Raw genomic sequence first — 70333 nt, forward strand, 5'->3', positions numbered from 1 at the left:
AGCCGATCATTAAATAAAGAAAAATTAAAAGTGGCTGGGTCCATATTTAGGGGTGGGCACTTGGAACCGAAAACCGAAACCGAAACATGAATCGAATCGGACCGCACCGAACGGTTTGGTTTTGCGGTTTTGAAATGGTTTCGGTTTTGAAATGGTTTCGGTTTCGAAACCAAACCGCGGCAAAGAAAACGGTTTGGTTTCGGTTTTGGGTTTTCAAAACCGCACCGAAACCGAAACCGCACCATATATTAAATATTATGTTTTAAGATCAAAATAATGTTGTCTCTCTGTTTTAAATTAGTTTATTGTATCATCTTAGTATAAATTCTATTGTCAAAGACTTACCAGATCAATGCTTGATCTTCTTCACAATGTCATGAAAACCCCTGTCAAAGTTTACCTCCTGCACAACGCATAATCTTTGTATTGATCAGTATTATGCAATACAATCTGCACAACCTCTAGCTCATGTCATGCCCCCTGACATATCCATGGTGACAGCCTAACTGCCTCATTCTTTGCAATCCTTTGGAATTCGGATCACACCATATTCTAAGTTCATCATTCGAGTGTAGTCCTTGATCATTAGCATGGCTTCAATAATTCTGATAGCATTCTTGGCTTCAAAGGCACCAGAAAATGCTAGACTAGTAGCCACCAGAAAGAGTAGCTAGTGGCCCACTTAATGATTTCATAGCAGCTTAATATTTGTAATGTGTTTAAGGTAGATGATTAACTTGCTATCCCGGGATTGCACGCTGCGTATGTAGTCTTTCATAAGAACATATTGTAATACTACGGAAACAAACTCACACTTTTCAGAATAGCATAGGGAAATTGCATGGAGCATTGTTTTGCCACTGTTTTTTGCTGCAGTTTTGCTGCATTGTTGTTGCTGTTTTTGCTACATTGTTGTTGCTACATGTTCATTAATTAATATATGAGAAAAATAAGACCGTTTTATGCATAAATAGGTATATATTTTAAATTGTACATTTTTTTTCTCAAAAACCAAACCGAAACCGTTTGAAACCGCACCGAACCGAACCAAATTGTTTGGTTTTATTTCGGTTTTGGCTTCAAAACCGCACCGAACCGCACCGCAAAAAGTTTCGGTTTCGGTTGCGGTTTTACTCAAAACCGCACCGAACCGCACCGCGCCCACCCCTAATATTTAATATATAAAACCCATCATTATCAAACTCACACTATCATGAAAATAGTGTAATACATGTTAAACTCATGGTGTCTGATTCTGAGATCAAATCTTTTGCATTTAAAATGGGTGTAATCTCTCTATGGCTCTAATAATTAACTGACAGGTATTTAAAAATTCTTTTTTTTTAAATTTGTTTGTTATTTATTTAATATGTGTCAAATAATAATTGGAGTTAGGCCATACCTTTTTTTTTTAACGATAAATTTTGTTAGATTAATCACCGACAGACCAACATCATCATATAAAGACCAGACCCATTTTAATCTCTCTAATTCGTACATGTAATTCCAATTTTCCAACTGAAAGGGGTCCTCTCTGAGTTCCTTACACCTAATTCTTTTTATTAAATAATCCGGGTTCTTAAAATACGATCCAATAAATATGATAACTTTTAAAATAAATTTTTGTTTTTAGCCGTTAGATTAAATTTCAATGAATGGATTATTTGATGAGGAAAATTAGGGAAAGGATTCAGAGGCTCCGGATCCTTTTCCAACCACACCCAAGCGTCAAACTTCTACAATCCAAAGTCGGCAGCACCTTTACGAAACAACCAGAGCTCCGATGGACGTGGCATCGTCGTCGTCGGCGAAAAAAACCGACACAAAACGGCCCCATACGACGGCGACAGGGTTGTTTTCGCCGATAAGCGATGACCTTCTCCACAACGTCCTTTCGCGCCTACCCGCCCTAACCTTCGCATCGGCGGCGTGCGTTAGCAAATCCTGGAACCAAATCTGCAGTCGCATCCTCAATCGACCGAAACTCGCCTCCGCCCTCTCTCTCCACCCCTCGCCTAAGGTTGGTTTAGCGTCTAGATCCCTTGTTTGGTTTCCGAGAATATCACAAGCTCAAATTTTCACGCACACTCTCTCAAATTTTGTGTTGGAATTGACAGGTTGCTGTGAATGAGGTTATCGAGAAGGTTCTGGCCGAACCGATACGGCCTCATTTCGTTGTAGCTAATATTGGAAGTGGGTTTCGATTGTATGACATTTCCAAGCTTGTATGTGTTCTTGCTCTTATATACCCTTTAATTTTAATTAGTATTGAATTTAGATAATTTTTAATTAAGAGAAGCAAATTATGGAATTTTCTGTTGTTGTTTGTTTGAAATTGCAGATATCGAAAAAATTGGGGTCCAGTGTTCCATTCATCATTTCTACTTCAAGTGGAATTGTTGGAAGAGATGCTCTGACCCATGAAATCAAAGAGGTTTGTGGTTGTGTTTTTCGGGTGTGCCGAGTTTTTGTGCGTTACGATGTAGAAAGTTTAATTCTTTACTAATTGTGGGTAACATTTGGTTGTTTAGGTTAAGTGGGGAGAAGTTTGTGGTGATGGAAGTGATGAAGATTGCTCTATACCAGCAAAGGATGTGAACTGTGGCATCCTTTTGACTGTTGGCTTTGTGCCAGGATTGAAAGTTGATGTCATCCCGCTGTTACGAACAACAAAGGTGCCAAATTTACAATAAAACTACTACGCTGATTTCTTTAAGAATTCCACAGTGATGGATTTCGAAATGGGAAACTTAGGACATACAGTTTTTGGTTGTTTATTGTCATTTTTGGGAATTTGTAGAGTCATTCAAGCTTTTCTGCTGTTTGAATAATGGATTTTCATGACGTGTAAATTTTTTTTAATGACATCAGGAACCTCGAGAGGTGTTGCTTGATAAATTCATCACGGATATTATGGATTACACCGCGTCTGTTTCAGATTGCACATCCCCAGTTGGAATTATGATGTTTGGAGTGAGTGGTTGTCCTCACACTTGATTGCCTCTCTCCCTCTTTATTTGAATCAGATGTAGCTTTCCTTTACTGCATTGCTAACATGGGACATGATTGATGGTGCAGGATGGGCTTCTTGACATGAAACCGATTGTTGATGCATTGGGTGAGTACTGAGAATATAATAAAAAGAAAATATTTTGTTTGATAGCTAAGAAAAATGAGGGATGATATCTTTATCACTTGAAACATTACTGAGATAAGCCGCTGCTTCCAGATTTTGTGTTGTGATTAACTTTTCTGTTGCATGCTCATGCTGGGTCAAATTTTGTTGATTGTATCTCAATGTCTCAATTTGTTGCAGATTATACTATGCCTGCAGAAACTGTCATTGTGGGTGATGAAAGAGGTCGTTTTCTATATAGAAGTGAGAACGAGTCTAGAAATGTCTGCGGGAGTGCAAAATACTTTACAGACGCTGTTGCTCTTATATTTGCAAAGGATAAAGGCAAGCCACATGGTAAATGTTTGGTTTGTTCATTCATTTATAAAGTACTGTTTTGCCCATATTGTTTACAACGTAGTTTTATGCTAAGTTAGCTAACATGGATGCCTTCAGAAGTGTCACATACAAAGTAAAGAAATAAAAGACGCATCATTTCTTGATAGATTGCTACTGTAGCCTTGCAAAATTAGAGCTTCTTCTGATTGTACGTATAATTTGCAAAGCCCCATAGAAGATTGGAAACACATCCAGATCTATTCATTTGTGAAGTAATATTTTTTGTATTTAATTTTTTTTTTTTTGTAAACATATTTAAAGCTTTCATGATTTTATAAAATTTCTTGCGCTTTCAAATTTTCAGTTACAGTATATCTCCAAATTTTGGAACCGTGTCCTATCAAAACTGCATAATTTTAAGGGTCTCATATTTGAGAGTTGCATGCTAATCTCTACTGTTCACGAGTGAAGGTTTTCTATCACTCTTTTATGCATGTTATTTTTTCTCTTTTCAAATTGCTCTTATTTTAGTAGTTCGCTTTCCAGATCTTGTAGACCTCATTATAGGCTTGTACAGTTCTGTAGATATTTGCCTCTTAATTTTCCATTAACTTGTTTACTTCCTTCGTCCTGCTTTCATGTGGAAACCTGGGCACACTCCTTTTCACTTACTCTTAACAATGTGTATATCTATGGTGGCTTTCTTGTTCTGTAAAGTTATAATGTCAAACCATCCAACGTGTTTTGTTAATCTCTTATTTGGTTTGGTATAAATGAGAAGGTATTGGAGACATTCAATTCCAAATTGCATTGTCAAACGGAGTGTCCACAGTAGGTCCCCGGCACAAGGCTGTTTCTGTCAAAGTGAATGAGTGTGAGCGTTCTACTTGGCTTACTGCTAGAAGAGAAGGACACCCTGAAATTCTTGATGGTCAACAAATTCTTGATGATATCAATGATGAGGTAAAACTCACAGTTAAATTCCAAGTGGTGCATGCGGAAAGTGCCAGTTGACTTGAAATGTTTTACATTCGACTAGTGAATCAAAAATATTACAAGTGAATTTCTAAATCTGATAATTTTAGAACTGTTGATATATCATGCATTCTTACAAGTACTTGTATATGTTTTTGAAATGAATATGTGACAGTTAGGAAATCATGCTGATTCTTCTGATCTGTACATCGGGGTTACAAAACGTAGAAAAATCTCTATCGGGTCAGAGAAGCCAAGGTGGATTACGTCCTTGGAATACCATGGAGTTGTAGGGTAATACTCATGACTACTTTCTATATTGGCTAGTAAATTGTCTTATTGTTGCTGCATATGTTCTTGTAACGAAGAAATATGAATTCCTTAAAACAAGAACATCCTTCACTGTGTCCTATGCTTTGATTTATGGTTCGTCTGCTCATCCCTGTCAAACTCCTTGCTCCATCTACCACTTCACTGTAGTTGCTGTTGTTTTCCACATTAAAATTATGAATGGTACAAGATCATTGCCGGAAAATCAATTTAAAGAATGTAAAGTAAAAGATCTTAATTCAGACGGTACTACAATCTTAATCTACATATATTATGTTTATATCTTATCATCTGTATCTGTGTCTGCCTTCTGTGTTATTGTGCGGTCTGGTCACTGGCAATTAAGTCCTGGCTGCAGTAAAGTGATTGATTTTTGGGAAACTAGGATTCTCTTTTGATTTGAATATGTTTGATAATTTGATAAATCTTTATGATTTAAGTTTTAACACGAGGCTTTTCTGCAGAGGAGATGATCAGTACCTTTATGTCAGTGGCGTTGGCATAAAAACTGGTGATTACTTCAACTTCTATCGTTCAGACCCCCAAACTGCATTAGCTTCATGTAGCAACATCTCTGCCAGCCTGAAAAATTTGAAGTTAGAAGAAAATCCAAAACATCGCCGTCACATGAGTGAAGTATTTGGGGGTTTTATGTTCGCTTGTTGTGGCCGTGGTGAGCCGTTCTTTGGACGGACCAATGTTGATGGCTCTCCTTTTGTGGAGAACTTCCCCAGGGTTCCATTGGCAGGAATATTTTGCGGGGGAGAAATTGCACGTGGCTCTTCGAGGTTGACCGGGGAAGCTCAGAAGGATAATGATGCTCGTTGCACTCTTCATGTCTACAGCACCATTTATCTTGTGCTGTCATATACTCCAGCACCAGCACCAGCACCGTTGGAGCATTAGATGTTGCCTGCTGCTCGTCCCTTGAATCTCTTTGTTTTATAACCTTCTAGCAGCACAGAACTGTCTATACGCTTAGGTTACGCGACACAGTCGACAATCGATGAACGGCCTGTATGGCCGTAATTTAATTTGCCGGTAGGTGTTTTTTTTTCTGCATAGAACGCGTTCATGCTATATAAAAACGGATTAATATACAGTTGATCCAGTCTATATTATGTGCAAGATTATTTTTCAAGAAAATATAGAAAGGCATGAATGGGAACGTATACGTATATGTTGTGTGTATGTACGCACATATACGAACTAATTAGAAACAAGGGAATCTGCAAAAACAGAACTGGTTATAAACTTTTAATCAAAAATATTTCTCGACAGACTAAATATACAAAAAACCTTAAGCTGAACAAACAATAGAAGGCCATCAACTAGTGCATGTATACGGCTTCTAATTTCATTTTCGCTCAAAAGTTTGAAACTAGTTTTATTTGTGTATGTTTACTTAAACGCGATGAAGTGAAAAGTCAACTGTGATATTGGCACGGCTCAATCAAATTAAAGGACCCAAATTTTGAGAGATTTTATTTGATTGAACCATACCAACATCCCACATTTTTCAGCAAACACAAGAACACAGAACCACAAAGGCATGAATCATCACTTCAACCTCCATGGATCATATCACTCTCTCAAATACCTCCTTCTTTATTTGGTTTTCGCCGTGACGCATATCGATCGCCTTGGTCTCCGCCGCGACACATATCGACCGCAAGGCAAGTCGACGGTGCAGAGGGAAAAAGGAGAGGTGATGGATGTGGAGAAGCCATTGAAGTTGCAAATGGGATAAGAGAAAGAGTGGAATTTATAGAGACGGGTTGCAAACAAATATAAGTATAAAACGGTTGAGATGTCAAAATCTTTGTTCATTTGGAAGATGGAATATATTAAATAAAAATTAGCAATTTGGTATTCCACAATGCTTAGTGGTTTATGACATTAAATTGTCACATTAATGCACAACAAATGATGCCTTGCCTTAGTCGCAATTTCCTCCTCATTTCTAATTATAATGTTTCCATTTTTTTAGCAAGTGGTACATAGTCTTCCTCTTTAATGTATTATGTTCCGAGTTTAAAACCTCTCACATTACTTTAGTTTAGTATAACAAAGAGTTTAGTGTTCAATGAAGCATGCCATTTTATGCGCCTCATTCCTCATAGGAAGCTCAACCGCATGCGGAGGGAAGCAAATAGTGTTGCTCACATATTAGCAAGGATTGGGCTACAGTTGGATAACGTAAGAATTTGGTTTGATGAACCTCCTGATGTAATAAGTGATCTTCTTTTTTAGAATATAATTACTTTATATATCTGTTGGTGTGGAATACTCTTTTTTCATTCGACCGGGTTGAAATTTTTCGGCAAAGATTTTATTGAAGCCCATGTACTCGCACTCTATCCTCACCGTTTTTATGTATTCTGAACTTTAATGAATGAATATCGTACTTGATCTCAAAAGGATTTTCATCACAATGGTCTTTGAGATTGATCAAACTCATCATTTTGGATCCTTACTTTCAAAATCAATCAATGTCGTCCCTGATATTTACTACCCCACATCAATTTGGTCATTTCGTTAAGATTTTGTCAATTATTCTGTTAGTTTGTATGTGGGACCCACAAATCCAATGAAATTGTGACACGTGGATTACACAAAATAAGGGTTTTATCGCAAATGGTCCTTGACTTTGATCCAACTCCTCATTTTTGTCCTTGAGTTTCAAAAATCGATAAATTTGGTCCTTAACTTTCACTACTGCACATCAATTTTTGTCATTCCATTAAAATTTCATCGATATTTTTCATTTGTGTGTTGATGTGGTCCCACTAATCCAATCATATGGCTCCATGTGGATGAACTATAAGAAACTATTTTTTTAAGAGTGAACCAACGGATGAGTATTCCGTGCTGACATTTTTCTCACATCCCACAACCCCAATGGAAAAAAAAAATCAATCTAAATTGGATAAAATCGAATCCAAATTCAATTCAAACTTGATAGTATTATAACCAACTAGAGAGAATGAGGAGTAGTTCAGGAGACCAAGTAGTTTAATGGTGTCATGGTGCCTTCCTTTTCTTTTTGAGCATACCCTGATGAAGACGACGATGACTTTTTTTTCTTTTAGTTTTGGTTTTTAGTTTCTTATTTTACTTTTAGTTTTAAATTAAAAAAATAGTTTCTTATAGTTAATCCACGTGGTGTCATGTGATTGGATTAGTGCAACAAAAAATTTTGACAAAACTTTAGCGGAATGATTAAATTGATGTGCGGTATTGAAAGTCGGGGACCAAATTTATCAATTTTTTGAAACTCAAGGACCAAAATGAGGAGTTTGGTCAATGTCAGGGACTATTTGTGATAAAACCCTTATTTTGTGTAATCCATGTGTCACCATTTCATTGGATTTGTGGGTTCTACATACAAACTAACAAAATAGTTGACGGAATCGTGACGAAATGACTAAATTGATATGCAGTAGTGAATATCATGAACGACATTTATTGATTTTGAAAGTGAGAGACCAAAATGATGAGTTTGATTAATTTCAGTGACCATTTGTGATACAAACCCGATCTCAAAATATAGAACTTAGAGTAGCCGAGAATATTCTATGAAATCATTGTCATCCGATTTAGGTATGCTCCAGTGAAGTGTTGAAATTTAAGGTCTCCTTTCTTGTTGGTAGTTGGAAAAGTTGTCATATTCGCATAATTACGGCTTTAAAATTGTAACCAAGAGGGGATTAGAATCACACTGAAAGTTGATAGGGCAAATTGGAAGAAAATTGTTAGTTGAGCCGACAGTTACAAGTTTTTATTTTTTAAAACGATTGATATTTTACTTTAAACTAATTTAAAATCGCAGAGTAAAAAATTCAAACTCGACTCTATTAGAAAATTACATATGATATAGCCAACGTAACTACACCCATACCTGCCAAACCATAAGATTTTATTTGCCGAAGCCGTCTCAGTATCTTTTCACTAGAGACAGAAACCCATGAGGCCACGCACTCAATGACTTAAACCTAATTTCTTGTCCCATTTTCTCCACGATTTAGTGCATGTCTTTCAAGGGAAAATGAATATATCTAATTTATATCAAGCCTTATTGATAACGAAACAAGATTTGACCCAACAACTACTTATAATCAAACTCGTGACCTAGTCAAGTTATATTACTTTGGCATTGCTTTTCAAGGATATGAAATCACGTTGTACTTTCGTTTTTGTCAGCAGAATCGAACTCTTGACCTAACCAAATAATGGTTTTTTCCTTTAAAAATACGAAACCTTGCATTGTATAATCCCACATGAATCGAATCTTGCAAAGATATACATTGTATATATAACAGGGATTATTATTCTATATTTAAGGAGATTAATAAACCCGTCGCATTTAACGGGATTTTTTTAAAAGTTCGATAGAAAAAAATTGAGAGAGATATCTCTTTAGTCGCGTGCGAGGCACATCCCCTCACCATACACTCGGAATATTTATAAAAAGAGATGTTATCCCAAATAGTTAGCAATGTTGCAACCGGTAAAATGTCAAACCTTATTTCTTGGAAATATATCGATTGGGATTTGTTTGGTGCCCTTTTCCATCAATCAAAGTTCAAACCAAAAACATAAAAACAAGTTATAGCCGGCATCCGACCAATAGGAAAAATGATGGAAATTAATATACAGTCGGCAGCCGATGAAACTGATCAAATGGAAATCCCCAAAGATTTCTTGAACTTTTCAACCTCCAAATATACTGTGGAATACGGGAGGAATTCTTGGAAATATTCTTTGCTTAGATCGTTTATTGCGACAGCGAGTTTTGGGATCTCCAAGGTCTCTTCATGTGTCAGGGTTCGGACAAACCTTGCCGGGTTTCCAGCCCAAAGTTCACCGGTTGGAATTCTCCTCCCCGGGGGAACCACAGATCCAGCTTCAAGGATAGCGTGGGTCTCCACCAAGGAACCTTCCATTAGGATCGAATGTTGCCCGATAATGCATTCTGGCTCAATTGTGCAGGACCGCAAGAGACTGTATGCGCCAATAGTCACAAACCTCTCAATGGATGTCTCTGCTGGAAGTCCTGAGATAGTGAAAGTGGTTGTGTATTATAAACTCAGAAAATCCCAGCAGATCAAATAGTAATAGATCCCTTACATTTCATAACAGACATAATGTACGTCAAGAAAATACATCAACAACTAATAATAATGATATACAAAAGAGTCATAATCATCTTCTAAGATGCACAAACAACCAATGTACTTTTAAACAAACTGATGATAGTAACGTATGCTCTTTAAACAGAGCCAATGAAATAGATAGACCAGATCATTATATCATCACAAGTTGATGCAATTAAGGTTGGTCTCTGGGTAGGACCAGGAACAATGTAGAGATCTATAGAAACTCGGCCTATATCAAATCAAGAAATAGGATGCACTAGGGTTATATGCTAAATGTTAGAACATAAGGAAATTTCAAATTCTTGAATGAAGTGAATTTACACCCCAAGTATAAACCTAAAGGTCAAAAAGTTTCACGCAAGAGATGTTGCGAGATATAAGTTCAGGAATGACCAGATTCCCAGAAACACTCAGCTGTTTTAAAACATTAAATACAAATGGCAAACTAATCGATATTACCACTTTCTTACATATCATGTTCTACTGATCTTATCCATCACTAAGGGCTGATTTGGTATTGTTGTGCTTTGAAAAAAAAGCTGCTTCTGCTGTGCTATGAGAATAAGTAGCTGTGAAATAAAGCAGCAGAGTGTTTGGTAAACTTTTTTGTAAAAGTGCTTTTGAAAAAAAAAACAGTATTATAGTGTTTGGTAAACTTTTATGTAAAACAGATGTGAAAAAAAGCCAGTTTTTCAAAGCTGGGTTTTGCAGCTTCTTGTTTTTGGCTTTTTTTCACCCAAAACTGTGAAAAAAAACTGAAGCTAAATGTTTACCAAACACAAAAAAGCTCCCAACTTTTTTTGATACCAGCTTTTTTCAGAATCACCTCAGTACCAAACCAGCCTAATTATCGGAACCTGCTGTTCCTCACAAAGAAGAGAAATTCTATATTGTATAATACTTGACACCCATGCCTAGCATATTTGTCTAGCCACGAATTCAGGAGATGGAGAATGAACTAAGGATAGTCTAATAGATGTTGCACGGACACTCCGAAACCCCGAAGTATCGGAGTGTTGGACACCCCGACACCCAACATGCCTCGGACACGCCCTTGACACAGTTTGGACACGGTCCACACACAGCCGGCACTTTTTGTAAATGTAAAGACATTTTGGGGCAGTTCTGTAACTATTGAAACTTCTAAAACCTAAAAGTTTGCCAACCTCCTCTTCAGTCATCTCTCTCCAATTAGAGGCCGTAATCTTTACTAATGACGACAATTAAGTTCAAGAAGAAATAGAAAGAGAGACTTGAATCTTGTGTTGTTTAAATTATTATGCTTGTGTTTTAATTATTATGTATGGTGAACGAATTTGATGAACATGGGTACTTTGTTATATTATAAATTATAATATATGTAATATTATTATAAATTTATTATATTTTAATCGATGTGTCCTAGTCCTTATTTAAAGTGTCAGCGTGTCACGTATCGCCATATCCGTGTCTGTGTCCATGCAATATATAGGCCCCATATTTGAATAGAAACTCCAAATGGCAGCGGCAATTGCACACTACCTCTAGAAGAAAAAACTACACCGTGCCCACCTTTGTTTTTTTTTTTTAAAAAAAAACCCTTCTATTTCTTTATGCCCATACTACTCAGATAATAGCCATCATACTATTGCACAAGACGGTCCCTTTCTTCCAGTCAACAAAAGCACGATGGTTCTCAAAGAACAACAAAATGCAAGAAGGAGGAAACAACTTTGATTCCCTTGACAATTTATGTCATACGTTCAAAACAATAGTGATAAAGAATCAGATGGTATCCCAAGGTCTACCATGTGCAATAATCCAAGTACAAAAATTTGCATGGCAAGATACTCCTTCCAAATCATGGCAGAAGGATTAAAACTAGGAAATGATACCTCATCAATAACTACCTCAACAATGCTTGCATGAAACAAGGCTCAAGGATTCAAAATGACAATTTTCCAAAAGCTTTTGTCCAATCTAAATATTGCGAGGAGAAATTTATATTCATGTTAGTAAAGAAGAACACACATAACTTCCAAATCATTCAAATTCTACAAAAACTAAACTCCAACCACTCAAATAGAGAGAGCAGACACATTTGGTAGATAAGAAAAATCCGCACAAAGGAATCTTCAATCCATTTATCCTTCCAAACTATTCTTTCCAAATCCCCACAACTCGAAGATTGGGAAGGGAGAAAATAATGAGTAACAACCTGGTGAAATTTCTTCAAAAGGACATCAACTCGAGCTTCCAACCACTATATTACAACCTCACTATTGACACGATGCAATGACAATATGCCAACAGGAAACTTTTCTTGTTTCAGAAAGAAGTCACCATCACCACTTCACTAAAGGAGTAATATTTTTATTTTGAATTGCCTACCCTACCGGACCCGAAAAACTAACAGCTTGTGAGTTACATTACACCTAGTGAAAGACCCAAATGCACTACAAAATTCCATTACCTACTTACAAAGTACTATTTTTTCCTTCAAATTCTCAGCTAATTAACCTCAACAGCTTACCAAATACACAGCAGCTATACTCAGTGTAGCAATCCAAAACTACAATTCAGCTATTAACACACATCAATTCGAATAATTAAAAACCAATTGTAGGATTAACAACAAATTAAGAAACCAAATGAAATATTTAAAGAAAAAGCTACAAAATTGGGGAACCTACCTGTTGGGGAAGACCAAGCGGCGTGGAGGACGCAGCGTTCCTGAACATTGGAGCAGAATCCGACGGTGATCTTATTGAGATCGCCGCGGAGGACTGACCCGGGCCAAACGGATGCTCCGTCGCAGACCGTGACCTGACCCGCCAAGACCACGTTGGGTGCCACGTAAGCGTCGACGGCGATCTTCGGGAGCCACTGGCCGAGCGGAATTATCCTTCTCTGACCTCTGTAGTCCCATTTGACCCGATCCGGTGAGGGTGTTATGGCCGCGGCTTTTGCTGCTTCGGCGGCGAAGGTGCGGTGGAAGGTGGATGGATGGGCTGAGCTGGAGAAGGAGGCTAGGGTTTTTCTGGAGACGCGAGCTATGGCTGCCATTGGGGAGAGAGAGGTGGTTTGGGAGTGGGAGCTGGAAGGAAATGGAGGAGAGAGTGAGGTGGGGGAGTCAGGAGTCCGTTGGTTTGGATGTGGGCCGGAGATTGGGATGTATAATGGGCTAAAGCCCAGAAAGTTTATGCCGAAAAGCCCAACTATCATGGTCCAATCAAAGTAAGCCCAAAACCAACTAATTGGAATTAGAATCCTCTTGGATTCAACGATGAGAAATTTTCCCTCACATGACGTAGTGTTACCAATTCATGTATTAACATATGAATGAAAGAAAAAAGTTAACATGTCACGGATATACAGTATAATGTTAATAAATAAATATACGTATTATAACATGAATGAATTGATAATATCACGTGACGGTGTAACAATCACACTGAAAAACTTCGCATGAATCATAACTTAAACGCTAACACTAAAAGTGAATCTATTACTTCAAAAATCAAATCGTGCTCATTTGTCTTTGGGAGGGCAATCCGAATTTGAATCTTTTAACATTTGGAAGAAAAATTCGTTAAATTAAGATTTAGTTGATAAAAAAAAATGTGTGTTTTAATCTTAGCCGTTTATTACATAATTTGGTTTGCAAGTTTACACAGTTAATTCGTGCTTCTCTGATGCTATGGCATGATCTAGCAAGTAGCCAGTAGGTTGAGGTTCTGTGCAGAAGTACTTCTCCATCGGTACTATATATGTATGCATGGATTGTGAATGTAACAAGAAATATTTTCTGTTTTTCTTTGTGGTGTTTTCAGTTTAGTTGATCTTAATCAGTCTAATCTGTATGAGTTCTTTCTATTGTTCTTGTTCCTCTGAAATAAGAAGACAAAAGTACGTACGTACGTAGCCAAAACAAATACAAAAAATATTATTTTTATCATTATATGGCCAAAAACTTATATGCATAACAACAATCCACATCATCATATACATAAATTTATTTCCACAAACTCCATATAGCTCGTACACAAGAAATTAGAAACTCAAGCTAGCTAGGTGCAAATATAATCTTAAGTATACATAAACAACAGCAAAAGCTGAAGCTGCTACAAGCAGGTAGCCTTTTCAAATCAGTAAGGCACTGGATGGTGCTGCTCAGAGATCATGTTGAAGAACCCTGAATTTCAAATTAGTTCACTGCCACACAGTAAGAGTATAATTGATTAACAACAAGTTTAATTAGTGATAAACATTATTAACATAATAATAATTTTAACAAATATATATATATATATGTGTGTGTGTGTATTATATTTTGGGTTAATCTCAATTTACTACCCTGAAGTTTCTTGGTTTTCAACATTTGGTACATAAAGTTTTTTTCATCCTAGAGTGGTACCTAAAGTCATAATTTTGAGACACTTTCATGCATCTGTTAAGGTTGCTGTTAAATCTGCCATTAAATGGTGAAGTAGTGCCCACGTGGACAATAACTGGATGCCGCGTGAATGTTAAAAAATTAAAAAAATTGGGCTAATCTCTATCCCGCCCCTCACCCACCTCACCTTCCCCTTCCCTGATACCCACCCGCCACCATCCCTTTTCACCGTCCCTTTCCCCAAAACCCCCAAACAACCCTCCCTCCCTTCTCTCTCCATTCCAAAATTCCACCATAACCCTTTTTTTTTGTCGAACCACCATAACCCATTTCACTGTAACAATCATTCTTCTAAACAAAAATTCCACCATTACCCATTTCACCAAATCACCAAATGAGCATAAAAGAGACAAGAAAATCTTTAGAGAAACTTATAACCTCAGGAAAAGATCTTGACTTATACATTGGATCAAATAGGTGGGATGCACGAACACCAGAAGGAAATCTCTGCAGAAAAAATCGCAATCTTGAACCCAGATGAGCACACGGAAGAATAGGGATCAAACGGCCACTCGATTCCGTTGATCCTCAGTTGCACAATGAAATCGAACTTCTTTGGCGGTGGGTCGGCCTGTGCGTGCGCCAAGCTCTCATCTAGATCGAGAAACTCCGTCATCTTCTCCGGAGAGACAGCGGCGTAAGTGGTGGTTCGAACAAAAGCTTGCGGCAAATCGGGTTTCTTGATCCGAGTTCGCATTCTGGGCGTTGGCTGTGGAGAAAGAAGGGAGGTAGGGTTGTTTGGGGGTTTTGGGGAAGGGGAAAGGGAAAAGGGTTGGTGGCGGGTGGGTATCAGGGAAGGGGAAGGTGGGGTGGGTGAGGGGCGGGATAGAGATTTAACCCAATGTTTTTATTTAATTTTTTTAATATTCACGTGGGCCTATATTGACACGTGACATCCAATCATTGTCCACGTAGGCTCCATGTCACCATTTAACAGCTTATTTAACATCAACCTTAACGGATGTATGAAAGTATCCCAAAATTATGACTTTAGTACCACTCTAGGATGAAAAAAAACTTTATGTACCAAATGTTGAAAACCAAGAAACTTCAGAATAGTAAACTGAGATTCATCCTTATATTTTTATACCTTGGAAATGCACTAATGCGTGCATTTGCTCCCACAGTAGTTGTCGAGCAGGAGGCATCAGCAAAATTAAGCTCGTGCAACTTAATCTCAATTCAAAAGACAAATCAGCACATGTTAATCAAACGAAAGTGTCCAATTAATTAACTAAGCATTTCTATGATTCACTGCAATTGCAATTAATTAATAGAGGAAATTAGGGCAATATTTACTTACTCTTTTTAGCAGATGCGTGTTTTCTTCTTGCGATGCTTTATGCTGCAGCATATTATACAACTAAATTAAAGAAACTTTGATATAAACCCAATTCACAAGCATGTCAAACCCTAATATAAACCCTATGAACTACTATTTCCGTACCTCCAAAGTAACAATTCATTTGAATTAATCGAACAACTTAAGCAGGAACCTACGAGAGGGTTGTTACCTTTCTTTTCAGCAAGCTAACGTTCTCCGAAATGATCCGTCTCTGTTAATTAATTAGATTAATCACAGATCAATTAAACCCTAGTTGTTATCAGTAACATATAAATTAAACCAGAAATATATTAACATCATATATACCATTTTAGAGCGGATGCGTTCAACCCCAGTTTTTAACTGTCTTTCCAGCTGCTTTAGCTCTTGCACGCCAAGCGTTGATAGCTCTTCCCCAGCCAAGTTCCTTGATATATAAGTTCATAATACCATGCTAATTAATTTGTAATATGTTGAAAATTGAAATAAAACAACCACATATATATACACGTCACACGGGAAAAAAGTTGTAGTTGCTGCAAACCTACATCAGCCTCATTTCCAAGTTCCCTATTGATCTTCTTAACTCTTCATTTTCATTCCTCCAATACTGTCAAATATATACAGCAGATCAAAGTAATTAGTTTAACATTGCAGAGACAAGAAATTGTTGAAATATTCCACATTGATCGTATCTCTGAGAAAATAAGAGTTTAAATATCATAATCTCACTTCAACTAATACTAAGGTCTTTTGTCATAAAATCTCACACATGATGGACTGTATGAGTGGTAATTAACAAATTGGGGGACAATATTGGATATCGATGTTATTGGAAGTGACATAAAATTGAACTTTGATACAAAAGCTGTTTTTTCATGCTTTTGTAGGAGTGATTAATTACTTGCTAATTAGATATGAACTTTTATTTATTTGTTTAAGGGTGATGCCATCTGCACACCCATTTTTACCTCCCACGCACTTCTCTCATATTTTGGCCGCCGAATCGAATGAATTGAAAAAAATCAAAAGACATAAATTAACAAAAGGTATGTGAGAGGTAAAAAAGGGTGTATGAATAGCATCACCCTTTGTTTAATTAGCTTGGAGAAAAGATCAGAGTCATCTTATTTGAAAAGAATTAGGATGGAACATATAGGAGCCCATTTGATCCATCAAAAGAAGAAAAAAGTTAAGAGACATGTTTAATACTCTACTTGAATTCTACTTTTTAAGCTTTATACCTTAAATACTTATTTGGTAAGACTATTTTTATTTTTTTTATAAATAAACTCAAAACTAACTTGAAAAAATTAGCCTAGTTCTAAACAACACAAAAAATAAAATTTTAAAGATTTTAAACTCCAAACCCACTACTTTCTCTCTCCTCTCCTCTCTTCCGATCGTTTTCTACTAGCTCTCTATCTTTATCCTGTTTTTCTCTCTACTCTCCTGATCCAACCTCTCTTTTCTTTCTCTCTCCTCCTTTCCAAATATCTCTCCTATTTCTCTCCTCTCCCTCTCATTTGACCTTCCCTTTGGATTTATCTGCTATCCAATTGAATCTAGTAGTAATTCCCGAATCCACAGGGAGTTGCTGTAGGGTTTTTTTTTTTCTTTTCTTTTTAATTATTAAAATTTTAAGAACAATTTGAATCTTATGCCAAACCAATTTTTGGATCTTAAAGAAAATTGTTCTTAAAAATACTATCCTAAAAATCCCTACTTAGCCCTACTTAGCCCTGCTTAGGCGCTAGGCAGCTGGCCATCGCCCCAATTAATCCCTGCGTTTGAAAATTAAGAAAGTGGGCCTAGAACCTCTTAGCCGCCCGTCTAAGCACCCACTTAGGCCACAACTCTCACTTAGACAGAAAATTTATAACTTTCATTTTGCATTTTATGTTTTTAATAAATTGTTAGAGAATTGCTGAATACTTAGATTAACACTCATTATATTTTGGTTCCCCATGTTTTTTATATTTTCTAATACTTTCATATATGTCATTCTATTTTTTTAATTTATGTATCTCAATACAATTATGTGTTTTTAAGTATAAACATGCACTTAGTTATACGATAAATAATAAGTTTACTTAAATTCACCTAGTTCATCTAGGCCCTACCTAGCTGCCTAGGCACTAGGCCTAAGTCTTATGCCTAACTAATGGCTAACGTCTTTTAGAACCTTGCTTAAAATATGTTTTTAAGAAATGTTTTGAAAATTATGAATTTTTTTTTAATACGATGCCAAATATGCCCAATGAAACTAGATTTCTGTATATATTATAATAATAAAATTATTTACTATTACTCCATAGTTCACACTCTTGTTAGTGTCACCCATGTTATAATACATAAGTGTATTTATTTCTTAATTGTTAATACTTTAGGACATGAAATATCAATTTTGACGTCCAATTATTTTATACCACGTGAAATAGTAACACTATGTTTAGCTATAAGCGTTAGGCCGAAAAAAAAATTCCACCAAAAAGAGCAATATATAAATATATTGTATATATACCTCCATTGTTCTGGCCCTTAAGAAGCTTGAGTTGTTGGATTCAGGCAACCCTACTTCCCTTCTATACATGGAAATGGTCCTAGTTATGCTGCATCACACGTTACCATAACCAATTATTATTGGGAAAGATCATCATCAAACCTAGCTAGCTAGTTTAATTACTTGTTAATTAAACGTACTCGTGGCTTGCAAATTGGTAGGCCTTGCCAGATGGAGAGAAGATGATGAGGGCAACTTCAGCATCGCAGAGGATAGAGAGCTCAAAAGCCTTCTTCAGAAGTCCATTTCTGCGTTTTGAGAAGGTTACCTGTCTGCTTGTTGGGTTCTCTATTCTCTTCAGCTCCACTTTCCCCCTCCCCATTTTTACTAATACCTTATTATATTTGTCCACTGTAACTTACTCACCGTTCCATACTATATATATAGAAGAATATCGATGTTAATCTGTAATTAATTTGGAGATTCATTCGTGATTAGCGCATCAAGGTGCTGGTTAATAATATTTGGACTTTTGACAAGACGTCACTATAAAATTCCCCTTTTGCAATCATCCCACTCGAATTTCATTATTATTGCCTTGTTGGTACTTGTATAAGACGAACCCTAACCATTCTACTATTTTAGTTACGTGAAGCTTCGGCCTCTTTCTCAAACCTAACCTCCTCAGTCCTGTTTGGCTTGGGGGTTAAAACTACAGCATTGTAGTAACTCAAACATGGTTTTGAAAATAAGAGATTATCTTATATCACTAATTTAGCTCATATCAATCGTTTACTAAACGATTAGTGCACTTTTCAGCATGCGGCAAACATTTATTATTGGATGTTGACATCACTAAAACTAAAATTTGATTGAGGAAAAGGCGTATTGGATCCTTGAGTTGTTCTATCCCCTTGCTACGTGCCCGTGTTTATGAACCCTCAAACAAAATAATGAGCATATTTATAGAAAATTATAGCGTTCTTCTAGGGTTACATCTAAAGATTTTTTGGTAGAACAATAATGAACTCTGTATACATGTTTCTTACTAAATGAGGAATAAAAAATTGGAATTGTTATTAGCATTCTAACAATTTCACTCTACACTTCTTACAAGTGTATTTTTCTTTCTAATTATATAAAATTTGAAGTGCAAAATGAGATTTTTAAAGTGTCAGTAACAATTCCCTCAAAAATTCTAATCCCTTCTAACTTTATGTCAATAGATATTATATGACCACATGATGTGTTACTAAACATCACCTATTTTGATTACATATCTACCTTATCGTGTAAGCTAACTAGCTAATATTGTGATTTAAGAATGCAGAAATGTGATCAACAATATATAGTCAGTAATTATATGCATAATAACAATTTGGGTGCATTTTTATTCACTACCCTGAAGTGATGGTAATAATCAGTACCCTAAACTCATCTAACAATGATAAATAAAGTGATGGTAATAATCAGTACTCTAAACTCATCTAACAGTGATAAATAAAACGGTGGACAAAAGTGTTCGGTAACAATTTCTCCACTAACACACACATATATATAAATTGTGTGTTGCGATTTTACCAATCACTAGTTGACACGTGAAACTTACTTTAAAATATTAAAAAAGGGGATGAGACATACATGGTTGTAAAATCAAAAGTTTGTGAAACCCATCAATACCTGTTGAATAAAATAGGCGAATAAAATGAGAGGTATAAAACTTTTGTTGGGTTTGCAGGAAAATGTGGGTGACAAAGCGTCAAATTATGGATTATTTTAGGGGAGATTTATGGACATGTTAAGACAAGATTGGAGCTGTGCCTCAATGGTTGGCCGCGCCACTATGATGGTGATGGACTTATACCCAGTAGCGAAAGTGGAGGAGAGAAAAGAGGTGGGCCTAAAACCGAGGAGTGGAAAGAGAACGACTTAAATTATTATCATTATGGGGTGGAAGACTCGAGAGATAAACGATGGAATCTTCGAGTCTTCAAAATTTAATCTAATAATATTATTAAGAGATGAGAGAATTTAAAACTATCCTTATAAATTTGAGAATGAGGAAATTTAGAATCGGGAACGCATAAATGAAAATTCAACACTTTATCCACTATAATATTAGAACATATACAATCTAATATTTAATTAAATATAATATTAAGGAGACCAAATTTCACTTTATTTGCAAATCAAGTAATGTGTCATCAATATGAAATAAGTACTTTAATCAATACTTAAGTAATAACTTAATTATCAACAACTACATCATTCCGTTTACAAAATTTAATTTAAAATTTTGATATACCTAACATTACCCTTTAATTAAATACATAGTTGAGTGTTTAAGACATATCAAGTTTTGTATAAAAAATAGATCTCTCTTCTCTTGGTACGTCCATGTTTAATATGTTTTAAAGCACTTTATGCAAAACTTTTATTTTAAATGTAAAAAAACACTACTGATCATTAGACATGATACGTTAATAGTCTGTCCCTCAATATGTTTACAAGGATTTGCACTCTTAAACGAAGTTAGACTCCAACTCGCAACTCACAAACTTAAAGTGAAATCCAAACCATAAAATTCTCAAGTGACCAATATCTCATTTATCAATCACTTTGTGTGTTTTAATTGCTCCATCTAGTCATAACACGTGACTTAAGAGAGAAATGCCGACATGTCTTTCATATTTTCCTTTCCATGTCTCTTCCCTCAGCTAACCAATAATCAAGTCAAAAGCTTTACTATTTTCTTGTATGGTTCTTTCTAACAGTTAATCGAACGTGGTTTAATGTCCTTTCGTGTTGCCCTACAAGTTTAAGCATTTGGCTAAATTAGATTAATGATTCCCGTGGTGATAGGGTAAATGGAAGACAGCCTCGTGGTAAAAAAAAAATTCAGATTTAAACTCTCGTGGTGAAGTCTGTTAGGATTCAAGCACAAATTAATATTTATGTTAAGTCTCATGGTATTCCTCTTCACTTGTAAGTGAGAGGTCTTAGGTCCGAAGACGAACTCTTCTCTCTTTTCAATGTAAAATATATCGTTGTACTCATAAAAAAAATGGTTGCAAAAAATTAAAGTTGGGAGGAAAACAAAAGTGGTAGACTCTGCAAATAGTTTTATATTCTTGTTTGGATTTTTCATATTAGCCCTGTTTTTATTTTCATGGCAGACGAATTGTATTTATATAGCCTATGTTACGAAGTAGTCACTGCATCAAAGACAAAGATGAATTTCATCAATGGCACTGCAGACCTTTTTGTTGGTGTTGGAGAGTTGCAGACCTAAATGGCAAAAGGGGAAGATGGAGGCTAGATCCATTTTAACTTCACAAAATTCCCTTATCAAAATATTTTATTTGAAGTTTATTTTCATTGTCACGTCATTTAGTACTCATCTTAACTTTTAATTAAAATCGTTAAATGTAAATAGATCCAAGGGCTTATAAAGTGTGAAATTATTTGACAAATGTTTGTCCTTTGATCTATCTCATTTTCTAATACCCTTTTTAATGAGTGCTACTATGTCCACCCATAGTCTTATATTTTTCCAATCCACTTGTATTGCTAAAATATCCCTAACAATTATAGTCCTAAATAAAATAAATATAAAGGATGATTGAATATTGAAGATTTTACAAAAATGGATAAGCCATGAACGTCCCCGCCCAACCCAGTCTAAAGTAACCACAACCAGACACCACATATGACGGCGGCAACTCCTTTTCTCTTTGCCGCTGAAAAAGTTATCTTCCTTTCTTTTTCTTCTCCTTTGTATGTTCCTCTCTATCCTTTTGTGTCTCCTTCTACCAGATATGAATTTAAGATTCATATCTATATTTATTATCGAATTCCAATTTAGAATTAAGGGTTGAAAAGTAGGGAGAAAAGAAGAGGTTGAATTTTTTTTGGGGGGGGGGGGAGTGGGGGTAGGGGACGAAAGAGAGAGAAGATGGAGGGGGACTAAAGAGTTGGAAAGAGCTAGGTGAATTAGAGACAAAATAGGAAGGTTTGATTCGTTTCTCATTTTTAATTTTTTTTTTTTACCACAAAGAATATATAAGATGATTAATTTTTAACGGAGTTTTTAAAGTCTTCTTACATAATGTTAAATTTGATATTATAATTTTCATTAAAAAGTGAGCGGAAATATAAGACTATGGAGTGAGGATACCAGCACTATTTTTTATTTACATTTAGAGGTAAAATATATACTTTTCATGTTTATTTTTTAGCCGTAGTATGCAGGGTGAAGGTTTTATAAATCATTTCCTTACGAGTCTCATGCAATTTTACACCAATTCTAACTTGCAAGGGCCCAAGGGATTGCAAACGGACCAACGCAGTCTGAAACAACTCAATAGCGACTGACCCAAATTCTTGTATCCCATGAATAATTTTCCACCCGGCACGCGTTAGACAACATTTACCTTTGGGTTTGACCAAAGGAATAAGATTCTATGTCCTCTTATTCTTCTTCTCTCCTCTCCTCTCCTCTCCTCACACATTTTTCATTTTGTGTCTCCCTTTATTAAAAAAAATTAATATAAGATGTTGACGTGGTTTAATCGTGACCGTTCAAATAGGAGGAACGGAGAGAGGAAAAAAAAGGGGAGAGAATCCTACTCCTTGCCGAAATGTTGTTTTACCCCTACCTGTCATGCGATTGTCAATTTGCCAATATGTGATAGTTCAAAGATAAAACGACAATTTGCTGTTCACATAACGTTACCTCCGAATTGTCACACGATTGTCAGTTTACCCTGCACTTATTTAGGGAGTGCACTTTTGCTCACCACCTTTAAGTGGTGATATTGCTTATCATCCTACTTATTACCATTATATGAATTTAAATTTTGAGATTTATGTCTATTCACCACACATATTTCGAAATTTAAACTCATCTAACGATGATAATAGAATGATGAGCATCACCGTCACTTGAGCGTGGTGAGCAAAAGTATTCCCCTTATTTAGGTCTCGGACTGTACCAAAATATCCCACATGTGATGGGTCAGAGGTAAAACGACAATTTACACTTAGACTTATGTAAAATTCAAATTACTATCATAACATGATGTAAATGCGAACTAATATGTTGAAATAGACTAAGGATTTTCTTATGAACCCCAATAAAATGAAACTCTATAAGGAGCATTTTTGCGCATCACCTTAAATTGTGATGTATGCTCACCATACATCTCATTATTCACCATGTATCATTTCACCTAATCATGATTAACTTTCATATTACACGTTCCATTTTAAATTTTGAAAGAAAAATAAAATCATGATTAGATAAAAAGATACGTGACGAATAATGAAGCGTATAATGAACATACATCAAAGTTATCGCAAGTGTCCCGTGTTATAAAATTACCCCAACAATCCACGGTATGTTTTCTTAGTCGCGTCAACGGTTATACGAGAGTACCTCTCCAGATCCAGTGTGTATTGAACTCTCTCACAAATGTGGGTAAAGCCCCCCAAGTAAATGTCACTAGCAATTTATTAGAATTTAGAAGCATGAACATATCAAAATGCATCAAGTATCCAACCATTTCAACCCCAACAATGCTTCTAAGTTCTACCTCTATTGTCATCGACATTCGAACTTGAAACCTCTTTCAAACATTTCTTTTAGCAAACCCTCACTCAAAATATTTTGAAAGAGAAATTCCGCTAGACTAAGAGCCAGTTGGTTCAAAATGCGTATAAAACACACAAAGCTTCATGATTAAATATAAAGAAACAAGATCAATACCAAATCAACAATACATTATAATAGACAAGCTAATTACACAATTAATACAAGATTAAAATTTTAATTGAGTGCACACACTTTATTAATCTAATCACTCACTCATACAAATAAATAAATTAAAAAAAAAAAAAAAAAAAACAGCTTAATCAGCATCTGTATAGATGTGAACTCCGATGGCAATAAGGAAGATGGTGATGAGGCCAAAGTAGATGACGGAGTGTACCAGAATGGAAGCGCCGCTGGTCTCCATGTTCCCGAACTCCACCAACCTCCCATGGCCGGGTATCTGAAACAAAAGCCCGGGTGTCAACAGCACAAACAGCATCACCGCTATCACCACCGGACCCCAGTCTGCCATTTTTGCCCCCTGCTCTCCTCTGCAAAACCAGAACAAAGACGAGGAGAAGAAGGAGAAAGTAAAAGATGGGTTTCGAAGATCAGAGAGGAAGGTCGGTGGGTTTTGGAAGTTTTCGAAGAAATTTGAGGTTGGGAACATAAATGCATTGGCACCATGTGTTTTTCTCGTGAAAATGGACGAGTTAGGATCTTGACTGTTGGATTTCGACGGCTGTGATCGTCTTGAGGAGGATGAGGATGAAAAAAGTTGGGGACCTTTTTGGTGGGACTAATAATTTGTTCTACCAAATTCACCCAAACACTTAATTCGGGTTCTTGAAATTTGATTAAACGGTTAAAATTATTATAACTTTTAAAGAGATTCTCTATTTGTAACTGTTAGATCAAACTTTAAGAGTTCGAATTTATTAATTGGGTAAATTTAATAAAAGAGATCGGGAAATGATTCATTTCCTAATTTGTGCGTTTAAATTTTACAAAGTAAATTGCTTTTTTAGAATTTGTCGTCACACGGCATATTGGTACACATTTCTGGACAAAAGAAATTAATGTCAATCAATTTTAGGAGTGGGCATGTCCACCAATTTTTGGGGAGGGGAGATTTTTTTTAATATTTTCGGTACACAAAGAAGTACGTTATATGTTATTATACAAGTGAAAGATAAGTATTTTTTTAAATATCTTTTCATTTATATAATAATATATAATGTATGTGTCTATGTACCGCACACACTAAAAGATATCTCGAGGTTTAGATCATAAAAAGTGTTTTTTAGTTTAAAAATTGGGTTAACCAAAGTAAAAGACTGTCCTGTTATTATTTTTGGATATAAACAGAATTGTCCAATACAAAAACTTGAATCAAAATTGAAAATCTTTCATTTTTTCTAATTTAGCAAATTTATCGTTTGACCAACAAACACACACACACAAAAAAAACAAAAAAAAAAAACATATGCCGCAGTAGACTCGTATGTTCGGATTTACCCCTTGTTAGAAAAAAAAAACAAAAAAGTGTTTCGTTTTTGTTAAATTTACTTTTGAAATTGGGTATTTAGGCCTGCCTTGAAGTGTGGATACAAGTTGGGCCTTGACCTAATAACGGTTTATGATCCAACGATAGTTCTACTTTATGTTTAAAAATAAATAAATAAAACTTCATATTCTTCTTCACTTGCAAATCAGATATCTTAGGTTCGAATATCGTGAATAGCGAATTCGATATCAAATTAGGTTGCCCATTGTATGGCTTAGTCTAATTCCCCATCTCCTTAATGTAAAATATATCGTTGTACTGAAAAAAATAAAAAATAAAAAAAATGTGCCCATTTGAAAGATTCTACTACAAAATCAATTAGCAATATCAGGAGTAACTCAACTACTTATAAATTCATGCAAAGTCTCTTCTCTTATCGATGTGAGATGCATTCTCATCAGAGCATCACCATTGACTAAATAAAAATTCTATCATTTAGTAGAAAAATAAAGATTAATTAAGACTGGCCATTTTTCTATCACAAGAAGCTCACATAAAAATATTTACGATCTAATAATATTCTTCTACTCGTTTACTCCTTAGTCTAAAGGTCTAAATATATCACTGTATACAAATATATAACTTTGTTTTTTGCCTCATTTTCTTACCAATATTTCTTCTTAACTAATGGTGCTCTATGGAAAATCTAAGTTTATAACTTAATTTGAGCATTTGTGTCACATCCCAATTTCGATTCTGCCGTAGCACGATATTGTTTCTTTGGGACCAGACTACGCCGTCACGGTTTTGCTTTTGGGAACTCAGACGAGAACTTCCTAGTGTATTACCCATCCTAGGATTGCTCTCGCCCGAACTCGCTTAACTTGGGAGTTCCGATGGAACCTGAAGCTAGTGAATTCCCAAAAAGCCTCGTGCTATAGGGAGGGGAGCATGTACATATAAGGCACATTACCCCATCTCCGTTTGTCGATGTGGGATGTTACAATCCAGCCCTCTTAGGGGCCCGACATCCTTGTCGGCACACTCGCACCACACGGCATAGTGGCTCTGATATCATTTTGTCACATCCCAGTCTCGACTCCGCCGTAACATGATATTGTCTGCTTTGGGCCTCGGCCACGCCCTCACGATTTTTTTTATATGAACTCAAATGAGAACTTCTCAGTGGGTCACTCATCCTTGGATTGCTCTTGCCTAACTTCGGAGTTCTGATAGAACCCAAAGCCAGTGAGTTTCCAAAAGGCCTCGTGCTATAGGGATAGGAGTATGTACATATAAGGCAAATCACCCCCTCTCCATTGGTCGATGTGGGATGTTACAATTTGCATCTCAAATATTGGCTTAAAATGCATAGTAAAAGAAAGGAAACAAAGGCTAACCAGTTCAACTCCAATCAGGACATGAAAAAGAAATTCCAAATCAAGAGAAAGTAAAATTTTGAAGATACACAAATACTGAGGAGGAAAAATGAAAGAAAAATATAATATGAAATGCTCTTGTTGATTTTGCGTTAAAACTCAAAGCCAGCAGGTCTTGAGCTCAACTAGCACCCGGTTGAATCAGCCTGTGTGGATTTGGACTCCCACTGCCAAAATGAGGATGGTGAAGATGCCAAAGAAAATAAGAGTGTGAACCAAAATTGCTTTGCCATTTGTGGTGAAGCTTCCAAACTCTACATGCCTGGAATTTCCTGGTATCTGGAACAAGAGGCCTGGGGAGAGCAGTATGAACAACAACCACCCCATTAAAATTGGTGCCCAATCTAACATTTTTGTTACGTGCTTGTTGAAATAATTGGTAAAATGAAATTTGAATACTCTAATCCACAAGGAACATGAGTTTTATACAACACGTTTTAAAGAAAAGTGGATTCCTATGAACTATTTTAAGCTCCAATCAGGCTAGCTTTAACCCTTTAATTCTCTTTTATTTTTTGTTGGAATTTCATTCATAAATGCTATCTATTCTCGACACTTTAAAATAAGCGCAACTATCATGATTTGGCTTTTCCAGCTAACCGTTTAAAGATGTCATTTTGTACTTTATATGTGTAAAAATACAAAACAAAACTTTTATAAGAATCAGTGCAGAGTGGCATTTTTCAGGTGCGATAACATCCACTAATCCACGTAAATTTCGCTATTTCTTTTTGTAATGTTTGATTTGGTTTCCAGATCATGACAGGTTGCAGGATAGTATAGCATGTCCAAATAACTCCAAAGCCTCCAGAGGTAACTAATTAGGGCAACTTTTGCTTTTATACATTTCAGTTTCTGAATTATAAATCCAACACCACCACATTCTTGTAGAGAAGTTATATATAGAATCTTGAATATTAAGGGCAAAATTCGCACGCAATGGGCCTTTTCTTTTCTACAAAGAAATGCATCGTTGATGCTTTGCACAAACCTTACTATTAGAATTTAGAATCTGAGTATCAAATCATAATTTGTTAATAGTTGTGCTATCCATACATCTATTTTAAATCTTTCAGATATTTCTCTTTCTTCGATCGATGAATTGAAAATGATTAAAGGACAAATATTAACAGGAGATGTGTGGATAGCATCGCCCTTTGCTAAAAGTCCTAACTTGTTTTTAGTCAATACAAAATTGCCTTCATAATCTAGTAAATAATGTCTTCAACTAACCACAATCACAAATAGCCAATATAAATCTTTTGCGTAAAATCAATAGACTTAGTTAAGAACATTGTCGATGCAAATTTCCACCGTCTCTTGCTTTGACGAAAATGCACTTGCAAAATAATCAACACTTTCGATCAAAGACCTAAGCCTTACATGCCCACAATGTGGGGGATTCGGCCAATGGATCTTTGATGCCTAAGGTAGTTTCTCTAAAAAGAGTATTGTTTAGAGCTTTTATGAGTAGCAAAAGCTTACCAAAATTTGGTAGAATTTGAGATATATATATATATATATAGGGGGAGAAAGCCGGCCATGGTGTTAGGGTTTTACCCTAGACATGGCGGCATCCTATTGCCCAATGTTTATGGAAATAATATTCTCAAGATATTAAATAGGAAATAATATTTTGAGATAATGATGTAAATATTCTCTAATATCTTGAGATATTGGCCGATGTTTATGGAGATAATATTCTCAAGATATTAAATAGGAAAGAATATCTTGAGATAATCGTGTAATTATCTCTAATTGATTTAAATAGGGATTACTTACTTGAATGGAGTCAATCTTCTATTGGGAATGTATTACATATAGAATTTGGGTAATTAATTCTTATCTTTAATGTTTTTATTTTTAATTTTCCTTGCCATGGGCAGTTGATCTGTGGGCAGTCGTATTTAGGGGTGGGTTCGGTACGGTTACCGTACCAAAACCTTTGTACCAATTACCGTACCAAACTTTCGGTTTGGTAAAATTTATTACCATTACCGTACCAAACTTTCGGTATACCGAAGTTCGGTATTGCCAAAAGTTTGGTTGGCATGGTATGACAATGGTAATTGCCATTTTGTTTTGGGACAAAATATGTTTTTGTTTTTTTAACCCAATTCAAGGGCAAAACTTTTTTTTTGTACCTTTATCTCATACCTTATAGATTAAATTCATCTATTATTCATCATTCACAATTCACACACATAATAATTCAAATGAAGCATCAAGATTCATCATGAAAATTAATCTTACAATCCAAATAAAAGTTACGAACCAAAACAAATAGAAGTTAACAATCAAAATAGAAATTAAAGTTTCAAACCAAATGAAAATTGGAAGTAAACTTCAAAAAGGAGAATTCATTGATCAATTATTCAAGCTTGAGATGTCGAAGCTTTTGGAGGAGGCATTGAACTTGTAGAAGATTGAGTTTGTGTCAAGCTTACATTACAAACAAAGAAAACATATTAATTAGTATCAAGAAGAATTAAAGTTGAAAACCATTTAATAACAAATTTACTAAAAAAATTAAAGCATATCTTTCTTGTTTTCTCTTCTTCTATTTCCTTGTAAAATTGAAGCATATATTCCGTTAGTCATTGTAGAAGTTTATTTCACCTGCCCTAAGCCAATCACTAGTACACACTAGTGCCTCAATTATTTTAGGAGTCAAGGATACCCTAAAAGGGTTCACAACCCTCCTCCCTAGACTAAATGCATTTTCACTAGCAACAGTAGAAGTGGGGGTTACAAAGATATTTTGGCTATTTGTGAAATAATTAGGAACTCTTTTGTGTTTGATTTCCACAATTTTAAGAGATCAAAGTCACCAACAACAATGCTAATATAAGTAGGGTTTTATTTTCAAATTATTGGAATATTATAAATATGTGTTATATAATTATGTATTATATAAATTATAAATTATAAATTATATTGTATTTTCGGTATGGTACGGTAATACCATGGTAATGGTATCCATTACCAATACCGTACCATGAAATTTCGGTATGGTACAATACCGTACCATTACCGATTGGTACAAAAAATTTGGCATAAAATCGGTATGGCACGGTTGGCAATTCGGTTGGCACGACAATTTGGCAAAAAAATCCACCCTTCAGCTACTTGGATCTTCAGGGGTGCTAAGCTGTGGGCAGAGTATTTGAGAAGCTTGCCATTTAATGAGGGCAATCGTGTCTTTTTTGAGTAAAAGTTCACGTGTCGCCTCTAGGATTTTTGAGATTATTTTAGACTCCACAAACATGCTTTATTGCTGAAGGAAGAGCAGCAAGTTATGATAAAAAAAAAAAACTAATTAAAAATGGACACGTGTCCATTTGTTTTTAGTGATATTGATTTGAGTTTTCAATTTTTTACTTGTTTGACAATGTATTCATTTGTAATCGACGACTTGTTTATTTCAGCACAATTTGCTGTTCTTCTTTCAACAACCAAACATTAGTCCTTTGTTAAACTAAACACCACAAACAAAAAAATAATGACTTGAAACAACAAACTCTCGGTGTAAAGGCATGACAAGGTGGCCTTGATCCCAAGCCTCAAGCGCGCATGTTTTCAATTCTTCTTAAACTTACAATAATTCATGTTTAATAGATTAGAAGATTTAAAAAAACGAGTTTAATGGCCCCCAATATTTTGCATCCCAACTTGTGTAACATATCCTATAAGATTATTAAGTATGACATGGTATTTAGTAAAGATGTAGGATCCATGTCATAGTTGAACATAACCCAGCATACCAAGTAGTTAAGGGCGTGTTTATTCACTTTTTAGGCATGAGAATGATGCTTTGTTGTTCAGGTATGAGATAAACAACCATCTTAATATTGATACTTGGTTAAAATTAAGTACGACACATTAATTTTATGTGAGATCCACTTACATTTTCATTCCTTAATCCTTAGGCATTAATAAATTCATAATACGTCAAGATTGGGATGAAAACACATACTTCACGAGCCTAAACCGGAGGCTCGTAACTAAAGTACAAGTGCTTTCTAAATAACACAAGGTTTTTTTCATTACAAATAATATGACTATTCTATGCTACCAGACCACATTTAAACTTGACACTCAAGTTAAAAAAGGCTTAATTGGATTAATAGTTCCTGTAGTGATATGATAATTGGAAGATAGCTCATGTGGTAAAAATAAAAAAAGACTAGGATTTAAGTCTCTGTCGTGAAGTCTGTTACGATTTATGCCAAAAATTAAAAATTTCGTCAACTCTTTGTTAATTGTTAGCAAACAATGCTCACATATGAGACTAAAAAGATAAAGTTAACCTCACATGTAAGCCTCACGTGCTAACAATTAACGGAGAGTTCCGTTTTAGCCTAATATGTGTGGCTTACGTGCTAACAATCAACGGAAAGTTGAAGGAATTTTCAATTTTGAGCCTAAATCCTAACAGACTTCATCACAAAGCTTAAATTCTAGGTTTTTTTTTACCACATAGGTTACTTTCCAACTATCATATCACGACAGGAATAATAATCCAATTAGACCGTTAAAGAAACATAATCTGTGTGGTTAGATTGTAAGAGATTGGACAGATAACTAATTAACCAAATCTGGATTTTATAGTATGAACATAAAATCGTTGCCATTTTTGGTCAACAAAAGATTTCCTCTATTATTACAAGTAAGACCAACATTATTATAAGACCAAGAGTTGACTGTTTTTCATATGAAATACACATTTTGTCACATTTTGCCCAACCTCTTGATAAAAAGACTGGAAAGCCCTCCCACTACAGCGGCGGCAAAGGATACACATTTCCTCAAGTTCGAAGGCCAAATCCGTAAATCAACATCAAACGAATTTCGGAGGGCCTGAAAAAAAAGCGCCAGTAAATTGGAGGTAATTGAAAATTTCTGTTAGAAAATCGTCGACGTGGGCGGTTTCGATTGGCCCGTCTTCTCATCTTTTTAGCTTATTGGAAACTCTCTCCCTCCCTCCCTCTCTGGGTCTCATTCACTCTCGCCGGTCGGTGTATTTTTCCCGGAAAATTTCACGGTTTTCGGACCAGATTCCCCGACCGCGAGCGTTTCAGTTTCCTGGGAAAATTCTCGAAGCACCGCCTCCAATTCCAATAGAGTCGCTCGTTAGCTTCGATTTCCTTGGCCTTGGACCTGGGATAAGATGTGACTCAATCAAATTCTGAATTTTCGTCGAGATTTTCGGATTCTGATTCTGAAGCAGTCTTGAATTTCGATTGTAGTAGAGGAGGAAGAGGAGGAGGAGGTTTTTTCTGGGTCCGGTGAGTTTATGTTTCTGTTTCTGTTTGGTTGCCGAGAAAATGGAAGAAAATTGAATAAAAGAATCCGATATTTTTCTCGTTTATTTGGTTGGGATGTTTGGAAATGGAGAAAACAAGCTGAAAATCGAAGATTGAGGAATTTCTATATTGGGAATGAATAAAATTTGGAAATTAAATTCGTGAATTGCTTTGAATTTTGAATAATTAATTTTGGCGCAGGGATTTGAAGAGGGAGAATATAAAGGTTTTTGATTGAAGGCGACGATGGCTAGTCAAGGCGGTTCTTCGAGGAGAAGTCTGTCATTGACGAACACATCGTTGCAGGACAAGAAGAAACCCTCTGATGCTAGTAACGGAGGCCCTGATTCTGCCCGAAAATCTTTCACAGCTTCTCGTTCAATGTGAGTATTCGACTTTCGATATATATATATATATATATATGTATATATGTATGTATATATTCAATGAAATGAAATGTTTATTATTTGAAAGAATTGAGGTTTTACATGAATGTGAGTTGGGTGGAAAACCCCATGATTGTGTATATGTAAAACAGTAAAATTTTATGATGGTTGATTTCGATGTTCTGATTAGAAGTTGGGTATCGGTAGATATTGAGGTTGAATCGATTTATGCTGTAGAGGACAGCTAAATCAATAGGCATAGGCATGTTCTGTTTGAAATTTTGTGCATTGGAATGAAAGTGACAATAGTATCCTATCTGTTTGCATTTGGTGGCAGGGGGCTAACTGGGGAGCGCACGGTGAAACGGTTGCGGCTATCAAAGGCTCTGACGGTACCTGAAAATACCAGTGTTCAAGAAGCTTGTCGTCGGATGGCTGCTCGTAGAGTCGATGCTTTGTTGTTAACGGACTCTAATGCATTGCTCTGTGGAATACTTACTGACAAGGTATGACTTTGAACTCAGTGTCGCATTTTTCAAGAAAATACCATCACAGAAAAACAAAGAACCCGATATTTGAACTCAATGTTGCATTGTTTTCTTATGCATCTATTCCTTTATTTGGTTGAAGGATATAGCGACAAGGGTTATTTCTCGTGAGCTTGATCTTGAAGAAACCCTTGTTTCTAAAGTTATGACAAGGAACCCGATATTTGTTCTTTCAGACACTCTTGCTGTTGAGGCCCTTCAGAAAATGGTGCAAGGTTAGTATTAAATGAGAGGCAAATTTACTTCTTGGCATACGATCTTATTGTGGCCTGCTCTTTCTACATGATGATTTCTGCATTTATAGGGAAATTCAGACATTTGCCTGTTGTGGAGAATGGAGAGGTCATTGCTTTACTTGATATAGCAAAGTGTTTATATGATGCCATTGCTCGAATGGAAAGAGCAGCTGAAAAGGGAAAGGCTATTGCTGCTGCTGTGGAAGGTGTTGAAAAACATTGGGGCACATCTGGTTCTGGTTAGTAGAGAGTTCAGTGTTTTCTTTAGAACTTTATGTCAGAGTCTTAAGATATTTTTGCAGTTTTGGAGGAATATCTGTGTTTTTTTTTTGGTAGACTTGCGTGATGACGAGTAGTCAGTTTTCTGAAAAAAACAATATTAACTTAATGCTATTTTTTCTTTTTTGGAGATGCAGGTTCCAATACATTCGTTGAGACACTTCGAGAGCGGTTGTTTAGACCATCCTTGTCAACAATCATTCCGGAGAGTACAAAGTAGGTAATATTTTTATGTCTGTTGTTTTATGTGGCCACACGCTTATAAAATTTACCAGTTTTGATTTATTAGAGGTTTGTCTTTCAGGGTTTTAATAGTTTCACCAACAGATACAGTTTTGATGACAACAAAGAAGATGCAGGAAATGCGAGTAAGCTCGGCAGTTGTGACGATTGACAACAAGCCACGAGGAATTCTTACGTAAGTTTATTGTCTTAAGTTTTTTAAAGTAACAAAATTACAGTTTTAACTTTTTCACAGTAATTCCATCCTTTTTTGGTCGCTGTGATAATCTTATTGTTTCATAGATAAGTTGGATTCTAATCTGCGCTTTTGGTTCTTGTCAGCTCAAAAGATATCTTAATGCGCGTGATATCACAAAATCTTCCTCCGAAGACCACTCTTGTAGAGAAGGTACACGTCTTTATCAGTTTGGAAATCTTGTCCTTAGGGCCATTTTAATGAAAACTGCAAATGTATCCCTCTGTCCTTGTCTTATCTGTCCAGAAGTTGTAACATCTGCTAATTCCAAGAAGCTCTTCATTTTATGCTTGTATAATGGAAGGAATACAAATAATCCAACCATCTCTGCATTCTTTTGATTTGATTAATAGGTCATGACTCCAAATCCAGAATGTGCTACAGTTGATACACCAATCGTTGATGCGTTGCATACCATGCATGATGGAAAGTTTTTACACATTCCTGTTCTCGACAGAGGTAAGATGCTGATAGTAAGAGTAATGTGTTTTGCTTTGTCAAGTAACATAAGACTATAGTTTATGATAATTATTGATTACCGGGATGCAGATGGAGCTGTAGTTGCCGTTGTTGATGTAATTCATATCACTCATGCTGCTGTGGCCACTGTAAGTCTAGTCCTTACCTACTGTTGGTTATTACAATGTTTTGTTAGCTATTGTACATTTTTGTCGTTCCTGCTGTGGCCGCTGTTTGCTTTCACAATCATCTTCACATTTCTGTTTTGCTTTTTTTGTTTAATAATCTTTTAATTGTTTCTTAACCTTGAGCAAGAAGAAATATCTTACATAATATTCGTTGCTAACCAGGTTGGAAATACTGCTGGAGCGAGTAATGAGGCTGCAACCAATATGATGCAAAAGTTTTGGGACTCTGCCATGGCCTTGAGTCCCAATGATGATGACGATGAGTCTCGGAGGTTATTTATCTATATATGCATATGTTAGGGATATTAAACATCAAAAGTTTTGACTGTTTTTTCTGTTTGCATGTACTTATGCATTATAATTGCCATCTCAGTGAAGGTTCTTTGAAACTGGCTTCTGAGAGTGCAGTGACAGGGAGATCGCTTCCCTTTCCACCGTCCAATTTTCCAAATACGTTTGCTTTCAAACTTCAAGATAAAAGGGGCCGAATGCATAGATTCACTTGCAGTATGCTCCTTGTTCTAATTACTCATCAAATTAGTGTGGCTAAATTTAGCTCTTAACTGAGTTTTCTTTCCTCTTCAGACATTCAGAATTTGACAGAACTTATAACCTCCATCATTCAGAGAATGGGAGATGACATTGACCGCAACAACCTTCCTCAAATTTTGGTATTTCATAGATTACAATCGTAAATTTTTTTTATCTGTTTTTCAGTTGGGCGCTAGAGTTCCCTCATCCTAATCGTATTATTTTAATTGGTGTTGCATTCTGCAGTATGAAGATGAGGACCGTGATAAAGTTATATTGGCATCAGATAGTGATCTTGTAGCGGCTGTGGATCATGCAAAGCAAGTTGGTTGGAAGGTATGATATGTCTGTCCACATTTGCTAGATGCTTATAGAGGAGAAATATAGCTAAGTTTCCAACAGAATTTGATCTTAGTTTTTGGCTATAGATTTTCCTGTACTCTACTTATTCCTCCCCGAGACTCAAAATCTAGGCTGTGATCCCGAAATTATGTCATCTGGGACGATAATATACGTTTGTGATTAGTCATAGCAGGAAGTATGTGATGAGCTCAGTCTGACGTTGAAATGATCAACTCTGCAGGGTTTGAGACTGCATTTGGATTATTCAGGAACACGCAGTCGCCGGCGAAGGGGTTCAGCTGCAGGAAATGTGGATTATGCATATGCAGATTCTGCATGGGCATCAGCATACAATGCTGCGGCAGCTGGGGCTGCTCTTGCTGTTGGCTTAGGCGTTTTAGCGTACCTGAAGAGATCCGGTAACTGAGTGATTCATTTTTCTGTTTTGAAGCCTAGAGAGATTTTCCTAGAGCAGCAGAAACTCTCTTCCTGGGACCTCATTGAAATTGGCTGGGAGGGCAAAATCTGTGCTTCATACGTGCTTTTTATAGAAACTATACAACAACATACACAGGTGAAATTCACTTCTTCCTTTGCTGATTATTGATCGATGACATGTGTGACGTTTTTTTTCTCCTACGCGTATTCGCGCAGATTCATGAACTTGTGTTAAAAAAAAACAAAGAACTAAACACTGCCACATGAAATGTACAAGTTTTTGGATTCGGGGAATTTGGATTCTTGATTTTCTCCTGTCTCCTGTCAAACAGCTCGAAGTGCCATGTTGTGAAGACTGTCATTTTAGGAACTTTTGTTTTGGTTGTCTATGATTGACATGATACATAACACGAGAGCTGTTATTGCCACTAAGAGCTGTCAAGAGCTCTCATAAATAGAAGAATAAAAGAAGAGTGCATGATGAATAGTTTGGTCTGTGGCGTGCTGATAGCAATTTCTTGTGATATTTAAGAAGACATCATTAAACTTCACTTAAGAACATTTTCCAATACAAACTCAAAACTCAACGTCGTCTTCTACATAAACTCGAAATCTTAAGACGCCGTTCCCATAACTTGTTCACATTATTTTCCACGCATCATTTCTTGATTTTGCCAAACACAGAGCTAGAGTTTTCTACAAAGCCTAAATATATGGCCTGCCGGCATTGTAATCCGGTTGTGTGCTAGAGAAAAGAAAGTGAAACAATTTGTAGTGATTGAGAGTTAGTCAGTCAAAGAGCTTACGAGAGTTCCTCAATGGGATTTGGGTTAAAAGTAGCAAATGCTAGTAACTCCTCATTACGCTCAAACTTTGCCATGTCTTGCTCTTCCAACGTCACAAAGGCCTCAATCCCATCCCCACTTCTGGTATCCATTAGAATACTGACATTCTTCCCCGCACGGCTGCCGATCCTCGCCCACACCGGCTTTCCCCACCCAAAGTCCACTTCGTATATTGGAAGCCTACACCAGCTGCTACATGTATATTTAGCTGTGTTGCTCCCAAACAATTCCTTAGCCTTCTCCATGTGTTGCTTAATGCTCAAGCGCCATTCTTTGCCTCTAAACTTGCTCGCATATGTATTGCAGAATTCAGCCAAAGCCTCTTTCATTTGTCCCACGAAGCCAGGCAACTCTATCTCACCATCCTCCTCTAGTTTTGGTACTGGAAAGAACCAAGCCAAATTTCCTACAAAATTTTCCGGCAACGGAGGGACGAGCCTCGAACGCAAGTTGATATTTTGGCAAAGGACTGCTCGTCCACCAGAGGTTGAGCTTGCACACTTAAATAGTAGTGCAGTCACAACCTCTACCCTTGTAGGGTTTTGCACTTTCTGAGCAACAATGGCCTTGAGGGCGGCAATTTTTAGGGCATCAAATACAAACCTTCTTGTGGCAAGCTTCCCTTTATCATTAACATGTTCCTTACCAATCGGTAGGTCGTCCTGTGGGAACATTGAGGTTAAATCGAATAGAGGGATCACATGTTCACCTGAGTTTGAAGCCATGGCAGACCAGTCTTTGATGAAGGTGATCAGGGTGGCCGCATCGCCAAGTTTGTGTGACATGCACATGCTTATTGCCATTCCTCCACACTCAAAGTAGCTAACCTGAACGGCAAGTAAAGTGCTCAGATTTGTGTCCTCCCATTGCAAATTGTCTGCAAATAAAAGGTCTAATGTTTCATTGTCAGGATTTCGGAGAACTTCTGACAACTTGGCATGGATTTTCGCTTCCAAATATGTCACTCCCTCATCAGTACAGTCAATATATTCTGCATCTACGATCCTTCCAGCAAATGGGTAGTACAAGGCTAGTGTTTCCGAGAGAGACTTCTTGAGCAGATTGGATTTTTCAACAGCACATGCGCCACCCGCAGGGTTGTAGAAAAGAACCACCGGCACGTACATACGACCAGCCATCTTATTAAAGTAGCAGAAGTTGAAAGTTCTTAGGTGAGATGGAGTTGGAGAGGAGGGTTTGATGATTTCTCTAGATACTATTTCGAGTTCCATGTCTTGGAATTTCGACAAGGAGGAGGAAGAAGAAGAAGAAACCCTAAAGATTCCGAAACTCAGAGGTGAATTCCAATGAATTCATCGCACCGCATATTTTGATGTTGGTTTTTTTCTACACGACCCAACCGCGTTTCCTGGTGGCAAGCTCTCTTATCTTTTCATATATATATTCATATCTTAAGCTTTTGCTATTGGCTGAAGCCACCCATCAATCTTGACTAACTTATAATTAATTATTTTCTCCTGTTCTCTTGTGGAAAAGTTCGCAGTCAGTGTTGTATACACCAGTCAAGCTAGTTGAATTTTCAAATGTGCTGCACTGGCAGAGCCAGTTAAGGCCTAGGAGGGTTTTTTGACCCTTCTCTCCCAATTTGCTCAGAGGGTTGAACATTTAATTTTGTAATTTCATTCTTTGCCTCTTAATCAAATAAAATATATTTAACTTCATGTTCTCATACTCATATTCAATTATTTTTATTCGAATTCGTATCAAGGTATATAGGCATGATTGTTTTTCGCTATTGTTGAAAAACGTCACCTGCTATAGTGTAATTAATTAAAACATAATAATATCAAGGTTGTAAACTAAGAATATATTTTATGCTAAATAAGTTGATACTTATGATTATTTCTTAAGTAAATTTTATATGAAACTCAAGTTATCATTATTTTATAGTTACTTAAAGTCGACCCTCCTTAACAAAATTTATGGCTCTTCCATGTGCAAGTCTTATATCAACTCTTCTTGCTGAACTCTACTTGTATCCTTCCCGAATCTGGTCTATACATGCGGAATTATCATCAAATATTATTGTTGGGACGTCCCGAATCTGGTCTAAGCCATGTACACTCACGTGCGGCCTCATAGAGGGTGAGTATCTTGGCATGGTTCGAAGATGTAGCAACTAAAATCTTTTTAGTAGACCTCCAAGAAACTGTAGTCCCACTAATGGTACATAACTCGTCTAAGATTTGCTCTGTATAGGTCGGATAAGTATCAACATCAGCATAACCAACAAGACAAAAATCAACTCGAGGACCAAGAGGAGTGGCAGCAACACTCAAAGTTGAATGGCAATAAAACAAGCCCAAAAACTATTTATGTTCAATTTTAAATAAAATAATTTTTAACTGCACAATTGTTTGGGCCCAAAATATCAGTTTGGGCCGAGTATAGAATTATTCTCGGCCCGGAAGGCCCTACGACAAAGTTACCATGGATCGTTTGGTTCGTGGGCTTCCAAACCTGGGTCGGTTAAGTCATGCTGCAAGACGAGTCGAATCCTGGTGTAATGAGGAGTCTCAGCGAGATTAACAACTCGGAAGTGAATTCGGCTTGATATAGGACTGGGTTCAAAAGTATAGTGAAAAAGGACTGGTCGAGTTGGAGTTTGATTGGGAGAAGAAGTCCTAATCCGGGTAGGTTTTTAACTCGACCTTGAAGGTATCCGGTGCTATAAATAGAGGAGGCTGTGCATCGTTCGAAGCCCCTTCGAATTCAACACACAACTGCCCTGCGCAAACTCTCTCAACAACTTTGAGATTTTTATTTTCTCTTTTCGCTGAGACATCTTCCGTTGGCATCAACAACATTGTGAAAGCAACCAGTGATATCTTCAGTCGGCATAGATATCTCTGTCGTCGTAGAATCAGCCGATCTCGCAGTATCTTCCGTTGGCATTAACAGCACTGCGACGAGGACGGTTGGTTACCTATCCAAGTCTCGGTCGAGAAGGATTTCCGAATCCTTATTGATTGAGGTCATCTCGTTAGCCTTCTCGGCGAAGCGAGGTGTTACAGCCTACTGAGCTCGGCGCATTGTACGCCGAGTTATTTTATGATTGGATACTCTCAAGTAGGATTTAGAGTTCGGCATTCAGACGGCCGAACCACGTTCACTATTAAGACTTATATCTGCTTTGAGTATTTGTGCCCTTACACTTTGGTGTCGATTCGGCGTGAGTTTACTCTGACGAATACCATCACTGTGACCGAATCCAACGACGACGATTCGTGAACTTCGTAAGAATAGTAGCCTTGTCTTCAGGTTTGAGAACCCAAGAGGTCGAGACGTGTTCCTTCCTCGGTCGCAATTGCAAGACGCAGAAGTCAGCTGCGCACCTAACGCAACATCAACAAATTTACTCCTCGGCCGAGCTCGGCCGATGAGTTGGCACGCCCCGCATTCATCAAAGGACGTAGTTAGCTTATAGATTACTCGGCCTGCGCGCCACGTAGACTTGGTAGTTTTTAGGGTCAACATTTTGGCACGCCCAGTGGGACCTAGTGCTAAACTACGAAGTTCATGCCAATTGAAACGCGATCGGTAAAAAAGAAAACAGCTATGGGAAAATCAACAGCCGATTTGCCAATTCAGAACATAGGACAAAGTGTGCCGTAGGCGCAAAATCCCATTAGCGCCGTGACACCTGAGTCCACGAGCGCGACTCGTCGAGAAAGGGAAGTTAATCTCGGCAGTCAGTTTCGCAGTCTTGAAATCCCTAACAGGAACACCTGCGTTCTCAATGAAGGGATAATGAAGGATTGTGACGAGGATGGTGGTGAGGGATCTGATCCACCAACAAGATCGTTTCTTCGAAAACGACTGACGAGCAATCTCAGACGGTTGAACAGACGTTTAGTCGAGGAATAGATAAACTTCATGACGTGATACGCAATACCAGTGAGGCACAAACCAGATTACTTGAAATACTGGTTAGTAAGGTCAGCGACGGTAGGTCTTTCGATCTTGCCCAACACTTGCCACCAAGAAATAATCTATTACCAATTGCACCGGCCAAGTCAACCCCTGCTCGGCTTAAGCCAATTAACTTGGAAAAAGGAGGAGGATCAAATAGTTGGTCAGACGGATCTGACCAGAGAGTGGAAGCAACACCCGTCGATATGACCGAGGTCCAACGGATGATCGATTCGGCCATGAAGAAAGGGTCGAAGTTCCCTAAATTTATACATCCGTATCTAGCTTATGTGGAACAGTTCGAATACCCTAGAGGTTTCAAAATCCCGGATTTTAGCCTTTTCGCCGGAGAATCATCCTTATCCTCGTTGGAACATGTGGCTCGTTTCACCGCGCAATGCAGAGATGTCAATGGCGACTTTCACAAGCTGCGACTGTTTAACTTTTCGCTGACCGGTTCAACATTTGCTTGGTATATCAACCTCCTACCTAATTCTGTCCAAAGCTGGGAGGAGTTGGTCGAGAAATTTCATGAGCAGTTTTATCGGCCAGGGATGGAAATGTCAGTATCCTCGTTAGCAAGGATGGCTCAAGCATCGGACGAGTCACCAATGGATTATCTTACCAGATTTAAATCAGCCAGGAATTGGTGTCGAGTACCTCTTCCCGAAGTCGAATTCGTCAAACTCGCTCTGAATGGTCTTGACGTAGAATACAAAAAGAAATTCTTGGGGGTAAACTTTCGGGATATGTATGAACTAGCCCAGCATGTCGAGCAATATGATTATTTGCTCCGTGAAGAGAAGATCTCGAAAGCTCCATCCAGAGGGACGGTCTACAAAAATCCCACTGTCAGTTATGCATCGGCCGAAGGTGAATGCGTTGGCGTGGATGCAGCTGAGATAGTCATAGATAAGCCATATGCTTGCAAGGCACTGACTCAAATTGACGCTAAGGAAGTCAAAACCCGCTCGGCCCCTGAAGAAACAATGAAAACGTCAAAAGTCTATACTTTTGATATTACAAAGGCCGATGCAATTTTTGATCAATTGCTATTAGCGAAGATCATCAAACTTCGGCTTGGGCATACCATTCCCAAGGCCGACGAGCTTAAAGGAAAGATATATTGCAAATACCATAATTCAAGCAAACATACGACAAATAATTGCGTCGTGTTTTGAGACAACATCCAAAGCTGGATTGATAACGGCAAACTTAGATTTTCGGAGAAGAAGATGAGTGTTGATATCGACCCATTTCCCACGACAACAATAAATATGGTAGATGCTCGCATACCTAGGGACAAAGGAAAAGGGAAAGTAGAGGTCGCTACACCGCAACGTTCTCTGAATCAGAATTCTCGGCCACGTTTCAATGCTGATTTTCATTCAAACAAACCACCTACAGCTCTAACGGGACCCGCTATTGTAGAGCCCATGACAGGTTACAGCACTGATGAAGACAGTGGGTCGGCAGTTTTATGCAGCAAATGTCAACACCGAGCCAAAGGAAAAGTCATCTCCGCCTATAATGGAACAACCTACAGCCGCAACACAGCAAAATGTGCTCAACGCATGCCAACATTAAGGGGTTTTTGATAGGCTCGGTCTTAAAGTACAGGTGGAAGAGACACCTTCAGTCAGACGGCGCCTCAATTTTGATGCTCCGTTTTATGACGAAGATTATTACATATGTAATTCTAGCAGCTTGGAATCATCGCAGAGCCAAAAAACTTTTAAACCTTCCGAACCTCGAGACCAGCGTTGGTATACATATCACTCTTCGAAAGGTGTCTACACTGCACTGTCCAAATCCCAGATACGTTAGCACCAAAGAATAGATTGCATGGCCCGCCGACGGGCAGCCCAAGAAACTTCGGTCCCTAAATGGCGGTCGAAGGAAACAGTTGCCAATAATGATGAACGACTATCTCCAACGATTATGACAGAGCTGGTTCAAGGGAAACGGCTGGTCAATCGAGATGTTGAAACCACGTTTGAGGAGGCTGATAAACGGATCAAACTTCTTCTTTGCCCCGGGGAGATGAAGGCACGCTTCGAGCATTTCAGGCAAGAAGCTGAAAGCAAACTGCCATCGCCAACCACACAAGCACCTTTGATCAAAATTCGACGGAATTTACATCCACTATTCCTCGGGGAGGCCTTGGAATATATGCGAGAGTTTCATAAAAAACATTTGGCCAACGATCTATATGGTTTGCCGAAAGCATGTCAAGATACAATCGATCTTGTCTTAACTTGCCCGGATGCCGAGCGAATTATTCAGAAGACCTCAGATCCAGGATTGAAAGCTAGGTTCCAGCACATACGAGAAGCTCGAGTCCTTGGTTTTGAAGTCGACCCATACACTGATATTGATGCAGCCGACCTTCCTTTCTCAATGGAGGACCTTCAGTATTTACGATACCATTTCGAAGTCTTTTCGGCTGTTTCTCTCTTCGGCCTTACTGCCGATGAAATAACACCAGTCACACGGTTGGATGCCTATCTCAACACCAGGGATGCCCGTATAATGTACCAAGAGCAAGCTCGTATCATGGTACCAATCCCAGGCACACTTCCGATCTCAGACCCATCTGAGGCACCTACGCAGAACCAACAGGCTGCCGAAGAGACACCGCGGGAACAAACCATTGAAGAAGAAGCAGATGAGTCTCTTGGTACAACTTTGACGGAAGCGGATGTCGCAGTCGGTGACCAGGAAAGAGAAGAAGCTGAAGAAGATGATCGTAACCCGATGGGCCCGTCAGTTCTAGATAACATGGAAATCAGTATGGTCCATGTTTTGCCCGCTGATTTTTAGTCGAGCACAGCTCAACCGAATTTCCTCGATGGCGACGTAGTTGCCGAGGAAGCCGGTCACATTGATTTTGTAACTATTGCTGAAGTCGAGTCGACAACAAAAGATGACAATCTCAAGGCAGCTTTGGCTGAATTGTTTCCTCGCTCCTCATCAGCTAAACTTCATCATTTGAAGCCATTGTATGTAACGGCCCATATCGAAGGGTATCCGGTATCCAAAGTTTTTGTCGACTGCGGAGCCACCGTCAATATCATGCCTGTAAACGTTATGAAGGCATTACGTCGCTCCAATGACGAACTTATTCCTTCTGGGATCACAATGAGCAGTTTCGTCGGAGATAAATCCCAAACCAAATGGGTGTTTCCTTTAGCGGTAAACATTGCCGGCCGTAATCACATGACCGTCTTTTTCATTGTCGACTCCAAGACCGAGTATAATGCACTACTCGGTCGAGACTGGATTCATCAAACCAGTTGTATTCCTTCATCATTATATCAAGTGTTCTTCTTTTGGGACAACAAATCGGTCATTGTTCACCCGGTCGATAGCCAACCCTTCGAAGCTAACATGATCCAAGCACGGTATTATAATGACCACATCGGCTACATCACCCTACAAGGTTTCAATGATGAAGGACGGCCGACTCGGATTACTGTTCAGAAAGCTATCGAGGTTGGCACCGAGACTGTCTACCAGGATTCGGCGAGACTCGGGTTAGCTAACTTCATCCCCGACCCCAATGTTTGACACCGATTGGGAAAAACATCGAGCCGCAGTTTCATCTACTATGGAACGGCTGCTGGCTCATTGGTATACTATATCTAAGCAATCAAATTCAGACGTCAACCTCGTAGAGTTCCTCGTCGAAGGAGATAATGGTCCTGTCTTATCTCTTGACAAAGTTCAAGCTGCCCCGGCCGAGCTCGAAGACAATAGGCCCTAAGTCAATGACCCATTGGAAGAAATTAATGTTGGGACAGCCGATGACCCACGACCTTTATTTATTAGTGCTTTGCTTCCCCAACCTATGAAAGCCGAACTTCGTGCCCTACTTGAAGAATTCAAAGATTGTTTTGCTTGGAGCTACCACGAGATGCCTGGCTTAGATCACACTCTCGTCGAGCATGAGTTACGTATTAAACCTGGGTGTAAACCTTTCCGTCAACCACCTCGACGATTCTCGACCGAAGTGCAACTCGGTATCAAGGATGAACTGGTTCGGCTTTTGAAAGCAGGGTTCATTCGAACAGCTCGATACGTTGAATGGTTGGCCAATATCGTTCCTGTTTTAAAGAAAAGTGGTGCATTGTGCATTTGCATCGACTTCAGAAATCTGAATCTGGCAACTCCTAAAGATGAGTATACAATGCCGATTTCGGATTTATTAATCGATGCCGCGACGAATCACGCGATCTTATCTTTTATGGATGGACATGCCGGGTACGACCAAATTTTCATTGCCGCAGCCAAGGAAGAAAATATCGGTAATATCGGAAATATCGGTAGTCCGAAAACACGGAAATATCGATGGAAATATCGGGATAATATCGATATCGATAAAAATTACATGGAAACCATGGAAATTGTAAGAAAAACTTGGAAATTTTTATTGAAACTTTGCAGGATGTTTATTTAGTCAATTATCTATTAGTTTATCACAAAAAATTGGAAGGAAATGCATTGCATGATGGATTTAACATTATCAAGTTGATTATATAGCGAGCTGACAAACATTGTGAGTGTAGAAAATATGTAGTAATTAATGAAAGAAGTTTAAACACACCAATTAGGGCTTATTGCGGCAAGTTTTTTAGATATGACCTCGCATCAAGTCGTCTTTTGTGTTAATTTGTAATCTTAACTGGTTTTGTTGTGTTGTGTCAATTAGTTAAATTAAGCGGTACATCCAATTGGGGCTTATAAACATTTTAATTCTCCTTAAAAATCTAAGGGCATTTAATCAGGATTTTAAGTGATTCTTTAAAGTTTAAGGGGTATTCGATCATGATTTTTAAGAAATTCATACATTCCAAATGTATTCATTTAGAAATTGATTCGAAGAGATTTTTAAAAAGTTGGGAAACTCGAAAAAATTAGAAATATTTCACATAATATTTTAAACATTCTCAAATCGCTCCCTGAAAATTTGAGGGAATTCACTTAAAATTTTACATAAAAGTTTTAAAAATTATTAAACTTCATCAAAATTCATAAATTTTTAAATCTATTATAATCCTTTAAAATCTAAATGGAGTAAAAAAATTCAAATCTAAACCTAATATGAAACAATCACTAAATTACATAGAATTTCTAAACCAAATCTAACAAGGATCAATTACAATTCTAATACGATGTTGTAATTACTTGGAGTTTTTTAGGGCAATATGTAACACCCACCCCCATTTATAAAGATATATTTGTGTAATTATCCCCTAAACATTTTAATATATCAAATTGGTCCTCTTTGATTACCCAATCAGGATCCAAAACATTGGATCCCTTTCTTTCTAAAGTGGCCACGTGGCAGCCCCCCTCCACTCTTATCTTTTCTCTTTCTGTTCCCCCGTGACTCCCTTCTTCTTTTCTTCTTCTTTCTGTTTTCTTTTCTTTTTCTTCTGTCTCCCTCTCGGCTCTCTCTCTCATATCTCCATCATCTCTCATCTCTGCACCGCAGCACGTAAGCACCCATCGCACGCACCCATCTCCCTGCGCGAGGAACATCACAATCACCATCTCGTCCTCATGGCCACGGTGAATCTGTCGCTCTCGCTTTTCTCGATTCGGTTTTACGAGAAGATGAACTACACTCGGTGGGTTTTTCCCTAAATTTCCCTACTTTGGATATGTAATTCTTGTTAGATCTTGAAGTTTTTTGTGTAAATTAAGGTAATTTTTGAATCATTATGCACTGTAATTCCATAATTTGATCTATTGGAATTTGGGTTTGCTTCAACTTCGTGTTTGTTTATGGGGATTTGGGGGAATTTCGACGGTGGTGATTGTGATTGGCGGTCCAGAGGAGTCCTCGCGCCGGTGAATTCTGGCGGCTCCACTCCCTTTCCACCATTCAGTAAGCCCTCCTCCGCCTCTTCCAGCTCTGCTCATTCTTCTTCCTCGTCGGAGCATCCTCCTCGCGAAAATATCGAAAATATCTTGAAAATATCGAAAATATCGCGATATTTGGACGATAAGTAAGTGGATATATGTAAAAATATCGTTATCTAAAAAAACGATATTATCGGCGAAATATCACCGATAATATTGATATTTTCATCCTTGGCCGCAGCCGATGTGCACAAGACTGCTTTTCGTTGCCCGGGGGCACTTGGTACTTACGAATGAGTTGTCATGCCATTCGGCCTCAAAAACGCCGGCGCCACATACCAATGAGCAATGAACACCATATTTCATGATTTAATTGGAACCATCATCGAAGTCTACATCGATGATGTTGTAATTAAATCTAAACGCCGGCAGACACATCTGGATGATCTCCGACAGGCTTTCCTCCGTATGCGTCAACACAACCTTAAAATGAATCCTGCCAAATGTGCCTTCGGTGTGTCGGCCGGTAATTTTCTTGGATTCCTTGCGCATCACCGTGGGATTGAAGTGGATGAAAATAAAACACGCGCAATCATCAATGCTCCACCCCCAACGACGAAGAAACAACTACAGTCCTTACTTGGTAAGATAAATTTTCTCCGCCGATTTATAGCTAACTCGGCGGGTAAAATGAAAGCGTTATCTACGCTTTTGAAACTTAAGGACTCAGATAAATTTGAGTGGAAAGACGAGCATCAGGTGGCGTTTACGCAAATCAAAGTCTCTCTCACGACATCACCTGTCCTTGTCCCACCCCGGCATGGTAAGCCTCTCAAGCTATATATCTCGGCGGTCGAAGAGTCAATCGGCTGCCTCATCGCGCAAGACAACGATGTCGGACGAGAGCAGGCTATTTTCTACCTCAGTCGAAATCTTAATCAACCGAAGATCAATTATTCCGTCGTCGAGAAGCTTTGTCTCGCTGTATTTTTCGCCGCCTCTAAGCTTCGGCATTACATGCTCCCGTTTGTCACACAAGTCATTGCCCAAACCGACGTCATTCGCTACATGCTCACCCGACCAATCGTAAAAGGCCGAATTGGGAAGTGGACAATGGCATTGTCCGAGTTTAGCTTGCAATACGTGCCCCAGAAAGCTGTCAAAGGCCAGGCACTGGCAGATTTCCTTGCTCAACACCCTTCCCCCTATGGTTTTGGGGGCACCGACGTCGAAATCGGCATGGTTGAAACGCGCGATAACTACTGAACGATGTACTTTGACGGGTCAAGTACTTCATCCTTCGCTGGCATCGGAATTATCATTCAATCCCCAAACCATGATCGTTGATATTTTTAGCGCAAGCTGGATTTTGAATGCACAAATAATCAGGCCGAATACGAAGCCCTTATCATCAGCCTTGGCATCCTTCATGACTTGCGGGCAACCCGTGCCCTCATCCTCGGCGACTCCGAACTTGTGATTAACCAACTTAATGGATCTTTTCGATGCATGAGTTGTACCCTGGCACCCTACCACATGGTCGCCAACTATTTGGCCGAATCCTTCGACGGTATTACATTTGAACATATTTCTCGGATCCATAATACCGACGCAGACGAATTGGCTCAAATCGCCTCCGGTGCACAACTCTTGAGGGGCAAGTTAGGCCTAGAAATACCCGTGTTACGACAGCTATACCTGGCCTTGGTTAACCAGTAAGTCCTCCGACGCGACAACGTGATACGCACCAGAGTCATGTCCTTACCTTCGTTGTTAGACCGACAAGACCTTATAGATGTTTGCGCCGTCAAGGCAATACCAGATGATTGGAGAAAGCCCATTATGCAGTATCTTGACAATCCCAATGGTAAACACAGTCGCAAGACAAGAGTTCACGCCACAAACTATGTCACGTATCAAAATGAGTTATACCGAAAGGGTGAGGATGGTCTACTACTGTTATGCCTCGGCCCCCAAGATGGTGCTCAAGCAATCACAGAAGTCCATGAAGGGGTTTGCGGAGCTCATCAGTCCGGACGTAAAATGCGGTGGTTGCTTCGACGACACGATTATTTTTGGCCAAGAATATTAAAGGATTGTATTGAGTTCGCACGAGGGTGCATACAGTGTCAGATTCATGGTCCTATACAACGGGTCCCGGCCGAGTCATTACATTCGGTCATTAAACCATGGCCGTTTAGAGGATAGGCCATGGACGTAATCGGCAAAATCAAACCATCTTCCGGGGCTGCCAATCACGCATGGATACTAGTAGTAACCGATTACTTCACTAAGTGGGTCGAAGCAAAATCGTATGCCGAGCTAACGTCTAAAGAAGTTTGCGACTTTGTGGAAGAACACATTGTGACCAGATTCGGCATACCAGAAACGATTATAACTGACAATGGCATAATCTTTACAGCCGAGAGGTTTAAAGAATACACGACAAGTTTAAAAATTCGGCTTGAACAGTCTACACCATATTATCCATAAGCAAATGGGCAAGCCGAGGTAAGTAACAAAGTGTTGATCGACATTCTCGAGAAAATAATAAAAGAGAGGCCTGGCATGTGGCATTTAAAGTTAAATGAGGCTTTATGGGCATATCGAACATCGCTCCGATCGGCGACTGGGACAACCCCGTATGCACTAACCTATGGACACGACGCAATGTTACCAGTCGAGCTAAGCATAAATTCGTTACGAATAATTGAACAAAGTAGTCTGTTCAGCGCCGAATATAATCAGTCCATGAGACAGGAGTTAGAAGACTTGGAAGAAGCGCGACTTGATGCTTATAATTTGCTGGTGGCACAAAAACAAATTACCGAGCGAGCATACAATCAAAAGGTCCGACAGAAAACATTTGGCGAAAGAGAATTAGTTTGGCAAACGGTGTTGCCCATAGGAATTAAAGACCCTAGGTTCGATAAATGGTCGCCAACTTGGGAAGGGCCTTTCGTCATACATAAGGTTCTCGGCAAAGACGCATATCATCTTAGAGACCGGATTGGTTTAGTTCACAAATTGCCAATCAATGGGAAGTTTTTAAAGAAGTACTATCCGGTCACATGGGAAATGCGGGAATAGAAATTCATTTCATTAAGGTCGATAGAAGAATACACAAATTGAGTTGGTCGATCAGTTTACAATTAAATAAATTCAGGACGAAGAAGGAAGAAGAGTGCCGAGAAGAGCCTTAAGCTCCAGCCACCGCACCTCGCCCATTATGACTTCGGCCTGCCAGTTCTTCTTGTCCATCTTCAACTGCTCGATTTGTTTCGTGCTTGCCGCATACTCGGTTAGACAATCTTTGCTGCCCGACTCGAAGTCTTTCGCAAGCTCAGAAGCAATAGCCGACCTTCTTTTTGCCAGTTCGGCTATTTGACGGTCGAGGTCGGCCAAGGCTTCCTCTTTCGCCTTTAAAGCATCAATCTTCGGACGAAGAGTGTCTTGGACGACCATGGCAGCTTTCAGATCTTGTTCAGCCCGAAGAACGTTCTCAAGGACACTAAAAGTCTCCCGAACTCGCTCTAAGGCAGACGACGCTTGAACGATGGCCTCCACGCTCATTTGACCATCTAAGCCGAGGTCGTTTAGGCAGGCACCCAATAAATCAAGGCCTTTGCGTTCAAGGACTTACGACGCAGAGAGAGACAAAACTTCTTGCACCCGAACCAGAGCAGTTGAATCGGTGGGGTCAGTTGTAGGGGTCGAAGAGCCAGCCGCTCGAGTAGTACTTGACAGGAGGGCTTTAAACTCGACTTCCCATGAAGGCTGCACACGAAACTCAGCTTAAGCTCAAATATATCACAAAAGAACATAACAAGAAGGTTTTGTTTTAAACCTGCCGAGGGGAGACTTCGGCCATGTCTTCAGGTTCATTGCTCGAACCTAAAGAACTTAATGGCCGAGCCCAGTGCCTTAGACTGTTCCTCAATTCACGCGGCCGATGAAGGTTATCTACATTCGATGGTCACGGAGGCGGTCAAGAAATATAGATAACACCCTTTGGCACATAGAATTTTTGATGAAAAGAGTGGGCAGGCACCTGACATTTAATATTTTCTTGGTTTAGAGCTCTAAGAGAAAAATAACCAAGGAAAGCAGTAGGGGTACTTACGAAGGTCGAAGTGGCTTCTTGGGGATGAATGGTGAAGTCCTGGTCCTGCGGATGAACGGGCGTTTCAGCCGTCGTTTCTGGTTCTACGGCAGGTCGTTTACTACGATCGACCGCAGAAGGGCCGATTGAGACAGCTGCCTCGGACGCAGGGAGAGGTTGACTGTGGGGTTAAGGGCGACCCGCCAGCGGAATCTCGTCGCTCCCATCACTCTCCTCTGGTTCGACGGCAGGTCGTTTGCCACCGTCGGCCGTAGAAGGGCCGACTTGGACAGCTGCCTCGGACGCAGGAGGAGGTTGATTACGTGGTTGGAGGTGACTCGCCAGCGGAATCTCGTCACTCCTGTTGCTCTCTTCTAGAATGACTGTCGCGTGTTTTAGATTTTTGGGGGGAGTTCTATCTGCCAGGGGGGCCGTCTCTTCCATGACAGGTGTAGCGGCCAATCGTGGCAAACGACCAATGGAGCAGTCCTTGGCCCGGTCACGACTGGAGGGTCAGGATGAGCCTTGGGAGCCTGACTCGTCGGGGTCGGTTGCACAACCGTTGAGATACGTACAGCTGGGGAGGAAGGAGAAATGTCGGGAGTGGCCGTTCCCGACGTTTGGCTGGAAATGACATGAATTTCTCGTTGCCCTTTGTTTGCCAATTTCTTGACGCGTTTAGTAAGACGAGAGACTGCGGCGGCCGTCTCGGTCTCCTGTTGGGGTCGTTTGCTCGGCTGGGAAGAGGGGATTACTTTTTTCTTAGCTGCAATTGCAGCCACCGCTGTTACCTTTTTCGACGCTCGACCGCCTAAGAATTGAAAACCGAGTCAATAACAATAAGGATATAGATATATCCAAATATATAGAGCAAGCTATATACCTTGGGTAACCTCTTTGGGTCGGGGAGCAAGAGCCTTATGGGGACGATCACCGAAAATCTTGTTAATGACATCTTCGACCGGTGCGCTGAAGAAGCTCTGAGTATATTCTTCCCACCAATCACCGAAGGTATCGGTACTAAGGGATTCTGGAGTGACCGGTCGAAGATGGAATTTTCGGCATCGCTCTTGGAATTCTTTTTTGGCGTCGTGGCATTCCTTCTCTGAAGAATCAGATTCACGTCTGCGGCTTAAGACGAACCGTGAAGAAAGAAGAGGGACCGGGCAACCTTGGAGGTAGCCAAGCTGCCAAGCAAGGAAGTTGGGATGATACACTTCCCAACCCGCTCGGCGACCCTCGCAGCAAAGGGGTAGGTCGTAGGTAAGCACGAAAGACCCCCAGGATTGACGAAGGTCAGCATCTTCATCCGCGCCCCACGTTGATGTAGGAAACTTGATCGACGAAGGGTATTCTCGACGACGACAGATAAGGAACTCGTCATTAGAAAGATCGTCGAGAGTGAAAAGGTATCTGAATACCTTTTCAGCTTGGTGAGGGGGTGTTGGCCGAGAAGCTAGCTGAGGGCCGAACGCTTCCGTAGGCGAGAAATCGGCAATCTCTGGCCGAAGAGATGCAAAGTAAACTTGAAGCCAGAGTTGAAATACCTAGAGGGGACCACTCTGGTACGGGTCGATCTTGTGTTGGGTCGTCTCGGCCAAGCATCATAGAAGATGGGCAAGAATGACCAGGCTGAGTGCCAGAGTGTGACCGCTAGCTAGGGCTTCGGCCACTGACATGTTCTCGACCAGACACTTATTGGATTTGGTACAACAGATAAATTTGTTGTACCAATAGAAGAGGAAGGCCTCGTGTTCTCCTTCTCACAGAGCCTCATCTCCTCGGCCGGCAAAATGGAGATAAAGGGTGTTATAGTTGAAGAAGTTCTTATGAAGTTTGTGAACCTCTTCTTTCGACGGTGCTTTGCCTTCACTGCTCAGCGTCTCAAGGGCCCGCTTGTCGAAAAGCGCATTCAGGTCAAGGTTCGATGGGTACCCAGAGAGGGTAGCATCAACTGGGATTCCAGTCGGGGAAGTCCCGTGGATGGCAGTAATGTCAAGAATGGTGGGACCTATGGGGCCGAGATGGAGGACCATGGTGTTGGTGGCCGAACACCAGAAGCATAAGGCCGCTAGGAGGAGCTCCTTATCCATGATAACTTCTATGGATGATAGGTGAATGGCGTCGTAGATGCCTAGGGCTTTCCATTGCTCACCGAAGAGTTTTTCCATTCGTACGACCCAAGCCGCCCAGGCTGTAGTGGTCAAAGGCCATAAACTTTGTGGTCTTGCCAGGTCCCACTTCGACCATTCAAACCCTTGCAGCAAGGGTGATAGGCAGTACTCCTTGAGAAGTCCGATGATGGTTGGTGGTACTGCCGCTTTGAAGAGAGGGCCCAAGATTTGGTAAGGGGTGCTCATGTCACGGATGGTTTTGATCGAACTTCGATCAATAATTTTCTGGCATTGGTCACATTCCTTGGAAAGCTTGGAGATGAAAGAGGCCATTGTATGGGGGTTGAGGATGAGACGAAAGGAATTTTTCTAGGTTAGGGGGTTAAGAGACGAAGATCTGGAAGAAAGGGATTCACCGGAGAATGAGGGTAAGAGATTTCAGAGAATTTGAAAGCGTAAGGTGTAAATGAGGGAATTTCGGTATTTATAGGAATATGAAGGGAAGGCCAATCGTTTGAAATTCAAAAAGAAGGGTAAAATCGACCAAAGAATCCTCTAATCATTATGAACATTCAGAGAATCCAGTTGAAAAGACCGAGGGTTTCGTGGCTTGGGGGCGCACGATTGCGTGTGGCGGTGAGATTTATGATGAAAGATGTTTGGCGTCTGCACTATGGTGAATGGTTCGCGGATCAAGACGGCATGGTGGTGCTCAGCAACAAGGTCATGATGGTATGGCGGTTCAGAGGGCTGCAAGTTTTAAAAGTCATCATTAGGGATTAACCGTGTTAAAAGATACCACGTGGTGTATTGGTCAGCAGGATCAAGATCGTGCAATCGTGCTCAATAAATACGCCTTGGAAATAGAGTATGTGGATTATGAGTATTAGTTTCGCTTCTTCAAGGTCGGAGCTCGACCAGAGAATTCAGGCCGAGGACCTCAGAAGCGAGGGGGCAATGTTTGGGCCTAAAATATCAGTTTGGGCCGAGTATAGAATTATTCTCGGCCCGGAAGGCCATACGACAAAGTTACCATGGATCGTTTGGTTCGTGGGCTTCCAAACCTGGGTCGGTTAAGTCATGTTGCAAGACGAGTCGAATCCTGGTGCAATGAGGAGTCTCGGCGAGATTAACAACCCGGAAGTGAATCCGGCTCGATATAGGACTGGGTTCAAAAGTATAGTGAAAAAGGACTGGTCGAGTTGGAGTTTGATTAGGAGAAGAAGTCCTAATCCGGGTAGGTTTTTAACTAGACCTTGAAGGTATCCGGTGCTATAAATAGAGGAGGCTGTGCATCGTTCGAAGCCCCTTCGAATTCAACACACAACTGCCCTGCGCAAACTCTCTCAACAACTTTGAGATTTTTATTTTCTCTTTTCGCTGACACATCTTCCGTTGACATCAACAACACTATGAAAGCAACTGGTGATATCTTCAGTCGGCATAGATAACTCTGTCGCCGTAGAATCAGCCGATCTCGCAGTATCTTCCGTTGGCATTAACAGCATTGCGGCGTGGACGGTTGGTTACCTATCCAAGTCTCGGTCGAGAAGGATTTCCGAATCCTTATTGATTGAGGTCATCTCGTTAGCCTTCTCGGTGAAGCGAGGTGTTACAGCTTACTGAGCTCGGCGCATTGTACGCCGAGTTATTTTATGATTGGATACTCTCAAGTAGGATTTAGAGTTCGACATTCAAACGGCCGAACCACATTCACTATTAAGACTCATATCTGCTTTGAGTATTTATGCCCTTACACTTTGGTGTCGATTCGGCGTGAGTTTACTCTGACGAATACCATCACTGTGACCGAATACAATAACGACGATTCGTGAACTTCATAAGAATAGTAGCCTTGTCTTCAGGTTCGAGAACCCAAGAGGCTGAGACGTGTTCCTTCCTCGGTCGCAATCGCAAGACGCAGAAGTCAGCCGCGCACCCAACGCAACATCAACAAATTTACTTCTCGGCCGATGAGTTGGCACGCCCCGCATTCATTGAAGGACGTAGTTAGCTTATAGATTACTCGGCCTGCGCGCCACGTAGGCTTGGTAGTTTTTAGGGTCAACAACAATATACGATGAATGGACATGATTGGAGAATCTCTACAAAGAGGATCCAGAGAGTATCCTTATTCTTGAATTAGTAACCAATGCAAACCAACAGCCAATCATAGTGGAGGTCTTACAAGTAAATTGTAGATCTCCTCCTTCGTATTTTCATCGTCTTGCAACGTAGCAAAGTGTAGAACACTTTTGATCAAAAGAAAGAAAAACGTAATGAATCAGTGCAAAAGTTTTAGCAAGAAATATAGACAACATAATCCTCCAAATAGTTTTTCTACACTTCTTTGATCTCGTAGTTTTGTGCCATTCTTTTATCTTTACATTCTCCTAAAACAAAAATTAAGAGCAAATTTGTGCTGATAATGTGTTGAAAATAAAATATAGATAAAGAGAGAGTAAAGAGAAACATAGAGAGCTAAGAGAAATTAGGAGGAGAATTCAAAGTGTCATTTTTTCTCATTAAAAATTTATTTATAGGTGTAAAATTTACATAAAAAATGTCTTAACTACTTAAATAGTACATAATAACCTCAAACACGATTAATAATATTTGGCTTCTTAGCAGGAGAATTCAAAGTGTCATTTTTTTTCTCATTAAAATTTCATTTATAGGTGTAAAATTTACATAAAAAATGTCTTAACTACTTAAATAGTACATAATAACCTCAAACACGATTAATAATATTTGGCTTCTTAGCAAAATGGTTATTAAGATTGGCATAATTTTTCACTTTGGTCTTTGAGATTTGAAATCGATAGAAGTGGTCCCAGAGTTTGTCTACCATCAATCATTTTAGTGCTTTTGTGAAACTCTCCATTAAATAAAGATTAAATGACAAAAATACTCTTAATTTTTGTCAAATCATTTAGACCCATTATTTATTAAATTGAGAGTATTTTTGTTATTTTGATTCTTATTTAATAAAAATTTCACATAATGGCCAAAATGATTGATAGTGGACAAATTCAGAGACCACTTATATTGATTTAAATCTAAGGGACCAAAGTAAGGAGTTATTCTAATTTTAAAAAACCATTTTAGCTAAAAAGCTATAATATTTACACCACCATTTGCTTTAATCATTATTAATTTTTAATTCCACATGAACCACATCTTGATTACCTTAAATCATGGTCCGTCAACATGATTAAGGCAAATTTTAAGAGGATGAACATGTCGCGTAAAGTCACGCATTCACATTAAGATGTTAAATATTTTATATGCTATTTCCCCCCACCACCTACGAAAGTGAAAAAAAAAAGACGAGAAAAAGAATAAAAAAATCAAATCTCACCTCACAGACTCACAGTGGCATGCTATCACATGCATAGCATTATGCCATTATCACAATCTTAGCCAATTTAGCACCCACCAACTTTTGTACAGTGGAAATAATGGAATCTGAATGTTTTGAACGTGTATTTTTAATACAACGAATTAAGGAGTTACGAGTTCGAGTTAAGTCACTAATTATAATAAATTAGTTTTGAACTCATTATTTATAGAAATCAATTCTAAAACCACTAACTTATAAATAAAGAAAAATATCAATAGATAGTAATATTAAGAGGTCCAAATGTGTACCAAAATTACTTTGATATTTTATTGCACTTAGGTCATTTCCAGCCAAATATTACATGCCACTTTTAGCTCCAATTTTTGCAAAACCTGTCACCAACCAGGAGCCAAGATGAATCTGCTAATCAAGGCTAAATTTAGCTAGGGTTTGTTGCATATAACAAGCCCTCAAGCTTCTCGGCAGACCTTAACATGTGCATTACAAGTTAAGATGGAAAAATCTGACGGTGCATGGCTAGATATGCATAAATTTAGCTCTATAATTGTTTCTCTCTTTTCAGTCGGGTTGGGCCGATTGAGAGAAGGATTTTTGGTTCTATTTGGGTGCGTAGGCGTGTCCACCAAATCACGGAGTGGTCTGGATGGAATATGTGAATGTTGTGCGTCGTGAACTGATTTCTAACCGAATGATTGAACGGCCAAGGAAGAAATCTCTTCTTGACCTAGGTCATTTTACTCCGTTAGGATCAAGGGTGGTTAGAGCGGATTTGAATAGTTTGTAATTTTGGGTTTATAGATGCAAAGGAATTTAAAGGTACGGGGAATTAAAGTGCAAGAACGTAAAGTGCGATAACATAAAGAACAATAACATAAAAGGATAGGAAGGTAAGCGCGTAAAGTAAACGACGTGAAGTAAAATGCGATTGAATAAAAGAAACTAAATTAAAATGACACTGAAATACCAAGATAACTAGAAGTACTTAAAACATTAAAGCCTAAAGCAATAAACTTACATGAAAAGTAAATGGCCCGTAGCTGAAAATAAAAACCTAGACTATAATAGTAAAGGATAACAAGAATATGAAGTTTTGTGTGTTGATCGAGGGATCTCCTTCTTTCTTGCAAACTTTATATTTATAGGGCAACACTAGTCCTATATAGAGGTGCAACTTGGGTTGGGTCAATCTGAACCCGTTCATGTCCAACTCAACTTTAAACCCAAACAAGTGGGTTTTTTTTAGTTATAACATGCCCGAACCCAACCCAATTTCAACCTGTTCATTGATTGGTTTGAGTTGGGTTGATCATTTGCCCGTTCATCCTCAACCCAATCCAACACGACTAACCATACCCAATCTAACTAGATTGTAACCCATATTAATTAAAGTGAGCCAAATTCAAAAGGCAATGTGCTTTCTAATATTTTTTTTTAATAAATTACCCTTTATAATTACTTAAGTTTTTAGGGAATAAGAGGCTTTGATTAGTCAGCCCATATTTGTAGTCTCTAAATCCTAAAGCTTTATAGTAGATGGATTTATAAAATTAAAGTTAGCTAGCTTTGGTGCTACTTGGCTTAAACTTTTTAGGAATTCTTGGAAACTAAGTTGTTACAAGATTAAACTTGAATATCATGTTGACCATCAATTAAAGTTAGCTCATATTGACCATCAATTACTCCGTTTTCATCCAGACTTTGATCGTTGCTACTCTTAGATATTTCCTCGTGTGGGATTTCTTTAGACCACCATAACATTCTTTGTTTCCGGGCCTTGACGGATATTTTAACTTCAATATCTTGGGTTTTGCTTGATTTCTTAGACGAACGAATCATGTATCATGGCCGAAGTTGTGACTTTCAGGCTCCAATAAATTGTTCTACCCTTGCTATAGACGGGTTCGACCGAACTTTTAGATTGACCGCAAGCACGATCAACCTGTGCTATCAATATTGACATAAATAATGGCTGCAACGATATCGACTCATTCTAGCCTAAATCATTTCGACCTAGACTAGAATTTGGTCGAGAATCTTGGCCTAAACCTTACGATGACCGTATACTCCCGTATTGAGATAATTGGACTGTTAGATTAATGTACATAACTAATTAGACTAGATCGTGTAAAATCAGGTACAAACAATAATATTCTTTAAATTTTGAAGAAAGTAATTTACAACAATTCGATGACATAGTTTAATTCACAGGGGTTCATTCCATTGGGTTTCTGCCGATAGTTACGAACCCAATGACATATTGCCCCATCTTCCTCAAGGAAATAGCGTCAGTCCTTTAATGCCAGCACACAATGAATCCAGTCTCTCTCTCTAGGGATACTAATATGTATCAAATCAGTTCATCGCCATATGACATCTCAGTTTGACAATATTATGTTATGTGAAAATAACTTTACATGAAACATAATATTATTAGATTGGAACAATAGATAGCAGTGAATATGTTTCATAAAAGTTTTTATCTTCTCCGGGAGAAGGTAAAATATGTTTAATTTTCAAAATTAACTCCCCCAGCAAAGGGGAAAAAAAAAACTAAAAATGGATCATAAGAAATGTTCACATATTTCAATAAAAAAGTTTGACTTTCTATCACCATGCAAAAACTTAAATTGTGTAGATGGCGTAAGGATATGAAGGTTCCAGATGATGACAGGTGTTAAGAAGTTAAGCAATAAGTTGTTAGGTTGTTAAAAATAGTTAGTGGAATATACTTAGCGTGTAATAAGAAAAGCTATGACTATATATATATACTTGTATTGCTATCGTAAAGATCATTCATTCAATACAATTGAGATATTATTCAGTGATAGTTTTCTTCTCTTCGAAGCTTTCCTCTTCTCTCTCTCTCTCTCTCTCTCTCTCTCTCTCTCTCTCTCTCTCTCTCTATATATATGCTTTGTCTCTCTGATAACACCACTGTAGAAGCTTCATCTTCTGCATCTTAACATGGTATCTTCACAGGTTGAGGATTAATTTCTTCGATCCTAAGATCTTTTCTGCTTCCGCACACTCCATCTGAAGATCGGTACATGTTTTCCTTCTCTGATTTGATGTTGCCAGTTTCTACTTTTGTGAAATTGCGACATGTGATTTGTTTCTGCTGATTGATCGCCATGTATTTAAAGAAATGTCTGACTGGAAATTCTCTCTCTACTATAAAATTCTTTGTTCTTTCTCTCTTGATTCTAATCTCTGCTTCTGTATATTCAAGATTGTGAAGTTTGAAACCCTAATTTTTTCAAAGATTTTCAAGAAATTCCTCAATTCTTTGAAATTGTGCTAGAACTATGGTGACTTCTACACAGTTGCAAATTGTGCAATCTCCGATTACGAATCTCATTCCGAATGTGACCACATCAGTTACTGTGAAGTTAGATGATACAAATTATCTTGTTTGGCACTATTAGTTACAATTGTTACTTGAAAGTCATGAAATTCTTGGATTTGTGGATGGATCTCGTCGATGTCCTACTCGATTTGAGAAAGATTATGAGCTTGAAGGAGTTGAAACTGATGACTTTCAAATCTGGAAGATGCATGATCGTGCACTCATGCAACTCATCATTGCAACATTGTCTCCCACTGCTATGTCATGTATCATTGGATGTGTGACTTTATATGATATGTGGACCAATTTGAAGGATAGATTCTCTACTGTCACCAAGGCTAGTATTTTCAAGATGAAAACTGAGTTGCAGGATATTAAGAAAGGTGCTGATTCTGTTTCTCAATATCTTCAACGAATCAAAGATGCTAGAGATCATTTATCAGCTGCTGGTGTTACTTTTGAAGATGATGACGTGGTGACTTTAGCCCTCAAGGATTTACCAGCTAAATACAACACTTTTAGGACTGTTATTCGAGGTAGAGATAATGTCATCTCCCTAAAAGAATTTGTTTGTACCATACTTGACCAATCCCGAAACTACTGAGTACCGGTCAACGTTATACCGTCAAGGACCCAGAAGAGTTTCCCTCCAACCAGGAGACCAATTACAGCGCGACACGTGTTGACATCAGAAGCCAATCATAGCACGACACGTGTCAACACCAGAAGCCAATCACAACATGATACGTGTCAATGTCAAAACAAAGCTAAAAACTCTCTTCTATAAAAGGATATCATTCTCTCACAATATTTCCTAATGTCATTTGTACCAAATCATTCACTTGTACTCACTAAATGAGAGCTTGAACCTATGTACTTGTGTAAACCCTTCACAATTAATGAGAACTCCTCTACTCCGTGGACGTAGCCAATCTGGGTGAACCACGTACATCTTGTGTTTGCTTCCCTATCTCTATCCATTTACATACTTATCCATACTAGTGACTGGAGCAATCTAGCGAAGGTCACAAACTTAACACTTTCTGTTGTACCAAAGTCCCCACTGATTTTGTGCATCAACAGAATTTAGAGCACAACTATTGGCAGAAGAAGCAACTATTGAAAATAGTACAATTTCTGAGACTTTTGCAATTGCTATGATTGCTTAAAGTAATAATGGGAAAGGAAAAGCCTTAATGTTTGGAGATAATGTTTCTGGTAGTTATTCTGAAGGATCATCTCAGTCTCAAGCATACAATTCTGGCCCTTCTAATGGTTCTCACTCTGGAAGTTTGTCCAATCACACTGGAGGCTTTACTGGTTCATCTGGTTCTTCTAATTAGAATAGAGGCTTTCCTAATTCTGGTTTTCGAGGAAGAGGAAGAGGAATAAACAACTTTCACTCCAACTTCAGATTCAATGGTGTCCTTAATAATGGTGCTGGAATTCTTGGTTCACCAAAGCATCATGTTTCTACCTGTCCCGAGCATGGATTTGATATTCCTATATGTCAAATCTGTAACAAAAAGGGTCACCTAGCTTCAGATTGTTTTCAAAGGCACTCTAGCTTCATTTCTTCATCCTCTAGAGTTCAATGTCAAATTTGTTGGAAGTTTGGTCACATTGCTATTCAGTGCTATCACATGGCCAATTTATCTTATCAAGGGAGACCATCTTCCTCAAATCTCACTGTCATGCACACAACATATCAGCCTTCTGCACCGGGTAGCTGACACAAATGTTACTTCACACATGACCTCAGATCTTGCTACTTTCAGTCTGGCAGAACCATTTCCTGGCAATGAGACAATCACCACAGCTAGTGGTACAGGTTTGAAAATCTCTCATATTGGTTCTACTACCTTGAAAACTCCTCATTATGCATTTGAGTTGAAGAAAATATTGCATGTGCCTCATTTGTCTCAACATTTATTATCCATATATAGATTGTGTAAAGATAAAAACTGCATATTCATTTGTGATGAATTTTGTTTTTGGATTCAGGACAAGTTCACAGGGACAATCTTCCTCCAAGGACTGTGTAGAGATGGTCTTTACCCTATACCTTTCCATGTTCCACACCATCTATTTTCTCAAGCACAAAAGTACACTGCATCATTCAAGCAACAAGCATGCTATCTTGGACATCAAGTCAAATAAATTTGTGGCACAAACGATTAGGGCATCCATCCAACATTGTTGTTTCTACAATGTTAAGTCAATCTAAAATCCCTACATCTGCTGATAATGTGTCTTTTGTTTGTACATATTGTCTCGAAGGCAAGTTATCCAAACTGCCATTCATTTTTCCTGCAAATAAAGTTGTAAAACCCTTAGAAGTGATACATAATGATGTTTGGGGGTCTTCTTCTACTGTCTCAGTTGAAGGTTACAAATATTATGTAAGCTTTGTCGATGAATGTGCCAGGTTTACCTTGATCTTCCTATTAATAATTAAAAGTGAAGTTTGCAGTGTGTTTGTTCACTTTTATAACTTCTTAGTTACCCTATTTTCTACCAATATTAAAGTTTTTCAAAGTGATGGTGGTGGTGAGTATACAAGACACAAATTTACACAGTTTTTACTTAATAAAGGTGTCATCCATCATAAGTCATGTCCCTATACCCCAGAGCAGAATGGTCTAACTGAAAGAAAGCATAGACACATCCTTGAGATAGTCATTACTGTTAGATCCCTCATTACCCAGGGTAGTGGATCCCCTATGCCTTATATGTGCATGCTCACCTCCTTTAGCACGAGGTCTTTTGGGAAATCACTGGCTTCGGATTCCATCGGAACTCCGAAGTTAAGTGAGTTCGGGTGAGAGTAGTCCTAGGATGGGTGACCCGCTAGGAAGTTCTCACATGAGTTCCTAAAAACAAAATCGTAAGGGCGTGGTTAGGGCCCAAAGTGAACAATATCATGCTACGGCAGAGTCGAGCCTGGGATGTGGTGGAGCCCGGGTTGAGATGTGACAATTTGGTATCAGAGCCACTCTACCGTTCGGTGCAGATGTGCCGGCGAAGACGTTGGGTTCCCCTTAAGTGGGGTGGATTATAAGATCCCACATCGACCAACGGAAATGAGGTGATGTGCCTTATATGTATATGATCCCCTCCCTATAGCACGAGGCATTTTGGGAGCTCGTTGGCTTCGGATTCTCAGATGAGTTCCCAGAAACAAAACCGTGAGGGTGTGGTTAGGGTCCAAAACGGACAATATTGTGCTACGGCGGAGACGAAGCCGGGCTGTGACAATTTGGTATCAGAGCTAATCCTTAGCCGGAAGTGTGCCGACGAGGACATTGGGCCCCTAAGGGGGGTGGATTGTTAGATCCCACATCGCCCAGGAGAGTGGATCATTTATGCCTTATATGTGCATGCTCACCTCATTTAGCACGAGGCCTTTTGGGAACTCACTGGCTTTGGATTCCATTGGAACTCTGAAGTTAAGTGAGTTCGGGCGAGAGCAATCCTAGGATGGGTGACCCACTGGGAAGTTCTTGCATGAGTTCCTAGAAACAAAACCATGAGGGCATAGTCAGGGCCCAAAACGGATAATATCGTGCTACGGCATAGTCGAGCTCGGGATATAGTGGAGCCCGAGGGTATGCATGTCAATATAAGGGTTACTTATGTCTTAATCCAGTTTATGAAAAAATCCTTGTTTCAGGGCATATATTGTTTGATGATGAGAGTTTTCCTTATTCTTCTTGCATTCAATCTATTGGTGCATCTTCATCATATGCATCTTCATCATCCTCTGCATTACACACTCCACATTTGGTCCTTTCACAAAATGTCACAGTTTCATCACTTCCCATTCAATCTTTTTCTTTACCCTTTTGAGCTATAGAGTCCTCTTTTATTGCAACCTCTAATGCCTCAAAGTGTTCCAATACACACATTCCTAGAGCTCCAAAGTCTTTTCCTACCACATTATCAACCTCTGCATCCTCTACACAGTCTGTTGTCCCTAGTGATCCAGACTTTCTGAAAATCTGCAAGTTGTCTTTCCTGTTCCTACTGTGAATGTGCACCCTATGCAAACTAGGTCCAAAAGTGGGATAAGTAAAAAGAAGGCTTTCTCTGCAAGTGTTTAGTCCTCTGTTGATGTTATAGAACCTACAACCTTTAAGGTAGCTAATAAAGTTCCTAAATGGAAAGTTGTTATGCAAGAAGAAGTAGATGCTTTGCATGCTCAAAATACCTGGACATTGGTTTCAATGCCTCCAGATAAGAATTTAGTGGGATGCAAGTGGGTTTATAGGCTCAAGAGGCATCCAGATGGTTCCATAGCCAGATACAAGGCTCGATTAGTAGCTAAAGGCTACAGTTAAGAATAGGGTATTGATTATACTAAGACCTTCAGTCCAGTTGTCAAACCCACTACAGTTAGGTTAATCTTAGCCTTGGCTGCACAGTTCAAATGGTCACTAAGGTAGTTGGATTTTAAAAATGCATTTTTGCATGGTGATCTTTATAAAGAAGTCTATATGTCTCAGCCACATGGGTTTCAAAGTGCAAATCATCCTTCTCATTATGTTTGAAAGCTTAACAACTCTTTGTATGGTTTGAAACAAGCTCCTTAAGCTTGGAATGAGAAATTCACTAGCTATTTGCCTGGATTGAGTTTTAAATCTTCCCTTGCAGATCTTTCCTTATTTGTTCAACATTCTTCTCTTGGCACTGTGGTTCTTTTGCTATATGTGGATGATATCATCCTTACTAGGAGTTCTTTTGAGTTAATTGATGCAGTTATTACAGACTTGACAAAGGATTTTGATATGAAGGATCTAGGGCAATTGCACTATTTTTTTGGTTTGGAAATAAATTATTTGTCTACAGGTCTATTTGTTTCACAAACCAAGTATCTCAGGGATCTCCTTCACAAGGTTGATTTACAGGACTCTAAACCATGTGCTACTCCTTGTTTACACTATCACAGGTTACTTAAATATAAAGGTACTCCTTATCACAGCCCTGAACAATACAGAAGTATAGTAGGTGCTTTGCATTATTTAACATTCACTAGGCCTGATATTGCTTTCTCAGTGAATCAGTGTTGTCAGTTTATGCATACTCCTATGGATTCTCATGTTGTGGCTGTCAAGATGATCTTAAGGTATCTCAGTGGTATTTTGGAGCTCTTGCCATTGCAGCAGCTGAGTTGGCATGGATTAGGCAGATGCTATGTGATTTGCATATCCCTTTTGGTGGTGCCCCAGTGATATATTGTGATAATATATCGGCTATTGCTCTTTCCTCTAATCATGTGTTCCATTCCAGAGTGAAGCATATAGAAATAGACTATCATTTTGTCAGAGAGAGGGTTATTCGAGGATACCTCAATGTTCAACATGTTTCTTCCAATGAGCAGTTTGAAGACATCTTAACCAAGGGCTTGTCTAATTCTTTGTTTCATCAACATTGTTCCAATCTTATGCTTGGATCATCCAAGCATATAATTGAGGGGAAATGTAAGAATATGAAGGTTCCAAATGATGACAGGTGTCAAGAAGTTAAGCAGTAAGTTGTTAGGTTGTTAAAAACAGTTAGTGGAATATACTTAGTGTGTAAGAAAAGTTGTGACTATATATATACTTGTATTGCTACTGTAAAGATCATTCATTCAATACAATTGAGATATTATTCAGTGATAATTTTCTTCTCTTCGAAGCTTTCCTCTTCTCTCTGTATATGCTTTATCTCTCTGATAACACCATTGCAGAAGTTTCATCTTCTGCATCTTAACAGATGGAACCACGAACAATCTTAATTACCATGTTTATCACAAATTACAGAAACAAAAATGGCCGAAATAAATTTTAAAAATATATATAAACAGAAAGTATTTAATTTTGGAATATTCAACTGATTTATGCATCCCATTACCTTTTGCAAAAGAAATAAGAGTAAACTGTCATTTAACCCCCTAAACTATCACGTGAGTGTCAATTTCCTCCCTGAACTATTTTTTCAGCCAATTGACCCCTAAACTATGTTAAAGTGGCCAAATCACCCCATACCGTTAAGTATCTTTAACTCCATCTAATTTTCTGATAGAAAGTGTCATGTGCTTGGCACATGACCACCTTTTTACATTTTCTGTCTAAATCTTTACAAAGAAAACATATAAAACAAATATTAAAAAAAATCAAACAAACCCTAAACTTAATCATTCAAAATAATAGATAAAGTAAGGCTTTTTATATTAACACCCCACAAAATGTTGAATGCACCCCGTATTAAAATTTAATATTAAATGACTTATTTACTCCACTATGCAATAACAATTTTGACCTTATTAGGTTGTAAAAAAAAAAATATAAATACACCCGAAATCACTTTTAGCGTATTATTTATCTTCTCAACTATCAAAACCCTCTCATCCTCCATTGTTGAACAAAACCCTAACTAATGAAACTACAAACATATTGATTGAGAAAAATTGTTTTTGACAAATGAAACACGAAATCGATGTTTCTGAAGCTTCACATGAGGTAAGACTTCACATTTTTCATTGTTTTAGTGATTTCGATGACATCGATAATTATTTAATCTTGCGTTTGCTTCATTATTTAAACTTCTATATTCATATTCATCTTTTAGGGTTCATATTGAAAAATAATGCAGCAAACACAAGATTAAATAATTATCGATGTCATCGAAATCACTAAAACAATGAAAAATGTGAAGTCTTACCTCATGTGAAGCTTCAGAAATATCGATTTCGTGTTTCATTCGTCAAAAACAATTTTTCTTAATCAACATGTTTGTAGTTTCATTGGTTAGAGTTTTGTTCAACAATGGAGGATGAGAGGGTTTTTGTGACAACTCGTCCCAAATTTTATTATTTTATAAATTTTAAAAATATGAAATTACGAATATGCCCTAAAGGCGAGAATTTTGACTTCTATTGACCATCGTCTAGAGGAACGTATGACTTATTCTTTTGGCGTACTTGTGTAATATTCGTTAGTACAAACGCATATGCGAAAACCATTTGCAAGTCCGAATTATAACGGTATAGATACGGACGTTTGGAGTTGTGAACTATATATTGTGCGAATTATAACGATATAGATACGGAGTCCTAGTAGACATTCTGGGTCGGGGTGTGTCAGTTTTGATAGTTGAGAAGATAAATAATCCACTACAAGTGATTTGGGGTGTATTTATATTTTTTTTTAAACCTAATAAGGTCAAAATTACCATTGTATAGTGAAGTAAATAAGTCATTTAATATTAAATTTTAATATGGAGTGCATTCAACATTTTGTGGGGTGTTAATATAAGAAACCCTTACTTTTTCTATTATTTTGAATGATTAAGTTTAGGGTTTGTATGTTTTTTTTTTTAATATTTGTTTTATATGTTTTCTTTGTAAAGATTTAGACAGAAAATGTAAAAAGGTGGTCATGTGCCAAGCACATGACACTTTCTAATAAAAAATTAGATGGAGTTAAAGATACTTAACGGTAGAGAGTGAATTGGTCACTTTGACATAGTTTAGAGGGTCAATTGGCTGAAAAAATAATTCAAGAAGAATTGACACTCACGTGATAGTTTAGAAGGTTTACTCAAGAAATAAAGCAAACTAAAGCGAGAACGACTTACCTACACTCCCTCAGGCTATCGTGGCACTGGCACCTGAACAGAATAACGTGACATTGAGTTTTTGTGTTTTCTTGAGTAATCGGATTAATATCTCGATAGCATAAAATCCCTCTCATTTTTTTTTGGGACAAAAAATCCCTCTCATTTTGCACCACTACAAACCAGAAGCTTCTCCTCTGCCGTTTTATACTCTGTACCCCAAAAATCCATTGCTCCTGGATCTCTCTCTATCTCACTCTGTTTTTTTTTTTTTTTTTTAAGAAATAATTTGAATAAAAAATCTAGGCACAGATGCAGTAATTATTTAATTACTTTATTTATTCAGATTTCCTCCAGTCATTGCTTCCTTCTTCTTCATCACCCAGAACCAGAAGAAAGAAAGAAACCCATTTAGCTGAAGAACTCTCTCTCTCTCTCTCTCTCTCTCTCAGCAATGGGAGCTTCAAAGACCAAAACTTTACCACATTTTCCATCATTTCGCTTCATTTTCTCACTTTTTCTCACACTTTCTGGCACTTTCCTCCCAACCCATTTCTGCTCAGCTCAGCAGCAGCAACCCATCAAAACTGTCGTCGTTTTGGTCATGGAAAACCGCTCCTTCGACCACATGCTGGGTTGGATGAAGAAATCCGTCAACCCAGCAATCAACGGCGTCACTGGCAAAGAATGTAACCCGGTCTCCACCAAACCCGCTGAGCCGACAAAATCCATTTGCTTCTCCGACGACGCCGAGTTCGTGGATCCGGATCCGCGTCACTCTTTCGAAGCGGTTGAGCAGCAGGTTTTCGGGTCGGGTCCCCTCCCGTCAATGACCGGGTTCGTCGAACAAGCATTGTCAATGTCCCAAAACCTCTCCGAAACCGTCATGAAAGGCTTCAGACCGGAATCCGTCCCGGTCTACGCGGCCCTGGTCCGCGAATTCGCGGTGTTCGATCGATGGTTCTCTTCAATTCCAGGTCCGACCCAACCGAACCGGTTGTTTGTCTACTCCGCAACTTCCCACGGATCAACCAGCCACGTCAAGAAACAATTAGCTTCCGGGTACCCACAAAAAACAATCTTCGATTCGGTCCATGAAAACGGGTTGGATTTCGGGGTGTACTTCCAGACCACCCCGACAACGATGTTCTACCGAAACATGCGGAAACTGAAGTACACTTTAAAGTTCCACCAGTACGATTTGAAGTTTAAGAAAGATGCTCGGAAGGGGAAGCTCCCGAGCTTGACGGTAATCGAACCGCGTTACTTCGACCTCAAGGGGATGCCGGCGAACGACGACCACCCGTCGCATGATGTCGCCAATGGTCAGAGGTTGGTTAAGGATGTTTATGAGACATTGAGGGCGAGTCCTCAGTGGAATGAGACGCTGTTGGTGATTACGTACGACGAGCATGGAGGGTTTTTCGATCACGTCCAGACTCCGTATGTTAATGTTCCGAACCCGGATGGGAATAGCGGTCCGGCTCCTTATTTTTTTAAGTTTGATCGGCTCGGAGTTCGGGTGCCGACGATTATGGTGTCGCCGTGGATTAAGAAGGGGACTGGTAAGATTGTATTGGCATTGTTTTCGAATGTGTTTGCATAACTACATTGAATGCTGGATGTGTTTAACTTTTATGGTAGCAATATTAGGTGGATATTGGTTCATTAGCTTGTTCTGCATGATCATTTAATATCATTTGGTTTGATTCTGTTGTGGCACGTTTGAACTGCTATTGTAGGAAGTACTTATGCTCATAAGCGCTCTAGTAGAAGATCTTTCGATAGAAATTCAAGTGTTTTCTGAAAAAATAGTTGGAAGCGCTTTCTGAAGAAGCATATGATGGGTGCTTACCAGAAAGAGCTTGTAAGACCCAAAACCCCCTATAATATTTCCATCAAAACCCAGTCATAACCGTTTTTGTCCCCTCCAGAAGCAATCCCAAACAGACGCTTAAATTGTCTTCAAGTATCGAAATTAAATTGGATTAGTTGGTTTTTTTCCCAGTGAAAAATTTCTTGTACACACTGTTTCTGTGGATTAAGTAGAAGTAGAATTTGGTTGGTGGGCCGTTGAGTTCAATTTGCTAAGTTGTGCTCCCGGTCTTTTTGCTGTTATTTGCAAGGGGTTTGGTTGGTGCCTATTTAACATAGGTGCAAATTGTTGAGCATCTTAGATCAATAAGGGTTTTTCTGTTTGACTTCCATTTTTCCTTGCACTGATGTTTGTTTGGTTTTGCAGTGATGAGCGGTCCTCAAGGACCTACACCGAACTCTGAGTTCGAGCACTCCTCGATCCCGGCCACCATAAAGAAAATCTTCAACCTCAACTCTAACTTCTTGACTCACAGAGACGCATGGGCGGGGACGTTCGAGCAAGTTGTTGGGCAATTATCGTCTCCCAGGACTGACTGCCCAGGTATCTATCATATTCTATACCCCCAATTACATAAGGAATTTTATGCAACATTCATTATAAAAGTCGTTTATAGAAGTTTTACAAAGTAACCGAATTTTGAAGCGTCTGCAGTTGTCAGAAAGCGCTTTTGCCCCTTTCATTAGCAATCCCAAATAGACAAGAAGATACATTTGTTATTGTGGGCATATTTGAAGCTGACAGTGGAAGAAAACTGACTCTGTATCCTATCCCGCTGAATTCTTGCAGTGACCTTGCCGGACGTAGTGCCTTTGAGGAAAACTGAGGCCAAGGAAGACGGTAATTTATCGGAGTTTCAGGGCGAGGTAGTGCAGTTAGCGGCTGTACTCAACGGCGACCACTACTTGAGCAGCTACCCGGACGAAATGAGCAAGAAGATGAGTGTGAGGGAAGCTCATGAGTATGTGAAAGGTGCAGTTTCAAGGTTCATTAGAGCAAGCAAAGAGGCTATAAAATTGGGAGCAGATGAGTCAGCAATTGTAGATATGAGATCTTCCCTCACAACTAGGTCATCAAATATTAAAAATTAAATTGGATCCTCCTCCTCCTCCTCCTCCTCCTCCTCCTGGGGTTGGGTCTCTCTATAAATACGTCATGTTTGTGTTCATGTCCCATATAAACAAAGTTTAGGAATTTTTCATATTTATTTGATTGGGTTTGTAGTCGTAGAAATGCAACAACAACAAAGGAAGTACCATTTGATAAGAGTTATTTTTGCTTTCTTTTCCTTTCATACAACCGATAATTACATTTGAATTACAGAAAGGGAGATTCAAATTTGGATGCAGACTGAGATTCAAACCTGCATTATTCGG

The 70333-nt window shown here is 38.7% G+C and overlaps 7 protein-coding genes, 1 long non-coding RNA gene and 1 other non-coding gene across 13 annotated transcripts; 3 read left to right on the top strand and 6 right to left on the bottom strand.

Annotated features, from left to right (window-relative positions):
- The first annotated feature begins 1646 nt into the window (after positions 1-1646).
- LOC103424447 (F-box/LRR-repeat protein At5g63520-like) lies at positions 1647-5875 on the top strand. The gene is made up of 10 exons (XM_008362530.4): positions 1647-2020; positions 2118-2225; positions 2342-2434; positions 2532-2675; positions 2872-2973; positions 3079-3118; positions 3317-3472; positions 4236-4417; positions 4605-4723; positions 5224-5875. Exons 1-10 carry the CDS (start codon positions 1784-1786, stop codon positions 5663-5665), a joined length of 1623 nt encoding a protein of 540 aa, XP_008360752.3. The 5' UTR covers positions 1647-1783; the 3' UTR covers positions 5666-5875.
- Positions 4465-5380, bottom strand: LOC114821013 (uncharacterized). The gene is made up of 2 exons (XR_003768389.2): positions 5240-5380; positions 4465-4912 (listed from the first exon to the last, which is right to left on the bottom strand). It is a non-coding gene; the product is annotated as an uncharacterized lncRNA (long non-coding RNA).
- A 319-nt stretch (positions 5876-6194) lies between the features above and the next one.
- On the bottom strand, positions 6195-6269 carry MIR171G (microRNA MIR171g). Its single transcript, NR_120909.1, has one exon. It is a non-coding gene; the product is annotated as a microRNA MIR171g (primary transcript).
- Positions 6270-9275: 3006 nt separating this feature from the next.
- LOC103454981 (gamma carbonic anhydrase-like 2, mitochondrial) lies at positions 9276-13038 on the bottom strand. The gene is made up of 2 exons (XM_008394570.4): positions 12591-13038; positions 9276-9815 (listed from the first exon to the last, which is right to left on the bottom strand). The coding sequence occupies exons 1-2, from the start codon at positions 12961-12963 to the stop codon at positions 9439-9441; spliced, it is 750 nt and encodes a 249-aa protein (XP_008392792.2). The 5' UTR covers positions 12964-13038; the 3' UTR covers positions 9276-9438.
- Positions 13039-13832: 794 nt separating this feature from the next.
- On the bottom strand, positions 13833-18589 carry LOC103454982 (agamous-like MADS-box protein AGL11). Of its 2 annotated transcripts, none has more exons than XM_008394572.4 (8): positions 18381-18589; positions 18202-18289; positions 16226-16287; positions 16005-16104; positions 15868-15909; positions 15657-15698; positions 15444-15523; positions 13833-14112 (listed from the first exon to the last, which is right to left on the bottom strand). In XM_008394572.4, the coding sequence occupies exons 1-8, from the start codon at positions 18560-18562 to the stop codon at positions 14100-14102; spliced, it is 609 nt and encodes a 202-aa protein (XP_008392794.3). In that variant the 5' UTR covers positions 18563-18589; the 3' UTR covers positions 13833-14099. The 2 variants fall into 2 exon arrangements, with proteins under 2 accessions (XP_008392794.3, XP_008392793.3); XM_008394571.4 differs by having other exon boundaries at positions 15444-15529.
- Positions 18590-23942: 5353 nt separating this feature from the next.
- LOC103424445 (uncharacterized) lies at positions 23943-24476 on the bottom strand. The gene has a single exon (XM_008362528.4). It carries the CDS (start codon positions 24441-24443, stop codon positions 24090-24092), a length of 354 nt encoding a protein of 117 aa, XP_008360750.2. The 5' UTR covers positions 24444-24476; the 3' UTR covers positions 23943-24089.
- A 6831-nt stretch (positions 24477-31307) lies between these two features.
- On the top strand, positions 31308-38132 carry LOC103415159 (CBS domain-containing protein CBSCBSPB1-like). 4 transcript variants are annotated; one of them, XR_011575284.1, is made up of 16 exons: positions 31308-32007; positions 32227-32408; positions 32749-32917; positions 33042-33174; positions 33264-33434; positions 33606-33690; positions 33779-33892; positions 34039-34105; positions 34306-34411; positions 34502-34560; positions 34762-34871; positions 34973-35106; positions 35185-35270; positions 35377-35466; positions 35714-36046; positions 36127-36229. XR_011575284.1 is itself a non-coding variant. In XM_029092112.2 (15 exons), the coding sequence occupies exons 2-15, from the start codon at positions 32272-32274 to the stop codon at positions 35897-35899; spliced, it is 1647 nt and encodes a 548-aa protein (XP_028947945.2). In that variant the 5' UTR covers positions 31308-32007; positions 32227-32271; the 3' UTR covers positions 35900-38132. The 4 variants fall into 4 exon arrangements, 2 of the variants coding, with proteins under 2 accessions (XP_028947945.2, XP_028947946.2); XR_011575285.1 differs by having other exon boundaries at positions 33612-33690; XM_029092112.2 differs by having other exon boundaries at positions 35714-38132.
- On the bottom strand, positions 36713-37894 carry LOC103454980 (acyltransferase-like). Its single transcript, XM_017337390.3, has one exon. It carries the CDS (start codon positions 37892-37894, stop codon positions 36713-36715), a length of 1182 nt encoding a protein of 393 aa, XP_017192879.3.
- Positions 38133-67163: 29031 nt separating the features above from the next.
- Positions 67164-70229, top strand: LOC103450893 (non-specific phospholipase C6-like). Its single transcript, XM_008390299.4, has 3 exons — positions 67164-68646; positions 69324-69500; positions 69747-70229. The coding sequence occupies exons 1-3, from the start codon at positions 67536-67538 to the stop codon at positions 70046-70048; spliced, it is 1590 nt and encodes a 529-aa protein (XP_008388521.3). The 5' UTR covers positions 67164-67535; the 3' UTR covers positions 70049-70229.
- Positions 70230-70333: the final 104 nt, after the last annotated feature.

The sequence above is a fragment of the Malus domestica genome, chromosome 14 (genome assembly GCF_042453785.1).
Source record: "Malus domestica chromosome 14, GDT2T_hap1".
Classification (NCBI taxonomy): Eukaryota; Viridiplantae; Streptophyta; class Magnoliopsida; order Rosales; family Rosaceae; genus Malus; species Malus domestica.

Excerpts from the sequence above, each read along its gene's own strand:
- LOC103424447 (XM_008362530.4), top strand. The coding sequence starts at position 1,784 with ATGGACGTGGCATCGTCGTCGTCGGCGAAAAAAACCGACACAAAACGG. Across the intron at positions 4,418-4,604 it reads TTGATGATATCAATGATGAG|TTAGGAAATCATGCTGATTC; the intron begins GTAAAACTCACA and ends AATATGTGACAG. Across the intron at positions 4,724-5,223 it reads GAATACCATGGAGTTGTAGG|AGGAGATGATCAGTACCTTT; the intron begins GTAATACTCATG and ends GCTTTTCTGCAG.
- LOC103454981 (XM_008394570.4), bottom strand. The coding sequence starts at position 12,963 with ATGGCAGCCATAGCTCGCGTCTCCAGAAAAACCCTAGCCTCCTTCTCC. Across the intron at positions 9,816-12,590 it reads CGCTTGGTCTTCCCCAACAG|GACTTCCAGCAGAGACATCC; the intron begins GTAGGTTCCCCA and ends TCACTATCTCAG.
- LOC103454982 (XM_008394571.4), bottom strand. The coding sequence starts at position 18,562 with ATGGGGAGGGGGAAAGTGGAGCTGAAGAGAATAGAGAACCCAACAAGC. Across the intron at positions 15,699-15,867 it reads TTAGCTTGCTGAAAAGAAAG|CATAAAGCATCGCAAGAAGA; the intron begins GTAACAACCCTC and ends AATATGCTGCAG. Across the intron at positions 15,530-15,656 it reads ACACGCATCTGCTAAAAAGA|ATTAAGTTGCACGAGCTTAA; the intron begins GTAAGTAAATAT and ends TTTTGAATTGAG.
- LOC103424445 (XM_008362528.4), bottom strand. The coding sequence starts at position 24,443 with ATGTTCCCAACCTCAAATTTCTTCGAAAACTTCCAAAACCCACCGACC.
- LOC103415159 (XM_029092112.2), top strand. The coding sequence starts at position 32,272 with ATGGCTAGTCAAGGCGGTTCTTCGAGGAGAAGTCTGTCATTGACGAAC. Across the intron at positions 33,893-34,038 it reads AAGCCACGAGGAATTCTTAC|CTCAAAAGATATCTTAATGC; the intron begins GTAAGTTTATTG and ends GGTTCTTGTCAG. Across the intron at positions 34,872-34,972 it reads GATGACGATGAGTCTCGGAG|TGAAGGTTCTTTGAAACTGG; the intron begins GTTATTTATCTA and ends TTGCCATCTCAG.
- LOC103454980 (XM_017337390.3), bottom strand. The coding sequence starts at position 37,894 with ATGGCTGGTCGTATGTACGTGCCGGTGGTTCTTTTCTACAACCCTGCG.
- LOC103450893 (XM_008390299.4), top strand. The coding sequence starts at position 67,536 with ATGGGAGCTTCAAAGACCAAAACTTTACCACATTTTCCATCATTTCGC. Across the intron at positions 68,647-69,323 it reads GTGGATTAAGAAGGGGACTG|TGATGAGCGGTCCTCAAGGA; the intron begins GTAAGATTGTAT and ends TTGGTTTTGCAG. Across the intron at positions 69,501-69,746 it reads TCCCAGGACTGACTGCCCAG|TGACCTTGCCGGACGTAGTG; the intron begins GTATCTATCATA and ends GAATTCTTGCAG.